We start from the raw sequence: 72,089 nt of genomic DNA, 5'->3' as shown, positions 1-72,089 counted from the left end.
GCGAGGGGAATCTGTCTTGTCTTGTCCTCTCCCCATGGGGTAAGTCAGGCTGTTCTGCCGTTGCCCTGCGGGGGGAATCTGTCATCCTGTCCTCTCCCCATGGGGTAAGTCAGGCTGTTCTGCCGTTGCCCTGCGGGGGGGAATCTGTCTTGTCCTGTCCTCTCCCCATGGGGTAAGTCAGGCTGTTCTGCGGTTGCCCTGTGGGGGGAATATGTCATCCTGTCCTCTCCCCATGGGGTAGGTCAGGCTGTTCTGCCGTTGCCCTGTGGGGGGAATCTGTCATCCTGTCCTCTCCCCATGGGGTAAGTCAGGCTGTTCTGCCGTTGCCCTGTGGGGGGAATCTGTCATCCTGTCCTCTCCCCATGGGGTAAGTCAGGCTGTTCTGCCGTTGCCCTGTGGGGGGAATCTGTCTTGTCCTGTCCTCTCCCCATGGGGTAAGTCAGGCTGTTCTGCTGTTGCCCTGTGGGGGGAATCTGTCATCCTGTCCTCTCCCCATGGGGTAAATCAGGCTGTTCTGCCGTTGCCCTGTGGGGGGAATCGGTCATCCTGTCCTCTCCCCATGGGGTAAGTCAGGCTGTTCTGCCGTTGCCCTGCGAGGGGAATCTGTCATCCTGTCCTCTCCCCATGGGGTAAGTCAGGCTGTTCTGCCTTTGCCCTGTAGGGGGAATCTGTCATCCTGTCCTCTCCCCATGGGGTAAGTCAGGCTGTTCTGCCGTTGCCCTGCGAGGGGAATCTGTCATCCTGTCCTCTCCCCATGGGGTGTCAGGCTGTTCTGCTGTTGCCCTGCGAGGGGAATCTGTCATCCTGTCCTCTCCCCATGGGGTAAGTCAGGCTGTTCTGCCGTTGCCCTGCGAGGGGAATCTGTCATCCTGTCCTCTCCCCATGGGGTAAGTCAGGCTGTTCTGCCGTTGCCCTGTGGGGGGAATCTGTCATCCTGTCCTCTCCCCATGGGGTAAGTCAGGCTGTTCTGCCGTTGCCCTGTGGGGGGAATCTGTCTTGTCCTGTCCTCTCCCCATGGGGTAAGTCAGGCTGTTCTGCTGTTGCCCTGTGGGGGGAATCTGTCATCTTGTCCTCTCCCCATGGGGTAAATCAGGCTGTTCTGCCGTTGCCCTGTGGGGGGAATCGGTCATCCTGTCCTCTCCCCATGGGGTAAGTCAGGCTGTTCTGCTGTTGCCCTGTAGGGGGAATCTGTCATCCTGTCCTCTCCCCATGGGGTAAGTCAGGCTGTTCTGTGTTGCCCTGTGGGGGGAATCTGTCATCCTGTCCTCTCCCCATGGGGTAAGTCAGGCTGTTCTGCCGTTGCCCTGCGGGGGAATCTGTCATCCTGTCCTCTCCCCATGGGGTAAGTCAGACTGTTCTGCCGTTGCCCTGTGGGGGGAATCTGTCATCCTGTCCTCTCCCCATGGGGTAAGTCAGGCTGTTCTGCCGTTGCCCTGCGAGGGGAATCTGTCATCCTGTCCTCTCCCCATGGGGTAAGTCAGGCTGTTCTGCCTTTGCCCTGTAGGGGGAATCTGTCATCCTGTCCTCTCCCCATGGGGTAAGTCAGGCTGTTCTGCCGTTGCCCTGCGAGGGGAATCTGTCATCCTGTCCTCTCCCCATGGGGTGTCAGGCTGTTCTGCTGTTGCCCTGCGAGGGGAATCTGTCATCCTGTCCTCTCCCCATGGGGTAAGTCAGGCTGTTCTGCCGTTGCCCTGCGAGGGGAATCTGTCATCCTGTCCTCTCCCCATGGGGTAAGTCAGGCTGTTCTGCCGTTGCCCTGCGAGGGGAATCTGTCATCCTGTCCTCTCCCCATGGGGTGTCAGGCTGTTCTGCTGTTGCCCTGCGAGGGGAATCTGTCATCCTGTCCTCTCCCCATGGGGTAAGTCAGGCTGTTCTGCCGTTGCCCTGCGGGGGGAATCTGTCATCCTGTCCTCTCCCCATGGGGTAAGTCAGGCTGTTCTGCCGTTGCCCTGCGGGGGGAATCTGTCTTGTCCTGTCCTTGCCCCCATGGGGTAAGTCAGGCTGTTCTGCCATTACCCAATGGATGGACCTGCCCCACTTTGGTGTGGAGTGAAAGTTGAGTCCTGGCTGGGCCAAGGTTAAGTTCCGGCTCTATGTCTATGTTCTGTCCAGTCTCATGTTAGTGTCTTGTGAAAGAGGAGTCCCGGCTTGTCGAAGGAGAGGTCCCTGCTCTATGCTGATGTACAGTTCCTAGTCTGCCTCCAAGCTCCAGCCTCCGAGTTATGCAAGCCTCAAGACCCCAGCCTCGAGCTCCAAGAACCCAGGCCTCGTCACGTCTTTGCCTGGTTTGGGATCCGAGCCCGAGTCAACACCAGGTTCTGGGTCCTTGTCCAGTCTCGGGCTCGGAATCCACGCCCAGGCTCCTTGTACCCAGTCCCTCGTCCTGGTCTGCTTCCCTAGCCTAGTCTGCGACCTGTCCTGTCCTTCAGTTTTGTCCCGTCCTGTTCCTAGTACTTCAGTGTCTGAGTCCTGCATTTGGGTCCATTCCCTTATGACAGCCAATTGCTTTTAGAAGTCACATAATTAGTTAAATGGCGTTCTCCTGTGTGCAGTCAGGGAGTTTCAACTGATTGTAGTGAAACTACACCGGGATCTGCTGGTGAGTCAGTATCCTGGCAAAAACTACACCATGAAGACAAAAGAACACTCCAAGCATTAGTGGTATTGAAAAGTGCAAATCAGGAGATGGATACAGGAACATTTAAGTTCAGTCAATCATCAAGAAATGGAAACAATATGGCACAGCTGTAAATCTGCCTCGAGCAGGCTGTCCTCAAAAACTGAGTGACCGTGCAAGAAGGGAAGGAGTGAGGGAGGCCACCATGAGACCTGTGACAACTCTGGAGGAGTTACAAGCTTCAGTGGCTGAGATGGGAGAGACTGTGCATACAACAACTGTTGCCCGGGTGTTTCACCAGTCACAGCTTTATGGGAGAGTGGCAAAGAGAAAGCCTCTGTTGAAAAAATACTCACGTGAAATCTCAGCTGGAGTTTGCCAGAAGCTATGTGGGAGACTCTGAAGTCAGCTGGAAGAATGTTCTATAGTCTGATGAAAACCACAATTGAGCTTTTTGGCTATCAGACTAAACGATACGTTTCATTTAAGCAAACACCACACATCATCAAGAACACACCATCCCTACCGTGAAGCACGGTGGTGGCTGCATCACACTGTGGGGATGCTTCACTGCAGCAGGCCCTGGAAGGCTTGTGAAGGTCGAGGGGAAAATGAATGCAGCAAAGTACAGGGAAATCCTGGAGGAAAACCTGATGCAGTCTGCACGAGAATTGCGACTTGGGAGAAGATTTGTTTTCTAGCAAGACAATGACCCCAAGCATAAAGCCAAAGCTGCACAGGAATGGCTTAAAGACAACAAAGTTAACGTCCTGGAGCGGCCAAGTCAGAGTCCAGACCTCAATCCAATTGAGGATTTGTGCCTGGACTTGAAAAGGGCTGTTCACTCACAATCCCCATGCAAACTGACAGAGCTTGAGAAGTTTTGTAAAGAAGAATGGGGAAAAACTGCAGTGTCCAGATGTGCAAAGCTGATAGAGACCTATCCACACAGACTCGAGGCTGTAATCGCTGCCAAAGGTGCATCTACTAAATACTGACTTGGAGGGGGAGAGTAATTATGCAGTCAATTATTTTGTGCTTAATAACTGTCATAAATTTAAACCAATTTGTTTTCACTGTGACATGAAAGTCGTTTTCTGTTGATCAGTGTGTAAATAAATAAACAAACAAATCAATCCAGTGTGATTCAATGTTGTAAAACAATAAAACATGAAACCTTTCAAGAGAAGGGATGAATACTTTTAATAGGCACTAGACTTTGATAATAAATGTGCTTTTAACTTTGAAGGATACAGCCTGAGTATGGCATGTAGGTAAAAAGGTCATTAAAAAACACAGGACCAGAATTAGGCCATTTGGCCCATTGAATATATTCTGCCATTTCATTACAGCTGATTCATTTTCCCTCCCAGCTCCAATCTCCTTCCTTCTCCCTGTATCCCTTCATGTAAGAATCTATCAACCTCTGCCTTAAATACACCCAATGACTTGGCTCGTGGCAACAAATTCCACAGATTCGGCACTCTCTGGCTAAAGAAGTTCCTCCTTGACTTTGTTCTAAATGGACATTTTCTATTCTGAGGCTGTGTCCTCTGGTCTCAGAGCTCCCCACCATTGGAAACATCCTCTCCACATCCACTCTATCTGTGTCCTCTGGTCTCAGAGCTCCCCAGCATTGGAAACATCCTCTCCACATCCACTCTATCGAGGACTTTCAACATTCAATATGCTTCAATGAGATCCCCCCTCATTCTTCTCAATAACAATGAGTACAGGCCCAGAACCATCAAATGTTCTTCATATGACAAGCCTATCAATTCTGGAATCATTTTTGTGAACCTCCTTTGAACCCCCTCCAGTGTCAGTACATCCCTTCTTAAATAAGGGGTCCAAAACTCACAATACTCAAAGTGAGGCCTCACCAGTGCTTTATAAAGCCTCAGCATCACATCCTTGCTTTTATATTCTAGTCCTCTGGAAATGAATGTGAACATCACATTTGCCTTCCTCACCACAGAGTTGAACTGCAAACTAACCCCTAGGGAATCCTGCACGTGGACACCCAAGTCCCTTTGCACCTCAGATTTTTAAATACTCTCTCCACCTATAAAATAGTCTGCATTTTTATTTTTGCTAGCAAAGCGTATGACCATACACTTGCCGACACTGCACTCCATTTCTCCATTAAGTCATTCTGTAGCCTCTCTGTTTCTTCAACCGTACCTGCCCCCCCCCCCCACCGATCTGGAGGAAGTCAGCAGGTCAGGCAGCTCCGATGGAAATGAATAAGCAGAGGTTCCAGTGATGTCATCGTCGAGAATGGCAGCTTAAGTCACTACCTCCTCCAGAAAAACACATATTCAGCCCCGTTAACCCATCAAATATAATATTTTTTGAAAGTACTTGAATTGATAAGAGGGGCAAGAATGGGGAGAAGAAATGTCGATAAAAAAAGCGACACTGCAGAGCCTGTGGCCGAGAGGAGTGCAGCGAGCGGCTCTCCTACCCGACCACGTGCTAGCGAGGCGGACGCTGGGCCTTGTTCAGGTGTAGCCGCGAGTATGATTAAAATTTTGAAAGAGATAAGGGAGGTCCAGAATGATATAAAACAGCAGCTACATGATATTAAGTCAGAGCTGGCCAACGTCAATCAAAAAATAGCGGTGGCAAAGACTCGAACTGAGAAGGTGGAAGATCGCGTTCAAAACGTGGAATGGCTACTGAGTAAGACGATAAAAATATTAAATCAACAAGAAGGTAAACTGCTTGACCTGGAGGGAAGATCACGGCGGAAAAATATCAGAATATACAACGTTCCCGAAGGAGCAGAGGGCTCATCTATGATGGAGTTTTTCAGAAAGTTGCTGCGGGACGCGCTGGAGATGGAGCTCAACTATGGAGCTGGAAATTGAGAGAGCGCATCGTGCGCTCGTCCCGAAGTCTACCTGAGATAGAGCAGGTAAGCCACGCTCAATAATAATTAAATTCCTTCGGTACAGTACCAAGGCAAAGATTCTATGAAGGGCCTGGAGTAAGAAGAGGGTGTTTTTATATGATAAATTAATATATTTTGACCAAGATTACCACCCCCCCCCCCGCGGTCCTGCAGAAACGTAAAGAATACTCTGAAGTAAAGTGAGTACTAAAACAAGAAAGTATTAGATTTCAAACTCCGTACCCTGCTAAACTTCGAGTCTTTTATGACAACGGGACGCGGTTGTACCAGACAGTGGAAGAGGCGACTACAGACATGAAGGACAGAGGGTTGCCCGTCAGCGTGATCAAACCGAGGGAAAGCCTGACTGAGGAATTATCCCACACCACTTGGGAAATAGTGCGAGAATCGAGAAGGCAGGAGACGGGAGGAGGCCGAGAAAAATATATCAGGAAGAGACCAGGAGTTTCCTACAGACAGTCCTCACCCCTTTCAGAAGAGCCATAAGGTTTGGCTAACTTTAAAAATGTTGAGAAGCTAAATGAAAGCAAAAGTACACGGTGATATACCTATCTCGAGAAATACTTATTATAATGTGGATTTTATATTACTTAGTTGTTATTCTTTATTTCCTCACTTACTCCTTTTTCCTCACCAAAATGAGAATATATGTAATATATATGTGTGTGTGTGTGTGTGTGTGTGTGTGTGTGTGTGTGTATATAAATATATATATAGGAGTACACAGGGAAATCTTTTCTGTGCAATGGATTTGTTAACTGACCTTTATGAATACTGCAATGGGGGCCCTCAACTCACAAATAGGAGGGGTTATCCCCCACAGCTAGACATTTCCTCTCGCTCAACAGAGGGTCATTTATTAGAGACCTCAGCCTTGGAATCACACGTTCGTTGCCATTTTTGTTATTATTTGAGTTTCTCGGCTCTTAATTGTTCAGGGAGTAGATCGATTAAGTTTTATTCTAATTTCAATGATACATTGACAGCTAAATACAGATGGCTAAGGACAAGGTAAAATTCATTTCTTTTAATGTCAATGGGCTATTAAATCCAATCAAACGTAAGAGAATTTTATCCTGTTACGAATGATGAACAACTCTGATGGGCAGAAGGGTACAGAATCGCCCATGCCCCCCCCTTGGAGAATCGCAAATCGCTACTATGCCGATGCTGTTATCAAGGGAGATGAGAGAGACACAGGAAAGCTGCCCAGACAGTTGTTATTGATAAACAGCTCATGTCAGTTAATGAAAGAGAGACAACTCAGAGATACACAAAGTGGAATGTCTCCTCCTTACAAAAGTGGAACGGAACCACTGATTACTGCTATTGTCTCTTGGAGAAGGATTGTTTATTGAGTACTGTTCTATTCATTGAAACCCCTCAGGGGGCAACCAGAGTGGGCTGGTTTGATGGGTTACATCATCCCAACCTGATTGACACCTGAGACCCCGTGAGTGAGGATAAAAGTAGGGTCTGGGGAAACACCCCTCAGACGCACCGGGAGAGACACTACGAGACCGGTGGGGGCTTGTGTGTGTGTCCACCCTTGCCTGGGTGACGAGTCCTCCATGGAACGGTCTAGCTAAAGGATGGAGGAGTCATACATGAATGGCCACAACAACGCATCGACGGATCAAGATCGTAAAGGAAAGTCAGCAAGTCAATAGCTGTTACTGTTCTCTCTCTCTCTCTCTCCCTCTCTCTCTCCAACAATTGCAACACAGCGACCAACAACTACCGCAGTCGGCATGAACTGAACTTTATATTTCCATCTGACAATTCGTTATCCCCTAGACAACGATAGAGCTTATTTCTTATTGATTATTATTATACCTGCACTTTTAGGTTTAGTATTGATGACATATATTATCTGTATATTTGCATTGATATTATTTTTGTGTATTTTTACTAATAAATATTGTTGAAAATAGCATCACCAGACTCCAACGGACACTTCTATCTTTGCTGGTAAGACACCCAGTTACGGGGTTCGTAACAATCCAAAATGAAAAAAGAACAAGCCCATGTAGTATATTTACAGGAAATTCATTTAAGTGATAATGAGCATAGAAAACTAAAGAGAATGGGCTTCACTAATCTGTTTTTCTCCTTACATAAATCAGGACATAGGAGAGGAGTTGCTATTCTTATCTCAAGCAAGGTAAATTTTGAAAAAGTATTCAAAATGGGAGATAAAGAGGGCAGATATATTCTGGTAAGGAGGAATATAGATGGAAATTCAGTTACTCTATTGAATATATACGCACCCCCAGGAAGTGATATTGGTTTCTTTCAGAAAATTACTGATATTATGGTAACGAAAACAGACAGTCTCCTGATATGTGGGGGACTTAAATTTACAATTACAACCAAATTCTCTTCCAATAGAAAAACTTATGAAACAAAATCTTTACAAAAGAAAGTTAATACACTTTTTGAGGATGTTGGTTTAATTGATATATGGAGGGACCTTTTCCCTGACAGAAGGGATTACACTCATTATTCTGCTCCCCATTCTGTATATACAAGAATAGACTATTTCATAACATTTGGAACAGACAAAAACAAAATAAACGCCTGTGGAATTGGGACAATAGTAAGTGACTATGCACCTATATATTTATCTGTTCATTTTGACCTACAACCAAAGGATACTATTTGGAAATTAAATTCAAGCCTACTTAATGATATGTATTTTAAGGAACAAATTAAAAAAGAAATTGGTCTCTACTTAGAATTTAATGATAATGGAGAGGTTTCACCTCCCATTTTATGGGATACTCTGAAGGCGGTCTTAAGAGGGAAAATTATAGCGATATCTTCATATAATAAAAAAGTAAGGAATAAAACATTCAAGGAATTACAAAATAGGCTGAAGGAACTAAAGGAAAAACACAAATTGAATTTGGCACAGGATACATTAGGGGAAATTTTAAAAATTAGGAATGAAATTAATAGTTTGGCTACGCAAGAAATCAGGAAAAATTTAATGTTTCTGAAACAGAGACATTATGAAAGTGGATCGAAATCTATGAAAATACTGGCGTGGAAACTGAAAAAAAAGATAGCAGAAAATACAAGTCATAGAATTAGGGACCCAAGAACGAAAATGATAAAAAATAAGCTAAGTGAAATTCAAGAAGCTTTTGAAGTGTTTTACAAAACGCTATATTCCAAAGTTCCAGGGGGAAGCATAACCCAAATTGACACCTTCTTGAATTCTCGAGAGTTACCCACATTAAGCGAAGAACAAAATAGAAGGATGACTGCTGACATAACTGAAGTTGAATTAAAAGCTGCAATTAGTAGGCTTAAATTAAGCAATTCACCAGGATCAGATGGGTATACGGCAGAGTGGTACAAAGAATTTAAAAATGAGTTAATTCCTGTTTTACTCCCCACATTGAACTGGGCTCTAAAAAGGCACAAATGCCACCCAGTTGGAAGGAAGCGATAATCTCAGCTATACCAAAAGAAGGCAAGGATAAAATGGAATGCGGGTCATTCATACTAATATCCGCTCTTAATGTAGATTACAGATTATTTACTTCCATCATGGCTAAACGATTAGAGGAGTTTCTACCCATACTGATACGTAATGATCAGACAGGTTTTATATGACATTGCTAAACACAAGACAATATATGAAGGACACTTCACATTATGGATCATATACAAAAAAATAAAATCTAAGCAATAGTGATAAGCGTGGATTCTGAAAAAACATTTGATTTGGTTAATTGGAATTTTCTTTACTGAGTTTTGCATTGATTTGGTTTCCAAGACACAATTATTAAAACTATACAGACACTATATGACAATCCTACTGCTAGGATTAAAATCAATGGATATTTATCAAATAGTCTTACCCTAGAAAGGGGCACGAGACAGGGTTGCACATGGTCACCACTACTCTTCACGTTATATCTGGAACCATTAGCTCAATACATCAGACAAAATGAAGATATCTGGGGAATTACTATTAAAGGGACAGAGCTGGCTTGTTATGCGGATGACATTTTGATCTATCTAGGGCAACCAACATATTCTTTACCTAAATTGATGTAATCCTTTGAACAATATGGTCAATTATCAGGATACAAGATCAACATAGATAAAACCCAATTACTTTCATATTACTATAGCCCACCAAGAGAAATTGAAAATAGATTTCCCTGGGCATGGCACACAGAGTCTTTCAAATATTTGGGCATCATTATGCTTAAAGATTTGGCATAATTATCAGAATGTAATTATCAGCCTTTATATTAAAAAAAATTAAGGAAGATGTGGCAAGATGGAACCTGATTCCTTTTTTCAGTCTCAGTTCAAGGATTGAGTCTATGAAAATGAATATACTGCCCAGACTGTTATATCTCTTTCAGACCCTACCAATAGAGATTAATCAAAATCAATTCAGTGAATGGAACAAGATGTTATCAAGGTATATTTGGCAGGGTAAAAGGCCTAGAGTTCATCTCAAAACTTTGCAATTAGCAAAGGAAAAGGGGGGATGGGGCCTACCTTCTCTTAGAGATTATTATTTTGCAGCACAGTTGAGAGCTGTGATATGTTGGTGCAACCCATCATATGACGCTCAATGGAGAAACATTGAGGAGTGGGTACTTCCCATCCCCCATACGAGCAATTTTGGCTGATAACAACCTGCAAAGGTACATAAATACTATTCATAACCCATGGGTGAAATTGACTCTTAAAATATGGAAAACTACTATAAAAGAATATAATCTGGAGGGAGATATTGGAATTCTTAAATGGTGTGCATATGACTCTGATTTTACACCAAATAAATTGGGTGCTAGATTTAAGGACTGAACAGCTAAAGGAATAACAGTTCTTTGCAACATAATGAAAGAAGGAACACTGTTCAGTTTTGAAATGCTTAAAGAGAAACACTTAATAGGAAAACAGGATTTTTATCGGTATTTACAGATGCGACAATATGTTAATAAGACACTTAAAAATGTAACCACGGCAAGTACATGCTTGATAGAGCTCTTTAGAAAAGCATATAATTCAGATAATGGTAGTAGAATCATTTCAAGCGTGTATAAGGGGTTGTCAAATCTTAAAACACATTGGACTTCATACATTAAAACAAATGGGAGAAGGAAGGAGAGATAATTATATCTGAGGAAGACTGGACAACAGTATGGAGATATCAATGGAAGTGTACCAGTTCACAGAAATGGAGGGAGTTTGGATGGAAAAACTTGATAAGATTTTGTATTACACCCTCTCAGAAATCCCTTTATGATAGTAACCTCCCTGTTTGCTGGAGAAATTGTGGAAATCAAAATGCAAATCATTATCATATTTTTTGGGACTGCCCTGTTATCAAAGATTATTGGAGGGGGATACACAATGCCCTACAAGACATCTTTAAATGTGAAATACCCTTGGAGAGTAAGACCATATATTTTGGATATATACCTCAAGAATGGTTGAAAAGAGATAAATATTTAATGAATATACTGTTGGTGGCTGGTAAAAAGGCTCTTACTAGGAAATGGTTATCACAGGAGAGCCCAACTTTAAATACATGGATGGAAATTACAATGGATATTTCCAAAATGGAGAAGATAACAGCATCTGATAATCATAAGCTGGAACAATTTGATTCATACTGGGAAAAATGGTTTAACTACATAATGCCTCATAGGCCTGATTTTATTCTCACAAATCAATGAATCTGTTCTAAAAAAAAGATCACTCCTTACTTGTACATAGTTCTTTCCTTTTGCTTGTTTTTTCTCTCCGCTCTTTTCTATAAGTGTATACCTCAGATAAATACTTTGTGGAGATTTGTGATATATATGATAATATGATATATATGTACAATGTCTGAAATACATCTTATGGAAATGTTTGTTTGATGATGAACTTCAATAAAAAAATAAATTACAAAGCTGCTGTGCAGTTTGACAGTGTTGTTAAGAAGGCATATGGTGTGTTGACCTTCATCAAACATGCGATTGAGTTTAAGAGCCATGAGGTAATGTTACAGCTATACCAGACCTTGGTCAGACCCCACTTGGAGTACTGTGTTCAGTTCTGGTCACCTCACTACAGGAAAGATGTAGATACTATAGAGAGAGTACAGAGGAGATTTACCTGTCTGGATTGGGGAGCATGCCTTATGAGAATAGATTGAGTGAACTTGGCCTTTTCTCCTTGGAGCGACGGAGGATGAGAGGTGACCTGATAGAGGTGTATAAGATGATGAGAGGCATTGATCATGTGGATGGTCAGAGACTTTTTCCCCAAGGCTGAAATGGCTAACACGAGGGGACATAGTTTTAAGGTGCTTGGAAGTAGGTACAAAGGGGATGTCAGGGGTAAGTTTTTCACACAGAGTGGTGGGTGTGTGGAATGGGCTGCTGGCGACGTAGGTAGAAGTGGATTCAAGAGGGTCCTTTAAGAAACTCTTGGATAGGTAACATTAGGGAAACATTTAATTGGAGTAAGGGGAAATATGAGGCTATCAGGCAGGAACTGGGAAGCATAAATTGGAAACAGATGTTCTCAGGGAAATGTATGTAAGAAGTGTGGCAAATGTTCAGGGGATATTTGCGTGAGGTTCTGAGGAGGTACGTTCCAATGAGACATGGAAAGGATGGTAGAGTACATGATCCATGGTGTACAAAGGCTGTTGTAAATCTAGTCAAGAAGAAAAGGAGAGCTTACAAAAGGTTCAAAAAAGCTAGGTAATGATAGGAATCTAGAAGATTATAAATCTAGCAGGAAGGAGTTAAGAATGAAATTAGGAGAGCCAGAAGGAGCCCTGAGAAGGCCTTGGCGGGCAGAATTAAGGAAAAACCCAAAGCATTCTACAAGTATGTGAAGAGCAACAGAAAATAAGACATAAGAAAATAGGACCAATCAAGTGTAACAGTGGGAAAGTGTGTATGGAACCGGAGGAAATAGCAGAGGTACTTAATGAATACTTTACTTCAATATTCACTATGGAAAAGGGTCTTGGTGATTGTGGTGATGACTTGCAGCAGACTGAAAAGCTTGAACATGTAGATATTAAGAAAGAGGATGTGCTGGAGCTTTTGGAAAGCATCAAGTTGGATAAGTCCCTGGGACCGGATGAGATGTAGCCCAGGCTACTGTGGGTGGTGAGGGAGGAGATTTCTGAGCCTCTGGCGATGATCTTTGCATCATCAATGGGGACGGGAGAGGTTCCGGAGGAATGGAGGGTTGCGGATGTTGTTCCTTTATTCAAGAAAGGGAGTAGAGATAGCCCAGGAAATTATAGACCAGTGAGTCTTACCTCAGTGGTTGGTAAGTTGATGGAGAAGATCCTGGGAGGCAGGATTTATGAACATTTGGAGAGGCATAACGTGATTAGGAATAGTCAGCATGGCTTTGTCAAAGGCAGATCGTGCCTTACGAGCCTGATTGAATTTTTTGAGGATGTGACGATGTTTCCTATAATGGGGGAGTCTAGGACCAGAGGGCACAGATAGAGTGGATGTGGAGAGGATGTTTCCTATAGTGGGGGAGTCTAAGACCAGGGGACACAGATAGAGTGGATGTGGAGAGGATGTTTCCTATAGTGGGGGAGTCTAGGACCAGAGGACACAGATAGAGTGGATGTGGAGAGGATGTTTCCTATAGTGGGGGAGTCTAGGACCAGAGGACACAGATAGAGTGGGTGTGGAGAGGATGTTTCCTATAGTGGGGGAGTCTAGGACCAGAAGACACAGATAGAGTGGATGTGGAGAGGATGTTTCCTATAGTGGGGGAGTCTAGGACCAGAGGACACAGATAGAGTGGGTGTGGAGAGGATGTTTCCTATAGTGGGGGAGTCTAGGACCAGAGGGCACAGACAGAGTGGATGTGGAGAGGATGTTTCCTATAGTGGGGGGGGTCTAGGACCAGAAGACACAGATAGAGTGGATCTGGAGAGGATGTTTCCTATAGTGGGGGAGTCTAGGACCAGAGGACACAGATAGAGTGGATCTGGAGAGGATGTTTCCTATAGTGGGGGAGTCTAGGGCCAGAGGACACAATAGAGTGGATGTGGAGAGGATGTTTCCTATAGTGGGGGAGTCTGGGACCAGAGGACACAGATAGAGTGGATGTGGAGAGGATGATTCCTATAGTGGGGGAGTCTAGGACCAGAGGACACAGATAGAGTGGATCTGGAGAGGATGTTTCCTATAGTGGGGGAGTCTAGGACCAGAGGACACAGATAGAGTGGATGTGGAGAGGATGTTTCCTATAGTGGGGGAGTCTAGGAGCAGAGGACACAGATAGAGTGGATGTGGAGAGGATGTTTCCTATAGTGGGGGAGTCTAGGAGCAGAGGGCACAGATAGAGTGGATGTGGAGAGGATGTTTCCTATAGTGGGGGAGTCTAGGAGCAGAGGACACAGATAGAGTGGATGTGGAGAGGATCTTTCCTATGGTGGAAGAGTCCAAGACCAGGACCAGAGGACTCAGCCTCAGAATAGAGGGGTGTTCATTTAGAGCAGAGACGAGGAGGAACTTCTTCAGCCAGAGGGTGGTGAATCTGTGGAATTCGTTGCCACAGGCAGCTGTGGAGGCTGATTCATCGGGTATATTTAAACCAGAGGTTGATAGGTTCTTGAATGGTCAGGGCGTGATGGGTTAGGGGAGAAGGCAGGAGATTGGGGCTGAGAGGGAAATGGATCAGCCATGATGAAATGGTGGAGCAGACTCATTGGGCCGAATGGGTTAATTCTGCTCCTATACCTTGTAGTCTGACGTGTCCTTGACAATACTGAGGGTAAATGCAGCATTTCAGGTGTATGTCCTGAACGGGGGCGCACCAACATCATGCAGCGACAATTAAAGGCATCAAAGCCGCTTTTCAGATTCTCCTGCACGTCAGTCAATGGCTCCCTGTAATGCCAATGGCTTGTGACAGGTTCTTTTGTTTCTAATCACTGGCCGTTCTTAAACAATTATCAGCTCTGCTGGAAATGCATTTCACTCGGTTCAATGCCCCCTTTAAGCCTAGACTAAGGCTACGTCCACACTAGACCGGATCATTTTGAAAATGTCGGTTTCGCGTACAAACGATAGGCGTCCACACTATGCGTTTTTGAAAATATCTCTATCCACATTGAAACGGAGATTTCGGTGAATCTCCTCCTCCTGCGCATGCGCAGGACACATCTACCGAAAACAAGCCACATGTTTGGTGTCGAATCTTGCCGTAAAAGTGCATGTTTGTCCAGTTGCAAACCAGAAAAACTTAAAAGACGGACAGCTGTTGGCTTTCGCGCAGGAGAACTCAAAACTATAAAAAAACAAATACTGGAGCGTACGGCGGCAACCGACAGGGTGTTCACGGACAGATTGACCCGGCTGACGACGAACGTTGGAAAACTGACTAACTCTGTTGCATTAATAAAGCACTTTGTTAAGTGTGTAAAATATGTCTGCGTCAGTGTTATCCTGTATTACCAAACAATGTTACATTAGGCTGTTACACATCTATTGTCAGAGAAGTACTTGCATAAATAGGTAAACCACCTTCATATGAGCAAGGACAGAAAACAGGGCAAAGTGAGTATACTTATTTATTCAGTAAGTTATGGGTCAAAGTATTTGGTGAGTACATTTCTAACTCGCCTGGCTTCAGTCTCTTTGCCGTCTGTTCTGAAATTCTTAGGGTGTGTTCAAGAAAATAATGAAATAACGTGTTGCTGTCTGACAGCGTTTTCAAAAGTCTCCGGTTACTCCGTCCACACCGATCTGCCCGAGCGGCGTTTTCAAAAATACCCAGCCTGGAAAGCGTTTCTGAAAAGCTCCGGTTTCGGGGGACGAAAACGCCATTTTAGTGTGGACGGCGGGTAAAAACGAAGAGAAAAAGCTTCGGTTACGGATTTATCCGGCGTAGTGTGGATGTAGCCTGATGCTGAGAGGCCTAAGTGAGGAGTCAGCATTGTGACCACACCTGAGAAGAGTTATGGAGCGTGTTGACCCAGTTGGTTGGAAGTCATAGCAAACATTCAGCAGTGGTCAGTTCTTTTTCAGCCCTTACTCTATTTCAAAGGAGACAATGGGGTGGAATTAGCCGAGGAGGATCAGCACATTTCTCTTCACAATTGGATCTGATTATTTCTTAAAATTTTTACTTGCAGGTTCCGTGCAGAGCAGGGCCTCCCTAACTTCAGCAACCCCCGATTAATCCTATCGGGACGATTCACAACGAGCAATTAACCTACTAACTGGTACATCTTTGGACTGTGGGAGGAAACCGGAGCACCCGGAGGAAACATAGAAACATAGAAAATAGGTGCAGGAGTAGGCCATTCGGCCCTTCAAGCCTGCACCGCGATTCAGTATGATCATGGCTGATCATCCAACTCAGAACCCTGTACCTGCTTTCTCTCCATACCCCCGATCCCTTTAGCCATAAGGGCCATTTCTAACTCCCTCTTAAATATAGCCAATGAACCAGCCTCAGCTGTTTCCTGTGGCAGAGAATTCCACAGATTCACCACTCTCTGTGTGAAGAAGTTTTTCCTCATCTCGGTCCTAAAAGGCTTCCCCTTTATCCTTAAACTGTGACCCCTCATTCTGGACTTCCCCAACATCGGAAACAATCTTCCTGCGTCTAGCCTTTCCAATCCCTTTAGAATTTTATACATTTCGATAAGATCCCCCCTCAATCTTCTAAATTCCAGTGAGTATAAGCCTAGTCGATCCAGTCTTTCTTCATATGAAAGTCCTGCCATCTCAGGAATCAATCTGGTGAACCTTCTCTGTACTCCCTCTATGGCAAGAATGTCTTTCCTCAGATTAGGGGACCAAAACTGCACACAATACTCCAGGTGCGGTCTCACCAAGGCCTTGTCCAACTGCAGTAGAACCTCCCTGCTCCTGTACTCAAATCCTTTTGCTATGAATGCCAACATACCATTTGCCTTTTTCACCGCCTGCTGTACCTGCATGCCCACCTTCAATGACTGGTGTACAATGACACCCAGGTCTCATTGCATCTCCCCTTTTCCTAATCGGCCACCATTCAGATAATAATCTGTTTTTCTGTTCTTGCAACCAAAGTGGATAACCTCACATTTATCCACATTAAATTGCATCTGCCATGAATTTGCCCACTCACCTAACCTATCCAAGTCACCCTGCATCCTTTTAGCATCCTCCTCACAGCTAACACCGCTACCAGCTTCATGTCATCTGCAGACTTGGAGATGCTGCATTTAATTCCCTCGTCTAAATCATTAATATATATTGTAAACAATTGGGGTCCCAGCACAGAGCCTTGTGGTACCCCACTAGTCACTGCCTGCCATTCTGAAAAGGTCCTGTTTACTCCCACTCTTTGCTTCCTGTTTGCCAACCAATTCTCTATCCACATCAATACCATACCCCCAATACCGTGTGCTTTAAGTTTGCACACTAATCTCCTGTGTGGGACCTTGTCAAAAGCCTTTTGAAAATCTAAATATACCACATCCACTGGCTCTCCCCTATCCACTCTACTAGTTACATCTTCAAAAAATTCTATAAGATTCGTCAGACATGATTTTCCTTTCATAAATCCATGCTGACTTTGTCCAATGATTTCACCTCTTTCCAAATGTGCTGTTATCACATCTTTGATAACCGACTATAGCATTTTCCCCACCACCGATGTCAGACTAACCGGTCTACAATTCCTCGGTTTCTCTCTCCCTTCTTTTTTAAAAAGTGGGGTTACATTAGCCACCCTCCAGTCCTCAGGAACTAATCCAGAATCTAAGGAGTTTTGAAAAATTATCACTAATGTATCCACTATTTCTTGGGCTACTTCCTTAAGCACTCTGGGATGCAGACCATCTGGCCCTGGGGATTTATCTGCCTTTAATCCCTTCAATTTACCTAACACCACTTCCCTACTAACATGTATTTCCCTCAGTTTCTCCATCTCACTAGACCCTCGGTCCCCTACTATTTCCGGAAGATTATCTATGTCCTCCTTAGTGAAGACAGAACCAAAGTAGTTATTCAATTGGTCTGCCATGTCCTTGTTCCCTATGACTGTAAGGGACCCTAACCCTCCTTAGTGAAGACTGAACCAGAGTAGTTATTCAATTGGTCTGCCATGTCCTTGTTCCCTGTGATCAATTCACTTGTTTCTGACTGTAAAGGACCTACATTTGTCTTGACCAGTCTTTTTCTTTTCACGTATCTATAAAAGCTTTTAGTCAGTTTTTATGTTCCCTGCCAGCTTTCTCTCATAATCTTTTTTCCCTTTCCTAATTAAGCCCTTTGTCCTCCTCTGCTGGTCTCTGAATTTCTCCCAGTCCTCAGGTGTGCCGCTTTTTTTTGCTAATTTGTATGTTTCTTCTTTGGACTTGATACTCTCCCTAATTTCCCTTGACAGCCACGGGTGCACTATCTTCCCTGGTTTATTCTTTTGCCAAACTGGGATGAACAATTGTTGTAGTTCATCCATGCGATCTTTAAATGCTTGCCATTGCATATCCACCGTCAACCCTTTAAGTATCATTTGCCAGTCTATCTTAGCTAATTCACGTCTCATACCTTCAAAGTTACCCTTCTTTAAGTTCAGAACCTTTGTTTCTGAATTAACTATGTCACTCTCCATCTTAATGAAGAATTCCACCATATTATGGTCACTCTTCCCCAAGGGGCCTCACACGACAAGATTGCTAACTAACCCTTCCTCATTGCTCAACACCCAATCTAGAATGGCCTGCTCTCTCGTTGGTTCCTCGACATGTTGGTTCAGAAAACCATCCCGCATACATTCCAAGAAATCCTCTTCCTCAGCACCCTTACCAATTTGGTTCACCAATCTATATGCAGATTGAAGTCACCCATTATAACTACTGTTCCTTTATTGCACACATTTCTAATTTCTTGTTTAATGCCATCCCCATCCTCACTACTACTGTTAGGTGGCCTGCACACAACTCCCACCAGCGTTTTCTGCCCCTTAGTGTTATGCAGCTCTACCCATATCGATTCCACATCCTCCAGGCTAATGTCTTTCCTTTCTATTGCGTTAATCTCCTCTCTAACCAGCAATGCTACCCCACTTCCTTTTCTTTCCTGTCTATCCCTCCTGAATATTGAATATCCCTGGATGTTGAGCTCCCATCCTTGGTCACCCTGGAGCCATGTCTCTGTGATCCCAACTATGTCATATTCATTAATAACTATCTGCACATTCAATTCATCCACCTTGTTACGAATGCTCCTCGCATTGACACACAAAGCCTTCAGGTTTGTTTTTACAACACTCTTAGCACTTATACAATTATGTTGAAAAGTGGCCCTTTTTGCTTTTTGCCCTGGATTTGCCTGCCTGCCACTTTTACTTTTCACCTTACCTCTTTTTGCTTCTACCCTCATTTTACACCTGTCTCTCTGCACTTGTTCCAATTTCTCAGCTCTTCCCCGTCTCCCAGTTTCACCTATCACCAACAAACTTGTATTTCTTCCTCTTGTTCCCCCCACCTTCTTTCTCTGATCTCATCTTTTTCCCCCCAGTCCCCAGGAAAACCGCAGGGAGGACGTGCAGACTCTGAACTCTGAACCCCGACGGCCCGAGCTGTAATAGCGTCAATGCGGTCGTGGGATCACTCAATCCGAGTCCCATGTTCATCTGGGGGTCACTCTGACAGTGAGGCGAGTCTGCAGGTCGCTGTAGAGACCGATCCGGGATCCAGATATTTCTGCCATGTTAGGGTGTTTGGATCGCCTTTGTGGAGAACGCCTGTGTGTGACGTGGGGAGGCTGTTGCTCAAAGTTGCCAGCGCACGGTCCTTGACAGAATGATATTTTGGCACAGACTAGATGGGCCGAATGGCCTGCTTCTGTCTTTTAGTGCTCTTAGGCTATGACACAATGGAAGATATGCATCTGTAGATGGGTGGAGGACCATGATCATTTATGATAGTTCCCATGGACAAAGACCATTTGTCCATAGTTAAATCCTTATTGAAATGGATCCAGAGGGTGATTGAAAACAAGAGATTTTCTGCAGATGCAACAGACACAGTCACTCAGACACTCACACCCATACTCACTCACTCACACACAGACACTCACTCACTCACTCAGACACTCACTCACTCAGACATGCACACTCACTCAGTCACTCACACACTCACCCAGTCACTCATTCACTCACTCAGACACTCACACAAACACTCAGACACTCACTCACTCAGACACTCACACACTCAGTCACTCACACACTCACTCAGTCACTCACACACTCACTCAGTCAGTCACTCACTCACTCACTCAGTCACTCACTCAGACACTCACACAAACACTCAGACACTCACTCACTCAGACACTCACACACTCAGACACTCACTCAGTCACTCACACACTCAGACACTCACTCAGTCAGTCACTCACTCACTCACTCAGTCACTCATTCACTCACTCAGACACTCACACAAACACTCAGACACAATGCTGGAGGAGCTCAGCAGGCCAGGCAGCATCTACGGAAAGGAGTAAATAGTCGAGGTTTTGGGCTGAGACCCTTCATCAGGACTGGGGGAGAAAAGATGAGATCAGAGTAAGAAGGTGGGGGGGGGGGGGAAGAAATACAAGTTTGTTGGTGATAGGTGAAACCGAGAGACGGGGAGGAGCTGAGAAATTGGTGAACGAGGAACAGGGCTGGAGAAGGGGGAATCTGACAGGAGAGGACAAGAGGCCGTGGAAGAAGGGGAAGGGGGATGAGCACCAGAGGGAGGTGATGGGCAGGCAAGGAGATAAGGTGAGAGAGGGAAATGGGGATGGGGAATGATAAAGTGGGGGCATTACCGGAAGCAGGAGAAATCGACGTTTATGTGTTAAGAGCCCCAGTTTCAACACCTGGCATGGGACGTGATGTACTGGACATCTGTGTATTGTGTACCCTGGTATCAATTCTTGGAGCAGTATGTGAGATACTGGGAAACTGTGTTATGAACCCCAGTTTCTTTTTTTCTTTCCTTATCAATCTTTTTATTAGTTAAAAAAGTACATATATATAAGCAAGAGGACAATTACCTCAAATATCTATATCGATAACAATTCATATAAAAGGTAAAATGAACACACATAGTATTAATCTAATAGAATATAATAAAAAATATGATCAAATCTCCTCTTATCATTCCATGAAAAGAAGAAAAAGATAAAGAAACTTTTATAATGTTTATATACATAAAAAACCCACTTAACAAAAAAAAGAAAAAGAGAAAAAGAGAGACTGGGCAGCCCAGGCTGAGAGTAAAATCAAGAAAAAAGAGAAACGTTCTGGTCAAATTCAAAGTTTTGAGGAATTAACCGGAAGAGTAATCAATCAAACCATTTGAAAATATTGAATAAAAGGTCGCCAGGTTTCTGTCAATTTAAAGGATGTATCAAATGTCCGACTTGTTAGTTTCTCTGAACTTAGACAGGACATAATGGAGGTAAGCCAATAAAAAGCAGTAGGTGGATTAGCGTCCTTCCATTTAAGCAAAATGCCTCTGCTAGCCAATAAAGTTGTAAAAGCTATCATCCGTCGAGTGGAAACAGGAATATATCCTGCTTCCGCTGGAGTGATCCCAAAAATTGCTGTAAATCAATTCGGTTGTAGGGTCCAAATTCAAGACTTTTGATCAAGTTCTAAAGACATCTTTCCAAAAATGATCTTTCTTGATACAAGACCAAAGCATATGAGTTAAAGTAGCCAGCTCAATATTACATCTGTCACAAATAGGGTTAATACTGGGAAAGAAACGGGCTAATTTGTCCTTTGACACATGCGCCCGATGTACTACCTTGAACTGTATCGAGGAATGGCGGGCACAAATAGATGAAGTATTTACCAAATGAAAAATTTTATCCCAATTGATTATCTGAAAGTGACTCTCGAAATTCCAATTCCCACGCACCTTTAATTTTATCCTTAGATACCTTTTGCAAGTTCAATAACCATTTATAAATTATAGCTATCAGTCCTTTTTGAGATGGTTTAACCTGAAAAAGAGTATCTATAATGGGTGAATAAGCAGAGGAAAGATTTGGAAGTAAACTATGTAAAAAATTCCTAATTTGTAAATATCTAAAAAAGTGTGCATTAGATAAGTCATATTTGTCCACTAACCGAGTGAAAGATATTAAACAATCCCCCATAAACAAGTCTAAAAAGTTATTATTCCTTTGGTTTTCCTAATTAAAAAGGTCTGATTGGAAATTGATGGTTTAAAAAAATAATTAAGATGAATTTTACTAGAAAGAAGAAAGTTATTAAACTCAAAAAATCTACAAAACTGAAACCAAATTCTTAATGTATGTTTGATAATGGGATTGAGGTCTTGACTACCAATCTTAGAAAGCAAAAAAGAGGAGCTCCCAGTAAAGAGGCCAAAGAATACCCCTTCACTGAGTTTTCTCTAAATCCACCCATGTATGTCTGAATAATGAATCAAAAACAAAATATATCGAATATTAATTGCCCAGTAATACATTCTAAAGTTTGGCAAAGCCATACCACTATGCTTTTTTAATTTCTGCAATAGAGGTTTACTCAATCTAGGATTTTTATTAAACCAAATATAAGATAAAATGTTAGAGTCTAATCTATCAAAAACAGTTTCGGAACAAAGAAAGGGATTGTTTGGAATACATATAAGAACTTCAGTAACGCTATCATTTTAATAGCATTAATTTGACCAATTAATGATAATGTCATAGGAGACCATTTAGAAAGTATTTTTTGTGTGTATTCAATTAATGGAAGGAAGTTATATTTATACAGGTCCTTAAAATTTTTGGTAATTTTAATACCAAGGTAAGTAACTTTTAGCAATGCTAAAAGGAATTTGATCATATTGATCCGAGTAGTTATTAATAGGAAATAACTCACTTTTGTGCAATTTAATTTATATCCAGAAAAACTGAATTCAGAAAATATAGATACCATAGAAAGTATAGATTTCTTAGGATGTGAAATATAAACTAACAAATCGTCTGCATGCAACGAAACCTTACGCACTTTATCTCCTTAATAGCTTGAACATTGTTGGAGTCCCGAAGAGCAATAGTAAGAGGTTCTGAAGCCGGGTTGAGTAACAGCGGACTAAGAGGACAACCCTGCCTGGTGCCTCTGTGTAGCCGAAAATAAGGAGATTTGTAACTGCCGCCATAGGAGCCTGATTGATCAGCTTAATCCAGGAAATAAAACCTGGACCAAAATCCAATCTTTCTGAAACCTCGAATAAACTAGACCATCCTACCCGATCAAAGGCTTTCTCTGCATCAAGGGAAACAACACATTCAGAGTCCTTAGATGCAGAGGAATGAATAATGTTCAACAATCTCCAAATATTAAAATATGAATATTAATAAATTCAGTTTGATCCTTAGAAATAATCTTAGGTAAAATATTCTCGAGCCTGTTAGCTAAGGAAGAATTTCAGAATCCACATTTAATAAGGAAATTGGTCTGTAAGAGTCACATTCAGATAAATCTTTTTCTTTTTTGAGAATTAATGAAATTGATGCCTCATAGAAAGTTTTCGGGAGGGTCCCAGAGGATATAGAATCAATGAAAATTTGGCATAAATGAAGTGTAATTATTTCAGTAAACGTCTTTAAAAAATTCTACTGTAAATCCATCCGGTGCCGGAGGAGCCCCGGTTTCGACACCTGTGTTCTGTATCCCAGTTTTAACACCTGGCATGGTGAGTGATGTACTGTTATGTATCAATTCTTGGAACAGTGCGTGATGTCCTGGGAATCTGTGTGTTCTGAACGCTAGTTTCAACACCTGGCCCGGTACGCGATGTCCTGGGAATCTGTGACTTTGTTTCTCGTAGTGTCACACATGTATGAAAGGAACCGCGCAGATTGCTCCGGAGAGAGACGCTGTGAGAGTGGAGAGTGCAAGCTTCGATCGAGCCCAAAACGGGGTGGGCAGTCGATAACGCTGTAACCCAAACGTGGATTTTTGACACGCCCTTTGGTGACCCCTGTAAAGTCTCGGGAGTGTGGTGACCAGTTCTGGAAGAGGGACTTCTCCTGCCAGTTACGTGGTGAAATTCTCACTTTTTGCGGAGTCTTCGACACGGAGCGCATCGTGCGCTGGCTTCCGCTGTAAAGTACGGTGGCCGCTTGGTGAGATCGCGTTCACGAGGTACGGTGAGTGTCTGCCGAATCGCCTTCGGAAAGGTACGGTGGCCGTTTTGGCGTATCTCTGCGAGACTCGCTTCTTCACTCTATTTTGAATCTCCATCTTCAAGATCGTCCCTTATCCCCTCCCCTATTACTGGCCTTCGGCCCTCTCTTCCCCCCCCCCCCATTCCTGGTGAAGGGTCTCGGCCCGAAACGTTGGCTACTCTTTTCTCACGGATGCTGCCTGACCTGCTGAGTTCTTCCAGCGTTGTGTACGTCTTCAAGATCGTTCCTTCGCTACACTTTGAAACTAAAAGTCTCTCCTCTCGATTCCCCCGTGAACCCCTTGAAACTTTCTGAACTGACATTCTGAGACTGTGCTCCAGTAAGACTCTGTCAGGAATCGTTCCTGAGTTTAACCGTTTGGCGCACAGCGCCGTTAACGTCATTTTTAGTCGCTTGCTAAATTTTCTATGTTTCTGCTTGAGTGTTAATAAGCTTAGTTGTTCTACAATAGTTCCCTGACTCCGTTCCACATCCCTTACTGCTGGTTTCACGTAACATGTCATCAGGTTGGAGGCTGTCCAGACAGAATAAGGAGCTGTTCCTCTAACCTGAGTGTGGCCTCATTGTGGCAGTAGATAGAGGAGGCTGTCGACAAACATGTTGGAATGGGAATGGGAAGTCGAATTAAAATGGGTGGCCTCCGCGAGAAGTGCCGAACCTGCCCCTGGATCTCCTCCCTCACCAGGTGAGGCGACATTTCGCCCGGGCGTCTGCTCCTGGACGGGCCCAGATTGGGAGACCAGCACCTCCAGAGACGGCACCTCCCGGTGGCCGCCAAATGACCTGGATGAGGGATGAGTTAGTAAATCTGCTGATGACACAAAGGTCGGAGGTGTTGTGGATAGTGAGGGGAGCTGTTGGAGGTTACAGTGGGGCATCGATAGGGTGCAAAACTAGGCTGGTAAGTGGCACCCTACCTGGGTCACCTTCTTAATGGCAGTGGTCCAGGGCTCCAGCCAGCATTGTTGTATGGTCTGTGCCCCCAGACCCGCGCCTTTGTTTGTTTTCAACTCGGCCTGGTTCAAACCGGTTAAACTAGCCGACCCAGGCACTGAGCCTGACGAGGGTGCAGATTACTTCTCCAATTCTGCCACTTTACATTATAAATAGCTGCTTGACTGAGGGTGATCCCGGGTTTAGCCGGTCGTTAGCCGAAAATCCTTGCGTCCACATTCAGTTACTCTGATTAGATAATCGAAGAGTTCACAAAATGGAGGGGGTGCAAGGACAGTCTCACAAAATGGCCGCCTCCACCTCCTTTCAGCACGGGCAAGGACAAAGGCAGTTTGTTTGCCTACTTCCACTGCCCTCGATTCATTTCAATTCACTGATTTGTAGACTGTAGATCTTTCTGGGCAGCACTATTAATTTTTAATTTTTAACGTTTCAGGTTAACCAATCCCCGAGCCTTACGACTGACTCCAAGCTCGATCAAGAGGTGAAGGACAGTCTTCTTTATGATACACTCTGCATGATTAACCTCGCAGCTTGTGACCGGCGGAAAGTTATGGAGGAAGAGAGGCAGCGAACGAACGAACGGCTGCTTAACATCAGCCGGTCGCAGGAGTACAGGTGACAAAGGCCGAGGGGTGCCACGTTGGGCAGCGATAATTAATGAGTATCCTGCTCTCAAATTCAGCTGCACACACAAAGTGCTGGAGGAACTCAGCAGGCCAGGCAGCACCTATGGAAACCAGGGGCGCCCATTTAGAACAGAGATGAGGAGGGATTTCTTTAGCCAGAGGGTAGTGAATCTGGAATTCATTGCCGCAGATGGGAGTGGAGGCTAAGTCATCGGGTATACTTAAGGCAGAGGCTGATAGGCCCTTGATTAGTCAGGGCATGAGGGGTTATGGGGAGAAGGGAGGAGACTGAGGCTGAGATGGGAAGGGATCAGTCATCATCAAATGGCAAAGCAGCTTTCATGGGCCAAATGGCCTAATTCTGCTCCTATATCTTATGGTCTTATGGAAATGAACAAACAGTTGCCATTTTGGGCCGAGACCCTTCTTCAGGACTGGAAAGGAAAAGAGAAGATGTCAGAATAGAAAGGTGGGGGGGGGGGGAGGGGAAGAAGGCTAGCTGGAAGGTGATGGGTGAAGCCAGGTGGGTGGCAGAGGTAAAGGGCTGGAGAGGGAGGAATCTGATCGGAGAGGAGAGTGGACCGTGGGAGAAAGGGAAGGAGGAGGGACACCAGGGGGAGGTGATGGGTGGGAAAGGTAAAGGGCTGGAGAGGGAGGAATCTGATCGGAGAGGAGAGTGGACCGTGGGAGAAAGGGAAGGAGGAGGGACACCAGGGGGAGGTGACGGGTGGGAGAGGTAAAGGGCTGGAGAGGAAGGAATCTGATCGGAGAGGAGAGTGGACCATGGGAGAAAGGGAAGGAGGAGGGACACCAGGGGGAGGTGATGAGTGGGAAAGGTAAAGGGGTGGAGAGGAAGGAATCTGATCGGAGAGGAGAGTGGACCGTGGGAGAAAGGGAAGGAGGAGGGACACCAGGGGGAGGTGATGGGTGGGAGAGGTGAAGGGCTGGAGAGGAAGGAATCTGATAAGAGTGGACCATGAGAGAAAGGGAAGGAGGAGGGACACCAGGGGGAGGTGATGGTGGGAAAGGTAAAGGGCTGGAGAGGGAGGAATCTGACAGGAGAGGGGAGTGGACCGTGGGAGAAAGGGAAAGAGGAGGGACACCAGGGGGAGGTGATGAGTGGGAAAGGTAAAGGGCTGGAGAGAAAGGAATCTGATAGGAGAGGAGAGTGGACCGTGGGAGAAAGAGAAGGAGGAAGGACACCAGGGGGAGGTGATAGGTGGGAAAGGTAAAGGGCTGGAGAGGAAAGGATCTGATCGGAGAGGAGAGTGGACCGTGGGAGAGAGGGAAGGAGGAGGGACACCAGGGGGAGGCGATGGGTGGGAAAGGTAAAGGGCTGGAGAGGGAGGAATCTGATCGGAGAGGAGAGTGGACTGTGGGAGAAAGGGAAGGAGGAGGGACACCGGGGCAGGTGATGGGTGGTAAAGGTAAAGGGCTGGAGAGGAAGGAATCTGATAGGAGAGGAGAGTGGACCGTGGGAGAAAGGGGAGGAGGAGGGACACCAGGGGGAGGTGATGGGTGGGAAAGGTAAAGGGCTGGAGAGGGAGGAATCTGACAGGAGAGGGGAGTGGACCGTGGGAGAAAGGGAAGGAGGAGGGACACCAGGGGGAGGTGATGAGTGGGAAAGGTAAAGGGCTGGAGAGGGAGGAATCTGACAGGAGAGGAGAGTGGACCGTGGGAGAAAGGGAAGGAGGAGGGACACCAGGGGGAGGTGATGAGTGGAAAAGGTAAAGGGCTGGAGAGGAAGGAATCTGATCGGAGAGGAGAGTGGACCGTGGGAGAAAGGGAAGGAGGAGGGACACCAGGGGGAGGTGATGGGTGGGGAAGGTAAAGGGGTGGAGAGGAAGGAATCTGACAGGAGAGGAGAGTGGACCGTGGGAGAAAGGGAAGGAGGAGGGACACCAGGGGGAGGTGATGGGTGGGAGAGGTAAAGGGCTGGAGAGGAAGGAATCTGATCGGAGAGGAGAGTGGACCGTGGGAGAAAGGGAAGGAGGAGGGACACCAGGGGGAGGTGATGGATGGGAGAGGTAAAGGGCTGGAGAGGAAGGAATCTGATAGGAGAGGAGAGTGGACTGTGGGAGAAAGGGAAGGAGGAGGGGTGCCCGGGGGAAGGTGATAGGCAGGTGAGAAGAGGTGAGAGGCCACACTGGGAGACAGAAGAAGAGGGAAGGGGGAGGGACTTTCTCCCCCCAGAAGGGGAAGCCGATGAATGTGTTCAGAATAAAGAAGTGGGCAGGAATAATCATTGCAGAGTGTACCCACCCTACCAACTCACTTTTCCAAAAGCTCCCTTTGGGAAAGCACCTTGGAGTTACGAAAACAAAAAACTTCATGCCATCTCAAAAGATCTTTTTCCCCTTAGGCAGTTAATCTGATCGACCGTTCTAGTTATTCCCCCCACCCCTCTAACTATTACCCTGTCACTGTACTGGACTGTAAACACTATAAACCACATTTTGTTACGCTATCTACCTTGTCAATCTATGCTGGTATATATTATGCACATTATATTCCTTTTTTGTAATTTATTTTTTTACTGAAGTTCATCATCAAACAAACATTTCCATAAGATGTATTTCAAACATTGTACATATATATCATATAATCATATATGTCACTAATCTCCACATAGTATTTATCTGAGGTACACACTTATAGAAAAGAGTGGAAAGAAAAAACAAGCAAAACTCCCCCTCTCCCCCCCTTTCTCATTTTCCTTTACTCCACCTTTCACCATTATCATGGTCTTTGGCACAGTGAGCAGTGTGAAACCTCTTCTGGGGCAGTGTCTTCACATGACGGGTGACCCCAGCCATTATCAATACTCTTCAGAGATTGTCTGCCTGGTGTCGGTGGTCGCATCACCAGGACTTGTGATCTGCACCGGCTGCTGTACGACCGTCCACCACCTGCTCCCATGGTTTCTCGTGACCCTGATCAGGGGCTAAGCAGGTGCTACACCTTGCCCAAGGGTGACCTGCAGGCGAGCAGAGGGAAGCAGTGCCTGACACCTCCTTTGGTAGAGATGTATCTCCATCCCACCACACCGTTAACCACACATGACAGTCCAGTTCCCCTGTAGCGTTTACCCTTTAGGAGAACATCTAAAATGACACACACACAATGCTGGTGGAACTCGGCAGGCCGAGCTACCTCTACGGAGAGGAATAAAGATATTTTGGGCCGACACCCTTCGTTAGGACTGGAAAGGAAGGGGAAGGAAGCCAGAATAAGGTGGGGGGAGGAGTACAATCTGGAAGGGGAAATATCCCTATCTCTTTAGAAAGTTCTTATCGTGACTTTTGTTATTACTCCTTAAGACAGTAAATTCTAAATCACAACTGGCTATGTTAAAAAAGAAATGAGTTCATTGCCCCTCTGACCCAGGCCTAGGCTGAACAAGAGTCCTGAGCAGAAACCCAGGAACTGGGATCTCAGTAACCAAAGGGAAGAGATTTGTGACAACTTGAGAATGATCCTAAATCTGTTTCCTCCAGTTACCGACCCTCCTGCTGCTGAAAGCAGTTTCGCCTGACCCACCTTCCATTATTTGATTGCCTCTAATAAATCCGTCTTTATCATCTGTCTGAGAGGGGAGTAGCGCTGGGGCTTCTCATGTCTCACCACATTAAATGGTCCCCTCTCCCTGGGCCGGCTGCTCACCGACCTGTTCCGGTGTCGGGAATGGCATTATTAGTGTGACGTCGTTCTATAGTACCGTGGGAATAAATCTTTGACTCTATCGTGTTCCTGTCACTGGTGCCATTGTCGTGGCTTCTTCTCAGTCTGAGGCGAAACTGTGGTGTTCTGAGCGTCACAAGTTCAGGACGTTCGTCTGACACTGACTGCCAAGATTTTTTTTACTGAGTGTTTTAAAATGCCAGCTGTTTTCAAAGTTGCTTTCCTCTCTCTCCCTCAGACCAGCCAAGTGCTAGAGGTTGTCCCTAGCCCAAGCCAGGCCGCAGGCAGCGGGGAGGAGAATGTGGGCCCCAGCTCTGAGTTGTCTCCAGGCAGAGCAGATGCCGAGCAGGAGCGGGCTTCCGAACAGAACGCCGACAGCTCAGAACACGGCTCGCCGCTCCGGAACCGAGCCCCAGCAGAGCAGGGAGAACCCGACCAGAGGCAGCTGCAGGCGGAGGTTCCCTCGGAGATCGCTGCTGAAGTACAAGGCGGGACTGCTGGGAGCGGAGCGGAGAACCAGCCGGAGGCAACTATCCAAGAGCTGGAAGCTCACTCTGGGGCCCAGGCAGTCGAGGAAGAGAGTCCAAACCACCAGACGTCTTCCGAAACCAGCTCCCAGATTTTATCGGGGTCTCCAAGATCTCCAATTCCAACCAGAGACCTGTCACCAGCCTCAGGCTCGAGCAGAGGCCCAAGACCAGAGCCTGCGAGAGGCCCAAGACCAGAGCCTGCGAGAGACCCAAGACCAGAGCCTGCGAGAGGCCCAAGACCAGAGCCTGCCAGAGGCCCAAGACCAGAGCCTGCGAGAGGCCCAAGACCAAGGATGGTTACCGGCCCAGGGGCTGCTCCAGAAGGAGTTCCAAGACCAGCCCCTCCAGGAACTCCATCATCAGCCTGAGATGGAAGAAGGGGCTTGTGACCAGGTTCATAAAGAGGTCTGTGAATGTGGCCAAGCAGAGGCCCAACATCAGGATCGCGATGAGGTAAATTTGGGTCAGATTGCTATATTAAAGTTAAGTTTGGATAAGTCTATGGATGGGAGGGGTATGGATGGCTACAGTCCCAGGTGCTGGTCGACAGGACTAGGCTGAAAGGCCTGTTTATAAACTGTGAATGACTTTTTGGCTATTTATCTGTACTCAAATACTCTTACCATTGAGCCATACCCCGTGCTTGCTTATAAAATTCATTTTAAAATGACAAAATTTTAGAAAATACAAGAAACTGCAGTAGACTTCATGAACTTCTTGGCCTCAGTAAGACACTAAGACATAGGAGCAGAATGAGGCCGAGTCTGTTCCACCATTCCATCATGGCTGATTTATTACCCTCTCAAGTCCTTTCTCCCATTTCATTTGACACCCTGACTAATCAAGAGCCTACCATCCTCCGCTTTAAGACCTGGCCTTCGCAGCCGTCTTGTGGCAACGAGTTCCACAGATTCACCGCCCAATGACTCTGTGATCCTCACAGGATTCCATGCATTTTACAGGCTCCCTCGGGGGTATGACAGGGTTCAGTTCCCGAGATGGAAATGAACAGAAATAGTGTGCGGGGCAGGGTCACGGGAACAACTGCGACGGCGGAGCGAACAGACGCAGGAAGACCCAGTGAGAGGCCGAAATGAACTTGATTGAACTGAATTGACAATTTCTTACATCCTTCACGTACACGAGGAGTAAAAACCTTTACGTTATGTCTCCGTGTGCAAATTGTAGTACAGTAAGTTAAACAACAGTACAGTCAGTGTAGCTTAGAAATACAGTTGTGTCAGGAAGTAGAGACGGCTCTGACCCTTCTTGTAGACAGCCTCAGTGTTCTTTGACCAGTCCAGTTTATTGTCCATTCGTATCCCCAGGTATTTGTAATCCTCCACCATGTCCACACTGACCCCTTGGATGGAAACAGGGGTCACCGGTGCCTTAGCCCTCCTCAGGTCCACCACCAGCTCCTTAGTCTTTTCCACGTTAAGCTGCAGATGATTCTGCTCTCACCATGTGACAAAGTTTCCCACCGTAGCCCTGTACTCAGCCTCATCTCTGTTACTGATGCATCCAACTATGGCAGAGTCATCAGAAAGCTTCTGAAGATGGCAAGACTCTGTGCAGTAGTTGAAGTCCGAGGTGTAGATGGTGAAGAGAAAGGGAGACAGGACAGTCCCCGTGGAGCCCCAGTGCTGCTGACCACTCTGTCTGACACACAGTGTTGCAGTGTTTCCATTTGTATAGATACAATAATAATTAATGTAAAGATTCAAGCTTCTTTAATATTTTACATTGTTACGAACCCCGTAACTGGGTTACTTACCAGCAAAGATAGAAGTGTCCGTTGGAGTCTGATGATACTATTTTTAACAGTATTTATTAATAAAAATACACAAAAATAACATCAATGCAAACATACAGATAATATACGTTGTCAATACTAAACCTAAAAGTGCGGGTATAATAATAATCAATAAGAAATAAGCTCTATCGTTGTCTAGGGGATAGTGAATTGTTCGATGGAAATCTAAAGTTCATTTCAGTTCATCCGGGCTGCAGCCGTTGTTTGTTTGTCGCTGTGTTGCAATTGTCAGAGAGAGAGAGATAGAAGAATGGGAACAGTTACCGCTATTGTTTTTGCCAACCTTCCTTTATGATTTCGATCCGTCGGTGTCTCGTTGTTGTGGCCGTTCAATTGTGACCTCTGCTTTAGCTAAACCGTTCTTCCCTGATGAGCCCGCCACCCAGGCAAGGGAGGACACACACGAGATCTCACCGGCTTCGCTATAAAACGCTGTCACTGGATTTCTAGCGTTTCTCCTGGTGCGTCTGAGGGTTGTGCCCCAGACCCGACTTTTATCCTCACTCACGGGGTCTCAGATGTCAGTCAGGTTGGGATGATGCAATCCCTCAACCAGACCACTCTGGTCGTCCCCTGAAGGGTTTCAATGAATAGTACAGTACAATTCCGTCTCCAAGAGACAATGGCCGTTATTATTGGTTCTGTTCCGCTTTTGTTAGGAGACATTCCACCTGTTTGTGTATTCTGTGTATCTCTCTCTGATTTCCTGACATGCTGTGTATCTCTCTCATTTCCTGGGTCTCAGACGCGAAATAATAGCGATCTTGCGATTCTCAAAAAGGGGGGGGGGGGCGACTTTGCACCCTTTGGCTCCTCAGAGTTGCTCCACATTCGTAACAATATATTTAAAGATTAAACAGGATCTGTATTGGTCTAACCATTTAATACCCGACGTGTGAGGATATTATGAGTATCGACACACAGGTACACTTCCTGTCCAACCATTTCTGCGAGAGAAACGGTACGAGGCAGAGTTGCCAACCTACCGCTTTTGATACTAATATTCAGCAATATTCGTGGCTTTAGCAATAGTTCATCAGACGTTCTTTTTTCATACTTGATTACTTGGTTCCAGCTTAGGTGGCTAAAAGTGTAAAACACTTATCTGCTTTCTTTCTGTTATTTTTATACTGTACCTGCTTAGGAACACCGCTAAGTGCTGTGGGCCCTGCTGTCTGCTCTGACTCAGTCGTATTAGTAAAGCTACATCTGTGGTTGCTTGCCGGTTACTAGTGGTGTTCCGCAGGGGTCGGTGTTGGGGCCGCTTCTTTTTACATTGTATATCAATGATTTAGATTATGGATTAAATGGTTATGTGGCTAAATTTGTGGCTGACACCAAGATAGGTGGAGGAGCAGGAAGTGTTGAAGAAACGGAAAGGTTACAGAGAGACTTAATCAGTTTAGGAGAGTGGACAAAGAAATGGCAGATGAGATACAATGTTCAGAAATGTATGGTTGTACATTTTGGAAGAAGAAACAATCTGGCAGATTATTATTTAGATGGGGAGAAAATTCAAAAATCGGAAGTGCGAAGGGACTTGGGGGTCTTCGTGCAGGATACCCTAAAGGTTAACCACCAGGAGTGAGGATATAGGAAATGGCAAGCATTTTGTCAGCTCTGGCACCCAGAAAAAATTAGCACTGCACCCCTGCCCTCAACCATCAGGAAGGAGGTACAGGAGCCTCAGGTCCCACACCACCAGGTTCAGGAACAGTTATTACCCCTCAACCATCAGGAAGGAGGTATAGGAGCCTCAGGTCCCACACCACCAGGTTCAGGAACAGTTATTACCCCTCAACCATCAGGAAGGAGGTACAGGAGCCTCAGGACCCACACCACCAGGTTCAGGAACAATTATTACCCCTCAACCATCATGAAGGAGGTACAGGAGCCTCAGGCCCAACACCACCAGGTTCAGAAACAGTTATTACCCCTCAACCATCAGGAAGGAGGTACAGGAGCCTCAGGCCCCACACCACCAGGTTCAGGAACAGTTATTACCCCTCAACCATCAGGAAGGAGGTACAGGAGCCTCAGGCCCAACACCACCAGGTTCAGAAACAGTTATTACCCCTCAACCATCAGGAAGGAGGTACAGGAGCCTCAGGTCCCACACCACCAGGTTCAGGAACAGGTATTACCCCTCAACCATCAGGCTCCTGAACTGTCGTGGGTCACTTCACTCTCCCCAACTCTAGATTCCACGATCTACAGACTCACTTTCTATAACAGATACTCTCAGTATTATTTATTTTTATTTGCATCATTTGTCTTTTTTGTGCATTAATTGTTTGTCAATCTTTGTTTATGTGTAGTTTTTCATAAATTCGATTGTATTTATTTTATTTTGTAAATGCCTGTGACAAAATAAATCCCAAGGTTGTACATGGTGTTGTATACAGTTGCATGCAAAGTTCTTAGATTTATATATAACTGATGAGGTAATGATTATAGCGGTGATGTTTGGATTATAACTATAGATAAGGGGGGGGGGGACTAATTAATGAAGGACTTGTTATGTTACCTTGTATGGTGGGAACCGAGATTTCGGCGAGGCGAGTGAAGAGGACGGACGAATGCGGGAGCAGTCGTCAGTCTCGGGGCGGCGGATACCAGAATTCGACGGTTCGGATGTTGTTTATGGATGGATCGGGGAGTTGTGAGCTCCAATGACTTAATTTTGTGCACAAAACTGATGAACTTACTGAGTGGCGCCTGTGTTTTATCTGTTTCTACTAACCACACCACCAAAAAGAGTTAGAAAGTGTCATCACGTAATCGTACATTGTGTATTGTCTGCTCTGATATTTTACAGTGTGGGCTTGTATCGGGGTGCATTACACAGCATCTACGCAGACGTGAGTTCACAGTTTGGTCGGCCCTACTGCGGTTCCCCAAGACGGACGTGAGTTGATCGAGCCGAGCGTTACATATCTATCGAGCTCGGGTGCCCAGGACTTTTGCACACAGCACTGTATTTGCCAACATGGAGCGGAGAGGGAGTTTGTAAATCTGACAGGAGCAAAGAATGCTGGGAGTGGTGAGGGTGGGGCACCGTGGGAGGGGTGAGGGACAGTGGCAGAGGGGGAGTGCCAGTGGTGCAGACACACCCGGCCCTGAGACACCGGGCAAGGCCATTTGATTCCAAACAATCGATTTATTGATCATTCCAGATGTCTCTTTGGTGCTTCCCTCTCCCTTACCCTCTCCCTTCCCATTTTTCCAACCATGATTCCTCCACTCCCAGTCCACATTAGAGACCCACGTCAGAATCAGGTTCATCATCACTCACATACATCATGAAATTTGTATTTTTTTGCAGCAGCAGTACAGTGTAATCCATAAAATTACTACAGCACTGTGCAAAAGTCTTTGGCACCCTATCTATATATATATATATATATATATATAGATAAATGTATGTGTATACATGTGTGTGTGTGTGTGTGTGTGTGTGCGCGCGCCCCTAAGACTTTGGCACAGTACTATACATACTTTGATAGATCTGCAGGAAAACCGCTTCAGCCATAAACGACGCAACGCCTCTACAGTGCACTGATGCCCCCGTCCAATTACGCTCCAGCCTCTTCCGTCTTGGACGTGATACGACGTTGCTTAAGTTTGAGAAGAAATCGTTTTATAACTTACTAATCTACTGCATCTTGTAAATTTAACCTCCTGCTTTTTGTAAATGTATCACTTTCCTAAACATATTAAATATATTTAAAGTTTGCAAACCACTGTAATGTCGCATCAGTTCTTTTGCCTCCCCAGTAGGTAGCGTGTTGATGATATATTACCTATGTGGTTGAGGGAGGGACAGACAGCGGTGGGAACATTGACACATAGAAAATCTACAGCGCAATACAGGCCCTTCAGCCGACAAAGCTGTCCTTACCTTAGAAATTACCTTAGGTTACCCATGGCCCTCTATTTTTCTAAGCTCCATCTACCTATCGAAAAGTCTCTTAAAAGATCCTATCATATCCGCCTCCACTGCTGTTGCCGGCAGCCCATTCCACGCACTCACCTCTCTCTGAGTAAAAAACTTACCCCCAACATCTCCTCTGTGCCTACTCCCCAGCACCTTAAACGTGCGTCCTCTTGTGGCAGCCATTTCAGCCCTCTGACTATCCACACAATCAATACCTCTCATCACCTTGTACACCTCTATCAGGTCACCTCTCATCCTCCGTCGCTCCGAGGAGAAAAGGCTGAGTTTACTTAACCTATTATACTCAACCTATGTTGCTCCCCAATCCAGGCAACATCCTTGTAAATCTCCTCTGCACCCTTTCTATGGCTTCCACATCCTTCCTGTAGTGAGGCGACCAGATCTGAGCACAGGACTCCAAGTGGGGTCTGACGTGTGATCACAGTGACTTTGATCGTGTAATGATTGTTGGTGCCTGATGGGATGGTTCGAGTATCTCCGAAACTGGTGATCTGGAATTTTCAGTCTCTAGAGTTTACAGAGAATGGTGCGAAAAATAAAGAACATCCAATTAGCAATAGTTCTGTAGGCAAAACTGCCTTGTCACTGAGAGGTCAAAGGTGAACGGCCATTTTGGTTCAAGCTGACAGGAAGGTGATGGACTCAGGTCCATGCATTTCAACCTCTCAACACACAACACATTGAACCTGTAGCAGCAGAAAACCACACCGTGTTGATCTCCTGTACCTAATAAAGTGGCCACCGAGTGTAATCCATTTCGGTCTGTTCTTTTTGAACGCTTGTACATTTTGTAATTTGATCATGGATTCACTACACGTTAATGTTGGCAAAAACAAAATCTGCGTTTTGTTCTAACAACGTCATTTTTACTCTTGATTAACTCAAATGACTTGTCTGGGCCCTAAATTGCTGCTTTATACATAAAGTCAGACTAATGGGTTGTTCATTTATTTTCAAAGCTTCCAATATCAACCCAGTAAGGTCTATGAAATGAAAAAAAAAATGTGATGACTAAGACATTTTTGTTTCCTATTTCTTTATTCTTATTTCAGTTGGACAAGTACAGTTTATTAGCCTTCAATAATTTGTAAGAATGAGGGTGCAGGCAATAGGTTGTGTGCTGCATCATAAAATACTATCCTCGGCTTAATACGTACTTCACTTAGTAAAGCCGAATCACTCTGTATCTATTCATCAGGCAAACCCACATTTAAATATCCAATGAACATCAAAAACCTCTTTCTGCTCATGGACCTAACATTGAATGTGGAAATTCTACAGAAATATATCTTTGTCTCCTGTTTTAATAGCCGAGAAGCCAGTGAAGGGTTATAGCAGAGAATACTCCCTTTCCACTCACGGAATTTTAGAGTTACAAGCCCAATTTTTTAACAGTCCTCTGTTTTTCTAGGCAGCAGAGTACATCTATAAAATCACATGTAGTTACCCCACAAAGGCAAGGGAGACACCTGCAGAGTTCATAATATAAACACAATGAGAGAATAAATAATCCATTAATTATTAATATCAACATGGAAAAAAGTTCATCACATCCAACCTAGTAGGATGACAAGACTAATGATTTACAGAAATTTAAAGAGAAATTGTAAAATAGTCAAGAAAATGGGAGAGTCCAGTACCAGAGGGCATGGTTTGAGAATAAGGGGTAAGTCATTTCGGACAGAGTTAAAGAAAAACTTCTCCCAGAGAGTTGTGGGGGTCTGGAATGCACTGCCTCGGAAGGCAGTGGAGGCCAATTCTCTGGATGCTTTCAAGAAGGAGCTAGATAGGTATCTTATGGATAGGGGAATCAAGGGATATGGGGACAAGGCAGGAACCAGGTATTGATAGTAGATGGTCAGCCATGATCTCACAACGGTGGTGCAGGCTCGAAGGGCCGAATGGTCTACTTCTGCACCTATTGTCTATTGTCTAAATGTTTTTGTAGAGACCAGTATTGTAGTCTAGGAACAGACAGGTAAAAGACTCAATGTTAAGAAATCTGAAATAAAAATACATAATATTGCAAGTACTTGACAAGGCAGCAGTATAAGTTCTAGAGAAGAGGAAACAGATGTGGAAAGAATGAGGGAGTGTCTAAGATGGAGTGTAGACCAAGATAGGTTGAATGTTACACATTATTTGTAATTCCTGAATCTTCATCCTCTTTTAGTATCACCCCATGCTTCAAGTGTCCTCTTTTATTTCACTACCATAGATGAAGATTAGTTTAATTTGAAAATATTACTGTATCATAAAACTTGTATTTTCCAACCCGCAATGTCGTGATATTTCAGTATTTACATGATCGTATGGATTTGGATTTACAGTTGGTAACATTAAGTAATTATTTGAATGTTTCTTTATTTGAGATGCTGTCAAATTAAACATTCACAAATGTTCACACTTTCCAGAAACTTGTTTTTTTTTTCATTCACATAGCTGTCTACAAGAACAATCCATTTGTGAGCCAAGTTTTCTTTTTTAGGTGATGCGTGTGTCTTCAAAGTACGGAGAAGGGTTTGCTGAACTCTGGGAGAAAACAGAATTCCACAAGACAGTGGTTGCGAGTGGTGACTTACAAATAAAAAGACAAAATCAGCAAAAGGCGTGGATGTGAAACATGATCCCAGTGGATATCACTGAGCGCTTCTGTAATCACCAGCTGTCAAGAATTAAATTCCCAGTTTACAAGATAAAGTCATCAATGGTGATCTAACTCCTGGACTAGCTGCAGACATCCTTCTGAGGAGATTTTCATCAAAGGAATAAATACTGACTGACCATAGATTATACATTTATAATGAGTGCAGTGGCAATTTCTACTCATTCAAAGAGTCGTGAGAAACATTCCTGAGTGTCTTATTGGAATTTTTGTATTGCACATCTTTATGAAGAGTTTTTGTATTTCCATCACTCACAAGTAAAAAAAAATCCGTTGTATTCATACAGAATATTTCTTGGACAAGCGTGGAAAATTATTTGGTTTCTGTGTTGAGTCAAAGATTTTTTTTCATTTCAACATTGTGCGAAGGAACTAAACTGTATAAAACTATTTTCCAAAAAATAGTATCTTTATAAATGTAGAGTTTTAGTATATCACAATAAACTTCCATACAGAATGTTCAGGAAAGATATTTTAGGTGAATTTGGTGAGTTTTTTAAGTAGGTATGTATGAAGAAAATAGTATTTAGGAATGATGTCTCCCTATGACTTTTTGAAATTCTTTGCAAGATTCTCTCCAGCTGATGTCAATTTTCCTACCTTCCACCCCAGATGTATTAAATCCTGTAGATTAGTTGTATTTGGGATGAACCTTAGGCGAAGTGCTTTCTATCATATGATTTAATTTTGAAGTTAGAGCAGTGGAAAAGGCAGACAGTGATACGCTCCGCTCGCAGAGTGTAGGAGTCGGGGAGTCCAGAGTCCCCGATGTCTGCACCTGCGAGAAGTGAACCGGGCTCCATATCGATCACGTTAGGGAGCTGGTCATTCATCACCGAGGGACGGAGCTGGATGGTTTGCTGGTCATTTGTAATCAGTCGTTCATCGCTGAGGGACGGACTGACAGGAGTTACAGGGAGGCAGTTACATCTACAGCAAGTTGCAGGATGCAGGTAACTGGAGGGCAAACTGGGATGGGCAGCCGGTGCAGGGTACTGCCGCGGCAGTTCTCATTGGGAAGTGGAAAGTTTTGGATGTTGTTGGTGGGGGTGATTCTAGTAGAGGGAAGTAAGTCACAGCTGGCCGGTCTGACACTATCCTACTCTGTGGCTAAGGACAGATCCATCAGTTAGGGCAACAGACGGAGCTCTGTGGACAAGAACGAGAATAATTCGGAGCAAGGAGGCTGCCAGTGAACTGACTTTTCGGAGCAAAGGGAGTTTTTTTTAACTGCTCGGGTCAAAGAGAGGTGAGACCGCGCAGGCACGTGACGTCAGCCGGTAGAGCGCGAAAGCTTTAAAAAGAAGGCAGCCATATCCAGCGGGCAGCGGGGTGAGAGGCAGCAGAGTGGTAGGGCTTCGGCTCAATGGGCTTCGGCGGTAACGGGACGAGGCGTGGCAGGAAGTGTGAGGCCATGTGGAGTCTCCCAGCCTCCCGGACGGCCATATCTGCATCAGGTGTGTCGAGCTGCAGCTCCTGAGGGACCGAGTTAGGGAACCGGAGATGCAGATCGATGACCTTCGTCTGGTCGGAGAGTGAGGAGGTGATGGAGAGGAGTTACAGGCAGGTGGTCACACCGGGGCCACGGGAGACAGACAAGTGGGTCAGAGTCAGGAGAGGGAAGGGCAGGAGTCAGGTTCTCGAGAGTACCCCTGTGGCTGTACCCCTTGACAATAAGTACTCCTGTTTGAGTACTGTTGGTGGGGGGAACAGCCTGAAAAAAGACTACAGGGAGTTAGGAAGGAAGTTGAGAAACAGGACCGCAAAGGTAGTAATCTCGGGATTATTGCCTGTGCCACAAGACAGTGAGAATAGGAATAGGATGAGGTGGAGGATAAATGTGTGGCTGAGGTTTTGGAGCAGGGGGCAGGGATTCAGATTTCTGGATCATTGGGACCTCTTTTGGGGCAGGTGCAACCTGTACAAAAAGGACGGGTTGCACTTGAATCCCAGGGGAACCAATATCCTGGCGGGGAGATTTGCTAAGGCTACTGGGGAGAGTTTAAACTGGAATTATTGGGGGGTGGGAACCGAACTGAAGAGACTGGGGAAGGGGAGGTTGTCTCACAAATAGAGAAAGTTTGTAGACAGTGCGAGAGGGAGGATAGGCAGGTGATAGAGAAGGGACACGCTCAGATCAAAGGCTTGAGATGTGTCTAACGCAAGGAGTGCTGTGAATAAAGTGGGTGAGCTTAGAACGTGAATCAGTACTTAGAGATATGATGTGGTGGCCATTACAGAGACTTGGATGGCTCAGGGACAGGAATGGTTACTTCAAGTGCCAGGTTTTAGATGTTTCAGAAAGGACAGGGAGGGAGGAAAAAGAGGTGGGGGCATGGCACTGTTGATCAGAGATAGTGTCACGGCTGCAGAAAAGGTGGATGCCATGGAGGGATTGTCTACAGAGTCAGTTTCTACAGGAAGGGGTCAATAACTTTACTGGGTGTTTTTTATAGACCACCCAATAGTAACAGGGATATCAAGGAGCAGATAGGGAAAGAGATCCTGGAAAGGTTTAATAATGTTTAAAGGTTTGTAGTTCTTGTGATGGGAGATTTTAATTTTCCAACTATCGATTGGCATCTCACTAGAGCAAGAGATTTAGATGGGGTGGAGTTTGTCAGGTGGGTTCAGGAAGGTTTCTTGACACAATATGTAGATAAGCCTACGAGAGGAGAGGCTGTACTTGATCTGGTATTGGGAAATGAACCTGGTCAGGTGTCAGATCTCTCAGTGGGAGAGCATTTTGATCATAATTCTATCTCCTTTACAATAGCATTGGAGAGAGATAGGAACAGACAAGTTAGAAAAGCATTTAATTAGAGTAAGGGGAATTATGAGGCTATCAGGCAGGAACTTGAAAGCTTAAATTGGGAACAGATGATCTCAGGGAAAGGTACGGAAGAAATATGGCAAATGTTCAGGGGATATTTGTGTGTAGTTCTGCACAGGTATGTTACAATGAGACAGGGAAGTTATGGTAGGGTACATGAACCGTGGTGTACAAAGGCTGTAATAAATCTAGTCAAGAAGAAAAGAAAAGCTTACAAAAGGTTCAGAGAGCTAGGTAATGTTAGAGATCTAGAAGATTATAAGGCTAACAGGAAAGAGCTTAAGAAGGAAATTAGGAGAGCCAGAAGGGGCCATGAGAAGGCCTTGGCGGGCAGGATTAAGGAAAACCCCAAGGCATTCTACAAGTATGTGAAGAGCAAGAGGATAAGATGTGAAAGAATAGGACCTATCAAGTGTAACAGTGGGAAAGTGTGCATGGAACCGGAAGAAATAGCAGAGGTACTTAATGAATACTTTACTTCAGTATTCACTATGGAAAAGGATCTTTGTGATTGCAGTGATGACTTGCAGCAGACTGAAAACCTTGAGCATGTAGATATTAAGAAAGAGGATGTGCTGGAGCTTTTGGAAAGCATCAAGTTCGATGAGTCATCGGGACAGGACGAAATGTACCCCAGGCTACTGTGGGAGGTGAGGGAGGAGATTGCTGAGCCTCTGGCGATGATCTTTGCATCATCAATGGGGATGGGAAAGGTTCCGGAGGATTGGAGTGTTGTGGATGTTGTTCCTTTATTCAAGAAAGGGAGTAGAGATAGCCCAGGAAATTATAGACCAGTGAGTCTTACCTCAGTGGTTGGTAAGTTGATGGAGAAGATCCTGAGAGGCAGGATTTGTGAACATTTGGAGAGGTATAATATGAATAGGAGTAGTCAGCATGGCTTTGTAAAGGGCAGGTCATCCTTAACAAGCCTGATTGAATTTTTTGAGGATGTAACTAAACACATTGATGAAGGAAGAGCAGTAGATGTAGTGTATATGGATTTCAGCAAGGCATTTGATAAGGTACCCCATGCAAGGCTTATTGAGAAAGTAAGGAGGCATGGGATCCAAGGGGACCTTGCTTTGTGGATCCAGAACTGGCTTGCCCACAGAAGGCAAAGAGTGGGTGTAGACAGGTCATATTCTGTATGGAGGTCGGTCACCAGTGGTGTGCCTCAGCGATCTGTTCTGGGACCCCTTCTCTTTGTGATGTTTATAATTGACCTGGATGAGGAAGTGGAGGGATGGGGTAGTAAGTTTGCTGATGACACAAAGGTTGGGGTGTTGTGGATAGTGTGGAGGGCAGTCAGAGGTTACAGCGGGACATTGATAGGATGTAACACTGGGCTGAGAAGTGGCAGATGAGTTCAACCCAGAGAAGTGTGAGGTGGTTCATTTTGGTAGGTCAAATATGATGGCAGAATATAGTATTAATGGTAAGACTCTTGGCAGTGTGGAGGATCAGAGGGATCCTGGGGTCCGAGTCCATAGGACGCTCAAAGCAGCCACGCAGGTTGACGCTGTGGTTAAGAAGGCATACAGTGTGTTGGCCTTCATTAATTGCGGGATTGAGTTTCGGAGCTGAGAAGTAATATTGCAGCTTTATGGGACCCTGGTCAGAACCCACTTGGAGTACTGTGTTCAGTTCTGGTCACCTCACTACAGGAAGGATGTGGAAGCCATAGAGAGGGTGCAAAGGAGATTTACAAGGATGTTGCCTGGATTGGGGAGCATGCCTTATGAGAACAGGTTGAGTGAACTCGGCCTTTTCTCCTTGGAGTGACGGAGGATGAGGGGTGACCTGGTAGAGGTGTACAAGATGATGAGAGGCATTGATTGTGTGGATAGTCAGAGGCTTTTTCCCAGGGCTGAAATGGCCAGCATGAGAGGGCACACATTTAAGGTGCTGGGGAGTAGGTACAGGGGAGATGTCAGGGGTAAGTTTTTTACTCAGAGAGTGGTGAGTGCATGGAGTGGGCTGCTGGCAATGGTGGTGGAGGGAGAGGGAGAGGGAGAGAGAGAGAGAGAGAGGGAGAGAGAGAGAGAGAGAGAGAGAGAGAGAGAGAGAGAGAGAGAACACGCCTGGGGGTTTAGGTGGTGTCTGTGTGCGCCTGAGTATGTACTTGGTGTGCATTTATGTGCCTGTGTGTGTACGTGGTGTGCGTGTGTATGACTGAGTATGTATGTGGTGTGCGTGCATGTACCTGAGTGTGTATATGTTTTGTGTGTGTGCCTGAGTGTGTACATGGTATGCCTGCATGTGCCCTAGTGTATTCGAGGTGTGTGTGTGTGCTTGAAGGTGTACACGGTGTGTGCCTGGTAGTTTAGTTGGTGACTGTGTGTGCCTGAATGTGCCCAAGTGTGTACTTGGTGTGATTGTGCGTGCCTGAGTATGAACCTGGTGTGCGTGTGTGTGCATTTGTGTGTGTGTGCATGAGCGTGAGTGTGTGTCTTCGCGTGGGGTTTGTGTATGTGTGTATGTGTGTGCGTGTCCATCTGTGTGTGTGTGTGTGTGTGTGTGTGTGCACATACACACAAACACACACACAACATAAACAAGCAGGCATACACAAACACACACACATACACCAGGTACACACTGAGGCATACGAACGCACAGGAAATGCACATCAAGGCACACACAGACTCAGACACACACAGACCACATAGACAGGCAGTCACAGATGCACTCACCAGCAATGTTCACACACGCACACAGACACACACACACACTCACACACCACAAATACACTAGGGCACACGCAGGCACACCATGTACACACTCAGACACAAACACGCTCACACGCGCGCACACACACACACAGAGGCACATGAACACACAGGAAATGCACATCAAGGCACATACAGACACCACCGACAGACTCAAGCACACACAGATGATGTATACACACACACACACACACACACAGAGGCACAAACACACACACCACGTACTCTCTCAGGGACACGCATGCACACCATGTACACATTCAGGCTATCACACACAACATATACACACTCAGGTATATGCTCGCAGACCACTAATCACGCAAACACACACACACCACGTATACACTGAGGTGCGCACACACACATACACACACACACACACTGAGGCAGACGAATGCACAGGAAATGCACATCAAGGCACACACAGACACCACGTAAACCACGAGGCACACACAACACGTACACCCTCAAGCACACAAACACACACACATACACACACTGAGGCACAAGAACACAAGGAAATGTCTGATAAGCAAACAGACAAAGGCAGACACAGACATACACACAGTCATGCACACAAGGACTTCCACACACACACACCACTCACACACTCAGGTACACACAAACTCACACATCACGTACACACTCGGTCACTCACACAAAACATATACACACCCAGGCACACGCACGCACACCACGTTCATACTCAGGCACGCGCACACACCAAGTACACATCTAACACTTCTGCAACTGGCTGGTGTATGTCTAGGGGAAAATTCATCCATCTGCCAAACCCCGCCTCCCGTATACGTGGATGCTATGATATACATGTTAATACAAGCTCGCACACACAATATCAAGTGTACACCAGGTACTTTACAGAATGCACTTTATAAATCCTACTAGAACTAAGTGATTAATAACGATACAATATATATGAAGGGAAAGAAAATGTGCCAAAACTTATCAAAGTTCAGTCAATTAGTGCACATAGTTGGAGCTCAATCATCGACCCTCCGACCACTCTTCGCTCCTCTCTGAGCTCCACGACCCGCGCACCTGGGACCACCCTCAGTGATCGACCAACAGTGCTGCACTTGTCCACCTTCCTCGCTGCCTTCTCCCCGGCTCCTGAATAGACCACGCAATCCCAGCTCCCAGCCCCACAAGAGAAAACAGCATCCAACCCAATTGGTCAACAAATGAATACAATCCCCGTTATCAGCAACTTAAACCCAAACAAGCTTCCAGAGTGCTCTGCAAGAAAAGCACTCCCTCACAAGTTAGCATAACAAAGAAGCAGTTTTATTTTTAACAATCAAAGAAGCCATTTTGATTAACATACACAGTACAAGGGAACGTCATGTGATGACGTAGGATCGAGACGCGGACATCCAGCTCTCCCGTAAAAAAACTAATAAATTAATGTTTAAGTAAAGAAAAGTTAGTAAATATTTTCTAAAAACTGCGTCTAAACTACTCAGGATTTTCCTTAGATATGCCTCTTAAACAGACAAAGAAGAAAACTTCTACTTTGAAGATAGCACAAGCTGAGCCGGCCACCGTGAAGAAGCCTCGGACTCAGGTGCATCTCACCTCTGGCGACACAGAACAGAAATCGGCGGCAACATCAACAGTCTCCAAGAAGGAGCAACAGGAACTGCATGTGAGTGCAGGAAAAGGCATGTGCAAACATGAGCAATTTGAACTACAAGTCCCAGCTACGATTGGAAGTGGAAGTGAAAATGAACCCGAGGTGGATTCGGATTCTCTGGAACATACAGATGAAGATGAGGAGGCAAAGGAAGAACAACAGGAAGCGGTTGGAGGTGGAAGATATTCTGGAGACATAAGAGAAGCTTTGGCGCAAATAATACATGAATTAAAAGAATTTAAAATATTAAAAATTCTACAAGATATTAAAAATATGAAGGCTATGTTTGATAAAATGATGAAAAAACAGGAAAAAATGGACAAGAAAGTTAAAAACCTGGAAGAAATAATGGGAGACACTATTGATAGAGTGAATAAAATGGAAGATAATATTCTTGCCTGGACATCAGAAAGAAAACGACTGTTGGAAAAAATAGACCTGCTTGAAAACTTTAGTAGACAAAATAATATTAAAATTGTTGGTCTTAAAGAAGGGATAAAGGAAGAGGATCCAATAAAATTTTTTCAAAAATGGATCCTGGAAAATTTGGAAATGGAAGAAGGAACCCATTTGATTGAAATCGAAAGTGTCCACAGAGTCTTAAGACCAAAACCTCAATCTGATCAAAACCCACGACCAATCTTGATAAAATGCTTAAGATATCAAGATAAAGAAAAGATCCTGAAGGCGGCTGCCAGAAAGAGAAATGAGCCATTGATGATAGAAGGGAAAACAGTTCTTTTCTATCCCGATATAAGTTATGACCTTTTGAAGAGAAAGAAGGAATTTAACTCAGCGAAAAAAGTTTTATGGGAAAAGGGTTATAAATTTATATTGCGCCACCCGGCAACACTGATAATTTTTTTGGATGACAGAAAAAGAAGATTTTTTACTGATCATCGGGATGCAGAGGAGTTTGCACAAGAACTCCCAAATATTCACTAGACACAGTAAAGATTTAAAAGTGAAACAGATTAAAGATGAAGACGGGACAGTGAAGTGAGTTGATGGACATTAAGGACAGAAGAATATTTAAATATACTTTTAATTATATGATACAGGGGGAGAAAGGTAAAAATTTGAGAAATATTAATCGAGAGTAGTGATATTATTTTTTCTTCTCTTATATATACTTTTTTCATGTTACGGGGGAGCTGGCGGAACTTTGGATCGATCACTACAGGATTCACATGTGTAATCATGGCATTTGCCATGACCCGCACAACGGAGGGGGGTAATGTTGTGTTCTTTTTCATTCACAACATTAGCCGGGGGGGTTGGTTTTTTTTCTTTATAATCTATCTTTCTTTGCCTGGATGATCGGAGGGGAGATGCATAGCAACATGGAGAATTTTAAAATAATTCCCCAAGGTACTATGAGAGTTGAAATATTATGTATTATTACAGACTGGAGTAACCCCGTTAAAAATAATGACTAATTCACTGAATTTTTAAAGTTTTAATGTTAATGGGCTTAACGGACTGGTGAAAAGAAAAAGAATTTTAGCATACATTAAGAAAATGAAAAGAGATATAGCTTTTATACAAGAAACACATTTAACAGAGATAGAACATCAGAAATTAAAGAGAGATTGGGTCAGAAATGTTATAGCAGCTTCACTTAATTCAAAAGCGAGGGGAGTTGCAATTTTGGTCAACAAAACTTTACCAATTAAAATACAAAATGTCTTAATTGATTCTGCGGGAAGATATGTAATTATATATTGTCAAATCTTTTCAGATCTATGGACTCTTATGAATATTTATGCACCAAATGAAAACGATGTCAAATTTATACAGGAGGCTTTTTTTAATTTGGCTGATGCACACAATAAAATATTAATAGGTGGAGACTTTAACTTTTGTTTAGATCCAGTTTTAGATAGGTCAACAAAGGTTGTTACAAAACCAAAAGTAGCAAAATTAACTCTATCATTGATGAAAGATTTAAATTTGATTGATATATGGAGAAGAATTAACCCAAGAAAAAGAGATTATTCATTTTATTCAAATAGACATAAAACTTATTCAAGGATAGGTTTTTTCCTATTAACAACAAATATTCAAGACAAAATATGGAATATAAACCAAGAATATTGTCAGATCATTCCCTCTTGATAATGACAATGATAATGATGGATAAGGAGGAATCGATTTACAGATGGAGATTTAATTCAATGTTATTAAAACATCAAGATTTTTGTGATTTTATGAAAAAACAGATTCAGTTTTTTTTTAGACTCAAACTCACATTCAGTTGATGATAAATTTATATTATGGGAAGCGATGAAGGCATATTTGAGAGGCCAGATAATAAGTTATACTTCTAAAATTAAGGAATATATGATAGAAATAGATCAATTGGAAAAAGAGATTACAAAATTAGAAAAAGAATCTCAAAGATATATGACAGAAGAAAAATGAAGACAACTTGTTAGCAAGAAGTTACAATATAATACACCGAACAGAAAAAGCAATTATGAGAACTAAACAGAGATATTATGAACTAGGTGAAAGATCACATAAGGTTCTTGCTTGGCAGTTAAAAACAGACCAGGCTTCCAAAACAATAAATGCAATTAGAACAAGTGTAAATAAAATTACTTATAAACCTTTAGAAATCAATGAACTTTAAATAAAAATTTATTCTGAATTGTATCAATCAGAATCACAAAATTATATTGTTGAGATAGAAAGGGTTTATCACAAATAACTCTCCCAAAATTGAATTCGGAAGAACAGAAGGGATTAGATGTGCCTTTTACATTAAAAGAGGTCGAAGAAGCTCTAGGATCATTTCAAAGTAATAAATCCCCAGGAGAAGATGGTTTTCCACCCGAATTTTATAAAAAGTTTAAAGATTTATTAATTCCTCCTTTTATGGAGCTAATACACCAAGCAGAAAGAACGCATAAACTTCCAGAATCTTTTTTGACAGCGATTTTAATAGTATTGCCAAAAAAAGACAGAGATCTTTTAAAGCCAACATCATATAGACCTATTTCTTTGTTAAACACCGACTATACAATAATAGCAAAGATTTTATCTAACAGATTATCTAAATACTTACCAAAATTAATACATATGGACCAAACAGGATTTATTGAAAACAGACAATCGGCAGATAATGTAACCCGGTTGCTTAGCATAATTCATTTGGCACAAAAGAGGAAAGAAATGAATGTGGTAGTTGCCTTAGATGCAGAAAAAGCATTTGATAGATTGGAATGGGATTTTTTATTTAAGGTATTGGAAAAATATGGATTAGGAGTATCCTTTATAAAATGGAGTAAAACCTTAAATACTAATCCCAAAGCTAAAGTGGTGACAAATGGCCAAATTTCAACATCATTTCAGTTAACAAGGTCAACCAGGCAAGGTTGTCCATTATCACCTGCTTTATTCGTGTTGGCGATAGAACCACTAGCTGAATTAATTAGAATGGACCCAGATATTAAGGGTTTCAGAGTTAACCAGGAGGAATACAAGATTAATTTATTTGCTGATGATGTTCTGATTTATCTAACTAACCCATTGCATTCATTGCGTAAATTATCTTCTAGATTGGAAGAATATGGGAAAATATCAGGGTACAAAATAAATTGGGATAAAAGTGAAATTTTACCCCTTACTAAAGAAGATTATAGTCAATGCCGATTAATAACTCAATTTAGATGGCCAATAAACGGTATAAAGTATTTAGGTATAACAGTTGATAATGATATAAAGAATTTATATAAACTAAATTATTTGCCATTATTGAAAAAATTCAAGAGGATCTTGATAAATGCATGATGTTACCAATAACATTAGTAGGTAGAGTCAATTCTGTAAAAATGAATATATTCCTTAGATTACAATATTTATTCCAAACACTACCAATACAATTACCGCAGAAGTTTTTTCAAGAGTTAAATAAATGTGCGAGGAAATTCCTTTGGAAAGGTAAGATGTCAAGAATATCGTTGGAAAAATTGACATGGAATTTTGACCTAGGAGGGTTACAACTACCAAACTTTAAGAATTATTATAAAGCAAATCAACTTAGATTTATTGCATCTTTTTTTGATGAAGAGAAACCGGCATGGATTAGAATAGAATTAGTTAAAATAGAAGAAAATACACCAGAAGATTTTATATATAAATGGGAATCTAAATGGATACGGGAAAAGAAAGAATCTCCTATACTAAAACATTTGTTTGATTTATGGATTAAGATAAATGCTGATGATGAGATAAAGAAATCTTTATTGGCAAAGAGACCTTTAATTCAAAATAAACTTATCCCTTTTACAATGGATAATCAACTTTAATATAACTGGTTTCACAAGGGGATTAGATATATAGGAGACTGTTTTGAAGGAGGTATATTAATGTCATTTGACCAATTAAAGAATAAATATAAAATATCAAATAAAACTCTTTTCTGTTATTTCCAATTAAGGGCTTATTTAAGAGATAAACTGGGTCAAACAATGTTAATGCCGAAACCTAATGAAATAGAAACTTTAATTCATAAAGGAAAAATTTAAAAATTTATTTCTGGTATGTATAATTTGATTCAAAAACAGGCAATTAAACAAGGAATTCATAAGTCAAGACAAAAATGGGAAACTGAATTGAATATTAAAATTGATGAAACAAGTTGGTCAAGACTATGTCTTGACAGTATGACAAAAACAATAAATGTTCGACTAAGATTAGTTCAATATAACTTTTTACATCAAATATATGTTACACCACAAAAAATAAATAGATTAAACTCAAATTTATCTGATCAATGTTTTCGATATAATCAAGAAATTGGTACTTTTTTACACTCTACTTGGTCTTGTTTTAAAATTCAACCATTTTGGATAAATTTAAGAGTTTTACTGGAACAAATTATTGGAATACAACTTCCACATAATCCAACATTATTTTTACTAGGTGATATTGAAGGGATAAAATCAAAATCCAAATTGAATAAACATCAGAAAGAATTCATAAAAATTGCATTGGCAGTAGCCAAAAAGGCTATTGCAGTTACTTGGAAATCGGATTCATACTTAAGTATAGATCGTTGGAAGAATGAAATTTTTAGCTGCCTTCCACTTGAAAAAATTACTTATACTTTAAGAGATAAATATGAAATATTTCTGACAATTTGGCGCCCTTATTTACAAAAGATAGGATTAAATATATAGGTGCTCCGAAGATAAAATTATTGGTTATCTGGGGAAAGAAATAAATATACATATTAAAGCTATTATGAACTCCATGGAGCATGTGGGGATCTTCCGAAATCCAGGCACTCTTTCTTTCTTTCTTTTTTCTTTCTTTTTCTTTCTTTTTTCTTCTTTTTTTTCTATAGGGATATGCTGGGGGGAGGGGTTGGGGGGGAAGGGTTGATAATTTTCTTTTTTCTTCTGTAACCTTTTTGAAATTCAATAAAAAAATTTAAACATATGCAGTACAAGAAGAAGTATTCTAAAGGGAGGATGAGGCTCCTATGTCTGACCACGGAATGCAAGGACCGCATAATAGCAAAGGACATAGAAAATAGTGGGAAGCTTTAAAAAAACTGAGACAAAGCAACTAAAAATACAATGAGAGGAAATGAAATGTTAAAGTGAACAAGCAATAACATTAAAAATGATCCTAAAACTATTTTCAGATTTATAGAGTGAAAAAGAGACAAGGCCATCAGAAAATGATGCTGAAGAGTTAGTAACAGTGGACAAAATCAAAAGGCATTTGATTCACTCTTTGCTATGACAGATATCTGTCAGAAATTGGACAGAGTGGTGGGGTGGGCACAAGGTAGTGTAGTTATTATTACTGAGGAGAAGACGTTTGGCAAATTTACAACTATGAAACTGAGCAGTTCACCTGGGCCAGATGGAGTAAAACCGATGGTTCAGAAAAAGGGAGCTGAAGAGATTGTGGAGGCATTACCAATGATCTTTCAAGCATCGCTAGAGTCCGGAATGGTTCTAGGTGACTGAAAAACTGCAAATGTCACTCCACTATTTTAAACTGAATTTATAGACCAGTCAGTCTGATCTCAAATGTTGGGAAGATCTTGGGGTGCATTTTTAAGGATGAGGTTTTGGGGTCCTCAGAGGTACATGATAAAATAGGCCAATGTCAGTATATTTTCCTTAAGGGGAACTTTGCTCTGACAATTCCATTGGAATTCCTTGAGGAAACAGCAGCCAGCACAGACAAAGGAGATGTTGTTTATTTTGTTATGTACCCCTAGTGTTCATAATTTCTGTGGGCAATCACTTTAAAATGTCGGGAGAATGAGACTGGCTTTTGGACACTGTTTGAGCTGTTACAAAGAGAGAGAGAGGGAGGTGTCCAACGCAGTGAGAGAGACAGAAACTGCTCGAAAGATTGATGTTATGGTTTCTCTACAAGTTGTTTACCTTTCCACAAGGACACTCGCCTGCTTGCAAAGTTCTTACAGAGTGAGGAGGGCGGAGCAGGTTGATGGACAGCTGGTGTCCAACATGTGGAGATAAATACCAGACACACACATGGTTTTGGACACTGGGTGAGCTTGTTGTGTCCGCAGGAAGGTGGGTTTTTTGGAGGATCGATTCAGGGAAATCGATCGGTGGCTCTCGCAATATGAAAAGGTGCAACCGGTAGGGAACTATTTGTGATAACTCGCCTGAGTGTTATGGTCACAGTCGGTGACTTCAACAGGATTTTGGAGGATAACAGGGACTTCAGAAGACAATGGGAGGATGGACAGCATCAGCTCATCTCTCTCTCTCTCTCTCTCTCTCTCTCTCTCTCTCTCCCTCCCTCCCTCCCTCCCTCTCGTTACTCAACCAACTACCTCAAACTGAACTGAACTTTCATCATTGTAAGACTATATCCATCCACCCCTGGGTTTGAAGAGCCTAGTCTTGTTCCTATTTCCACACTTAAGTACATATATATCATTGCTAACCTGTTTGACAAATCTGCATTTACAGTACTGTACTGCTTAGTTTACTAATAAACACTATTAGTTAATAGCAATACCAGACTCCAAAGTGTTTTCCATTTCTGCCGGCTCTTTAACCCGTCACAATTTGGAATTTCAGAAAGTTTTCGGAACAAGTTAAGTGCCCATGGTGTTACAGGAAATCACTGGCAGTCTGCTTGACCGACATTGGGCTGAAAGTGAAATAAAGGGGTTCCAGTTACTCGTAGTGTTCTCCTGCTATCTGCAACTTATTTTAGTCGCCGCCCGGAATTGTGTTTATTTTAATTGTGGCCAAGTTTACAGATGATACAGAAACAGTTTTGTCTCTCCTGTTGCTGCATATATTGGTCTAATCACTGGGGGTGAAGGGGGAGCTAGCCGGAAGATGCAGATAAAGACAGGCCGGAAGGTGATAGAGAAAGCTAAATAAGTGGGCGAGGGGCGGAATGAATGTCCTCAAAGGAAAATATCTTCAGGTAGGAGATGGTAACATATGCGAACTTTTATGGTAGACTTACTTTTGAACCAGTAATTTCTGAAGTATCCTGTGATTCGAACAAGATCGAGATTCGCATTTTAATTGACGTTCGTTTAATAACTTGTCTTAATTTGATTTTGCGCAAACGGATAACTGAGTGGTTAAACACGTGATTGTATACTTTGTCTCTTGATGGAAAATGCAGACTCGGGCATTTAGAGTAATATCTACACGCCGACTGTGCTCGGATATTAATCGCAGTCCGTGGTTAATATTATTGACAGTATGATGAGTTTAAGTATGAGCGTCACTGCTGCGTCCGAGTTGGGACAGGAAATGTAACGATAGTGTTAGTTTAGAGAGGGAAGTGCAATCTTCACGCTCGATGGCGAAATTTTGTCTCTTCCATGAAATATCTGAATATATTGTTTGCGCCAAGTTACGGTAACCTGTCAAGTGCAGGAAATGTTCCAATATGAAGGGAGTTCGCTAGCGGACGTCATTAAGAGTAATGCAAAGGTTTTATTTCCCCAACATGGACAAGCGCTGGTGGAAGGTGCCGGTACTGCGGGGTGGGGTCTACGTGAAGTTAGAGTAGAATTGAAAGGAGAGGGCCCAAAATTAATACTCCCGTCGATATTCGCCGGGAAAGCGTCTCTGAGTTGCAGTGTCCAATAAACGGAAGAGAAAACTCTGCTGCTGGTCCCCATAAATAATTATCAACATTCTCATGCCCGTAAATAAGTCTTATGTGTGTGCGTGCGTGGGTTTGCGTGTGGGTCTCTGCGTCTGTGTGTGTCAGTTCTTGGCGCGTGTGTCTGCGCGAGTGCGTGTGCGTGTATGTATGTCTGGGTGTGCGGGTGCGTGTTTGTGGCTGTGTCTGTTTCTGTGTGCGTTTTTGTATGTGTGTGTATGTGGGTGTTCTGTTTGTGCGTGTGTTCATGCGTCTGTATGTTTGTGTGTACACGTGTGAGCTTGTGTGTGTGACTGTGTGCTTCTGAGTGTGTGTGTCAGTGTCTTTGCACGCGTGTTTGTGTGGGTCTGCGTGATTGTGTGTGTCTGTGTGTATATGTCTGTGTGTGCGTATGCATGTGTGTGTCTGTGTGCGTGTGCCTGTTGCTGTGTGTCTGTGGCTTTGTGCGTGTGTGAGTGGGTTTGTGCGTGCTTGTGTGTCTGCGTGTGCGTGTGTGTGTCTGTGTCTGTGCGTATGTGTGCGTGTGTATCTCTGTGGTTGCATGTGTCTGTATGTTCTGCATGTGTGTCTGGGTGTCTGTTTCTGTGTGTGCGTAGGTTTGCTTGTGGGTCTCTGCGTCTGTGTGTGTCACACGTACGCATAGGTGTCTGTGTGTCTGAGTATCTGTATGCGTGGGATTGCTTGTGGTTCTCTGCATTTGTGTGTCTCAGATGTGCGTGTGATTGTGTCTCTGTGTCTGTGTGAGAGGATGTGTGTGTGCGTGCGTGTGTTTGTGTACACGTGCCTGCTTGTGTGTGTGTGTGTGTGTGCATGCATCTATCTGTCTGACTCTGTGTGTGCATGTGTATGTGTGGCTGTGTGTGTGTCCGTGTATGAGTGTGCTTCTAGAGGTGTGTGTCTCTGTGTGCATATGTGCATGCATGTGTGTGTCTCTGTCTGTCTGTCTCTGTGTCAGAGTGTGTGTCTGGGTATGTCTGTGTGTTGGTGTGTGTGCCTGTGTGTGCGTATCTGTGTCTGTCTGTGTGTCGGTGTGTGTCTCTGTGCGTGTTTGTGGGTGTGTCTGTGTGTGAGGGTGTCTGTGTGTGTGTGCGTCTGTGTATTGTGTGTCTGTCTGTACATTGTGTGTGTGTGTCTTTGACCTGTGTATCTATTTGTGTATATTTGCACATTCATGTGTGTGTGTGTGTGTGTTTGTCTGTCTGTGTGTGTCTACGTCTGTCTGTCTGTGTGTCGATGTGTGTGTCTCTGTGTGCATGCCTGTGTCTGTCTGCATGTTTGTGGGTGTGTCTGTCTGTCCGTGTGTGTCGTTATGTGTGATGTCTGTGTCTGTGTCAGTCTGTGAGTTTGTGTGTGTGTGTGGGTGTGGGTGTGCCTGTGTCTATGTGCGTGTTTGTGGGTGTGTCTGTGTGTGGGGGGTCTGTTTGTGTGTGCGTGCATGTGTCTGTGCATGCGTGAGTGTATTCTTGCATGGCTGTGTGTATTTGTGCGTCTGTTTGTCTGAGTGTTGTGTCAGTTTGGGTGTGTGCATGTATTTGTGTGCATGTGAGAGTATGTGAACCTGTGTGACTTTGTGTCTGTCTCTGTGTATGTGTCTGTGCATGTGTATGTGCGTTTGTGTGTGTGCAGGTGCGTGTGCATGTGAGTATCTGTGTGTGTGTGTGAGTCTGACTGTATATTGTGTATGTGTGTGTGTGTGTGTGTGTGTCTTTGACCTGTGTATCTGTGTGTATGTTTGTGCATTCATGTGTGTGAGTGTGCATGTGTGCGCGTGTGTGCTATTGGTTCTGTGTTGTATGTGTGTGTATATCTGGGTGTGTATCTACGTGTGTGTGTGTGTGACTGTGTGTCTGTATATGTGTGTGCGTGTGAGTGTGTGCGCATTCATGTTTCAGTGTGTGCGCGTGCATGTGTGTGTGTGGGTCTGTATGTGTGCGCCTGTGTGTGCATTTCTGTGTGTGTGTATGATTGTGTGTGTCTATGTGTGCATGTCCGTGTGTTTGTGTGTGGGTCTTTGTGTGTGTCCGTCTATTTGTCTGAGTGTTATGTCATTGTGGGTGTGTGCATGTCTTTCTGAGCATGTGAGTGTATGTGAGCGTGTTTGTGGGTGTGCCTCTGTGTGTGTGTGTGTGTGTCTGTCTGTGTATGTCTGACTGTGTGTCAGTGTGTGTGTCTGTGTGTGTGAGTCTGTGTCTGAATGTGAGTTGGTGTGTGTGTCTGTGTGTGGGTGTGACTGTGGTTCTGTGCATGTTTGTGTGTGTGTGGTGGGATCTGTGTGTGTGCGTGTGTGTCTATGTGTGTCTGAGTGTTATGTAATTGTGGGTGTGTGAGCATGTGTGTGCATGTGTGCATGTCTGTGTTCATGTGCATGTCTCTGTGTATGTGTGTGTCAGTGTCTGTATGTAGGTGTGTGTGTGGATCTGTGTTTGTGTCTGTGTGTGTGAGTATGCACGTGTGTGTGTGTGTGTGTGTGTGTGTGTGTGTGTGTTGGCGTGTGCCTGAGTACGCGCGTGTGTGTGTGTGTGTGTCTATGTGTGTGTGTCTCTGTCAGTGTGTGCGTGTTTCACTGTGTCTGTGTGGGTGTACGTGTGTCTGTGGTGTGTGTGCAGGGGGGTGGTCTTTGTGTCCGTGTGTCTGTGTTTTTGAGTCTGCGTTTGTGTGTGTGTGTGTATCTGTGTGTGGAAGTGCGCGTGTGCATTTGTGTGTGTGTGCGCGCGCCTGTATGTGTTTCTGTGTGTGCATAGGTGTGTGCTGTGTGTGCATGTGTGTGTCTGCATATGCGTATATGTGTGTATGTGTGTCTGCCTGAGTGTGTGTGCATGTTTCTGTGTGTGTGTCTATGTGTGTGTGCATGTGTTCATGCGTGCTGTATGTGTGAGTGTGTATGTGTGTTGGTCCGTGTGTGCATCTGTTTGTGTGTGTGTGCGCACACATGCGGGTGTTTGTGAGCCTGTGAGTGCTTGTGTGCGTATGTGTGTTCATGTGCGTGTGCCTGTGACAAACTCTGTCTGTATATGTGTGTGTCAGTGTCTGTATGTACGTGCGTGTGTGGCTCTGTGTGTGAGTGTGCGCATGTGTGTGTCGGAGTGTGCTTGAGTATGTGTGTGTGCATGTCTATGTGTGTATGTGTCTGTGTGTGTATGTGCATGCATGAGTGTTTTCGTGTCTCCCTGTATGTGTTTCTGTGTGTGTCCATGTGTGTGCGCATTTCTGTGTGTCTGTATGTGTGTGTGTGTGTGTTCATGCATGCCTATGTGTGTGTTTATGTGTGATTGTGCCTGGTTCTGTGTGTGTGCGTCTGTTTGCCTGTGCTATTGCATTGTGGGTGTGTGCATGTCTGTTTGTGTGTGCACATGAGCGAGTGTCTGTGAGCCTCTGTGTGTGCACGTGCTTGTGTGTGTTCATGTGCATGTGTCTGACTGTCTTAATGTGTATGTGTGTCAGTGTCTGTATATACATGTGTGTCTGTGTGAGTTGTGTGCGTGTGTGTTTGTGTATGTGTGTGTCTGTGTGTGCATGTTTCTGTGTGTCTATGTGTGTGTGTGTCTGTGTTATGTGGGTGGGGTGTCTTTATGTCTGCATGTCTGTGTTTGTGTGTGCATGTTCGTGTGTGTGTCTGTGTGTATTTGCCTCTGTGTATGTGTGAGTGGGTCTGTGTGCGAGTCTGTGCTTATGTGTGTGTGTCTGCATGTGTGTGTGTCTGCATGTGTGCACGTGCATGCATGTGTATGTTTAGTTTCTATGTGTGTGCGTCTGTGTGTGTGTCTGTCCATGTGCGTGTTTTCTGCATGTGCGTCTATGTATGTGTGTGCATTTGTATGTGCGTGTGTATATGTCCGTGTGTGTGAATGTGTTTGTGTGCTGTGTGTGTGTATGTGTCTGTGTGTGTTTTTCTTTGTGTTCGTGTGTGTGGATGTTTGGAACCCATCACCACAGGGAGAGCGAGAGAGGAACAACAGCAGAGGATTTAAAAGGACTGTCATGGAACAGAATAACTGGCAGGGTCCAGCTGACCTGAGTTGACTCTCTACTGTACACTAGGTGTGTTATAAAGTCACTAAGCACCAGAGACAGAGTTTGAAATAGAACTGATTTATTTGTCTCAGATTCAGAATTTTAAGCTCCAGTCCCATTAAAGGTGAATGCTGCAGAAGACTCTCCTCCCATGCCCAGTGACCAGGATGCAAAACTGTGTGTGTGATGCACCATCAATAACTCTCAGAGACGGGAGGCGAGATATAGGCTTTTATTGGCTGGAAGAAAGAACAAGCAGCAAATGACCACCACACTACATCCTGGAGACTGTGGCCGGGGCGGTGTCTCCAATTGCCTTTATACCGGGGTCAGTGGGAGGGGCCACAGGAGCAGTCAGCAGGGGTGGGGGGCGTGTCCAGACAGGTATATGTAGTTCACCACAGTGTGGTGAGCAGCAGCAATAATTGCAGAGTTCAGCACCTACAGTCACTCTCAAAGTTGCATTCATCAATGGTGATGGACAAATATGCAGCATGCAGCTTATTGAAACTTTTTCCCCAGTGTGAAGCCCCTAGTGTGTCGCAAGGTTAGATTACTGAGTGAATCCTTCCCACATTAACAGCAGGCGAACAACCCAGTGTGAACTCAATGATGTGCATTTGAAGAAGATGGCTGAGAGAATCTCTTCCCTTATTTAAGAGATAAACTGGATCAAACAATGTTAATACCAAAACCTAATGAAATAGAAACTTTATTTCAAAAAGGAACAATTTTAAAACTGACTTCTTGTATGTATAATTTGATTCAAAAACAGACAATTAAACAAGGAATTCATAAGTCAAAAATGGGAAACTGATTTGAACATTAAAATTGATGAAACAAGTTGGTCAAGACAATACAATAAATGTCTGACTTAGATTAGTACAATTTTTTACATCAATTATATATTACACCACAAAAAAAAATAGATTAAACCCAAAGGGAATCTCTTCCCAAAGTCTGAGCAGGTGATTTGTCTCTAACCAGTGTAAATTCCCTGGTTTCTCAGTAGATGAAATGACCACATGAATCCCTTCCCACGTTCACAACAGGTGAACAGCCTCTCCCCATTGTGAACTCAATGATGCACATTTGGTGGAATATGGCTCAGAGAATCTCTTCCCTAAAACTGCTTCTCCCCACTGTGAACTGACTGGTGTCTCCGTAGATGCCATGACTGAGTGAATCCTTTCCCACAGACTGGGCAGGTGAATGGCCTCTCCCCACTGTGAACTGACTTGTGTCTCTTTAGGTCAGATGATTGAATGAATCCCTTCCCACAGTCTGGGCAAGTGAACGGCTTCTCCCCAGTATGAACCGACTGGTGTCTCTTTACGTTAGTTGACTGAGTGAAACCCTTTCCACAGTCTGGGCAGGTGAACGGCCACTCCCCACTGTGAATTGACTGGTGTCTCTTTAGGTTGGTTGACTGAGTGAAAGCCTTCCCACAGTCTGGGCAAGTGAACGGCTTCTCCCCAGTATGAACCGACTGGTGTCTCTTTAGGTCAGATGACTGAGTGAAACCCTTTCCACAGTCTGGGCAAGTGAACGGCCTCTCCCCACTGTGAACTGACTGGTGTCTCAGTAGGTGAGATGATTTTGTGAATCCCTTCCCACATTCTGAGCAGGTGAACCGCCACTCCCCAGTGTTATCTCGCTGGTGAGCCATTAGGTCAGATGACCGAGTGAATCCTACCCCACAAATTCAGCAAATGACCAGCCTCTCTCTACTGTGAAATGACCGGTGTGTCCACAGGTGGGATGACCAACTGAATCCCTTCTCATACACAGAACAGGTGAATGGCTTTGTCCCAGTGTGAACCTTCAGTTGAGATGACAGAGTGAGTCTGAGCAGATGAATAGGTTCCCCCCTGTGTAAAATGACAGGCGTGCCAGTCGGCCAGATGATCCGAGTGAATCCCTCCCCACAGTCTCAGCAGGAATGATGGTCCAGTGTAGCCCTTGCTCCACTTCTTAAATATCTGGACAGAGACAGCAAAACTGGCGTGTTGTATTCGAGATTCCTGTAGACAAATTCCTTGTTACTTTCACCTATAAAAAGATTACAAAATCCATCAATGTGTGGACAACATTTCAGATGAGATCACTTCAGTTGCCAAGGTGTGATCTGACATTACAATTACACTGTTACAGCAAGATTCAACCCAAGTTGGAGAGAAAAATCATCTTCTAACTAGGCACAGAGTTGGTATATGGAATGACCATCAAACTCTCTGATGCTCTTCCTGTCTCTATAAGAATGGGGCATTTCTACCGTCTCCAATCTGTGACTTGGCTCAGTTTGACTCTCTCCATTGGCATTATTCACTCTTCCCACTGAGCTGCATATGTGCCTGACTGCACCTTAACTGAAACACTCTCATGCAAATAGCCTTTGTTGATGTGCAACTGGGATTTTCTTTTATGTACTGTTAATTTAAAGTGCCACAGTTTTAACGCCATGTAAATATCTCCTACGCAGATGTATGGTTGGTCTGCACAACTGTTAAAAGGAATTAGAGTGATTATTATTATTACTTAAGGTCCTTGTCAGAGTCATAGGAAAGTTCAACACAGAAACAGACCCTTTGGCCCATCTAGTTAGTGCCGAGTTATTTAAACTTTCTACTCCCATACCCCTACCATCCAGGTACCTATACAAAACTCTTAACATGTTGCAATTAAGCTCACTTTCCTAATGATTTCCTCGAGAGACTCTATAAGATTGGTTAGACATGACCTACTGTGCATAAAGCCAAGCTGTGTAACCTTAATCAGTCCACGTCTGTCCAAATACTTATATATCCAGTTCCTGCACACACCTTCCAATAACTTTCCCCCTACTGATGTCAAGCTCACCAACGTATAATTTCCTAGTTTATTTTAGAGCCTTTCCTTAACAGCAGAACAACATCGGCTGTCCTCCGATCCTCCAGTACCTCAGCTGTCACTGAGAATGATTTAAGTATCTGTGCTTGGGCCCCGACAATTTCTGCACTTCTCTTCTGCAGGGTGATAGGAAACAGCTTGTCAGGCCCTGGGGATTTATCCATGCTAATTTGCATAAAGTCAGCAAACACCCCCACCTCTGTGATCTGTACAGGGTCCATGAAGTTAATGCTGCTTTGCCTCATTTCTGTAGACTCTGTGACCATCTCCTGAGTAAATACAGATGCAGAAATAATATTGAAAATCTCCCCCATATATTTTGTCTCCTCATAAGGATTACCATTCTGATCTTCCAGAGGATTAATTTTTTCCCTTGCAATCTTTTTGCTCTTAACACATCTGCAGAATCCCCGAGGATTCTCCTTCACCTTGTGTTCTGGGGCAACCTCAAGCCTTCTTTTATTTCTTTCATAAGTGTTCACTTGAATTTCCTGTACTTCATAAGTGCCCCATTTGTTCCTATTTGCCTGAACCTGGTATGCACCTCCTTTTTATTGATCTAGGAGATGAAAGCCAAAGGGGTGATAGAGCTGCATGGTGGGAGGTGGGGGTAGAGAAGGGTTAAACTAAAGTTGCAGGGGGAATTGGAGCCTGAATAACAGAACAGATAGTGGCGGGGTTGTGGAGGTAGATGTTGTTCAGTACTCAGACAAAGTCAGAATGAGAACGTTGAGCATGGTGCAGTGTATATGCTGAACCCTGTATATTTCAAAACAAGGAGCAGCGAAGGAAAGGTGGATGTGTTCAGGGCGTGGATCAACACCTGGAATTATGACACTAGGGTCTAGCAACTGTGGACTGGGTCAGGCTGCTTTGTGGCAAAGGTGTGCTTGGTAAATGGGAGGCCTTCAAAGTGGAATTTTGAAAGTACAAAGCGGGTACGTGCTTGTCAGAATAAACGGTAAAGATAGAAATTGATTTCTGTAGGGAACCTTGGATTTTAAGAGAGATTGAGACTCTGGTGAAGTACAAAATGGAGTTGTACAGAGGGACCAATATCCTTGCTGGGAGGTTTGTTAGTGCTATTGGGGAGGGTTTAAACTACATTTGCAGGGGGATGGGAACAGAGCAGATAGTGGAGGAGGGGTGAAAATAAATGATGTTAAAAATTCATGCAAAGTCACAAATAGAAGGTTTGTGTGTGGTGGTAATAATCTTCTGAGGTGTGTCTATTTCAATGCGAGGAGTATTGTGGGGAAGGCAGATGAGCTGAGGGTGTGGATTGACTCATGGAATTATGACATTATAGCCATTAGTGAAACCTGGCTACAGGAGGGGCCGGACTGGCAGCTCAATGTTCCAGGGTTCTGGTGCTTCAGATGTGATAGAGGCAGAGGGATTAAGGGTGGGGTGTGGTGACATTGCTAGTCAGGGAAAATGTTACAGCAATGCTCAGGCAGGACAGATTAGAGGGCTTGTCTACCGACGCCATATGGGTGGAGCTGAGAAACAGGAAAGGTATGACAGCATTAATGGGGTTGTATTATAGACCACCCAACAGTCAGCAAGAATTGGAGAAGCAAATCTGCAGAGAGATAGCAGACAACTGCAGGAAACATAAAGTTGTGATAGTAGGGGATTTTAATTTTCCACATATTGATTGGGACTCCCATACTGTTAAAGGTCGAGACGGGTTAGAGTTTGTAAAATGTGTTCAGGAAAGTTTTCTAAATCAATATATAGAGGTACCAGCTAGAGAGGATGCAATATTAGATCTCCTATTAGGAAATGAGTTAGGACAGGTGACGGAAGTGTGTGTAGGGGAACACTTTGGTTCCAGTGATCATAAAGTCATTAATTTCAACTTGATCATAGATAAAGATAGATCTGGTCCTCGGGTTGAGGTTCTAAACTGGAAAAAGGCCAAATTTGAAGAAATGAGAAAGGATCTAAAAAGCGTGAACTGGGACAGGTTGTTCTCTGGCAAGGATGTGATTGGTAAGTGGGAGGCCTTCAAAGGAGAGATTTTGAGAGTGCAGAGTTTGTATATTCCTGTCAGGATTAAAGGCAAAGTGAATAAGAATAAGGAACCTTGATTCTCCGGGGATATTGGAACTCTGACGAAGAAGAAGAGAGAGATGTATAACACGTATAGGCCACAGGGAGCAAATAAGGTGCTTGAAGAGTATAGAAAGTGCGAAAAAGTAATTAAGAAAGAAATAAGGAGGGCTAAAAGAAGACATGAGGTAGCTTTGGCAGTCAAGGTGAAGGATAATCCAAAGAGCTTCTACAGGTATATTAAGAGCAAAAGGATAGTAAGGGATAAAATTGGTCCTCTTGAAGATCAGAGTGGTCGGCTATGTATGGAACCAAAAGAAACGGGGGAGACCTTAAATGGGTTTTTGCATCTGTATTTACTAAGGAAACTGGCATGGAGTCTATGGAAATAAGGCAAACAGGTAGTGAGGTCATGGAAGCTGTACAGATTGAAGAGGAGGAGGTGCTTGCTGTCTTGAGATAAATCTGAGTGGATAAATCCCCAGGACCTGACAGGGTATTCCCTCAAAACTTGAAGGAGACTGGTGTTGAAATTGCAGGGGCCCTGGCCCCTATTTAAATATTTAAATGTTGGTATCTGCAGGTGAGGTGCCAGAGGATTGGAGGATAGCTCATGTTGTTCCGTTGTTTAAAAAAAGGCTCTGAAAGTAATCAGGGAAATTGTAGGCTGGTAAAGTTGACCTCAGTCGTAGGTAAATTATTATAAGGAGTACTAAGAGATAGGATCTCCAAGTATTTGGATAGACAGGGACTTATTAGGAAGATGTGCGTGGTAGGTCATGTTTAACCAATCTATTAGAATTTTTATTTTTTTATTTTATTTATTTAGAGATACAGCACAGTAACAGGCCTTTCCTTTACATCTATCATCTACTTGTAAACCTGCTGGCTCATCCTCAGCTCTTATCATCCTGTTTCGAGGAGGTTACCAGGAAAGTGGATGAGGGGAAGGCAGTGGATGTTGTCTACATGGACTTCAGTAAGGCCTTTGACAAGGTCCCAAATGGGAGGTTAGTTAGAAAGATTCAGTCACTAGGTATACATGGTGAGGTAGTAAATTGGATTAGACATTGGCTCAATGGGAGAAGTCAGAGAGTGGTAGTGGAGGATTGCTTCTCTGAGTGGAGGCCTGTGACTAGTGGTGTACCACAGGGATCAGTGCTGGGTCCATTGTTATTTGTCATCTATATCAATGATCTGGATGATAATGTGGCAAATTGGATCAGCAAATTTGCTGATGATACAAAGATTGGAGATGTAGTGGACAGTGAGGAAGGTTTTCAAGGTCACAAGTAGATAAGGTTGTAAAGAGAGCTTTTGGTACATTGGCCTTTATAAATCAAAGTATTGAGTGTAAGAGTTGGAATGTAATGGTGAGGTTGTATAAGACATTGGTGAGGCCGAATTTGGAGTATTGTGTGCAGTTTCGGTCACCGAATTACAGGAAAGATATTAATAAGGTTGAAAAGTTGTGGAGAAGGTTTACAAGGGAAAAAACGAGGACATGGGTTAAGGGTGAAGGGGAAAAGGTTAAAGGGAACATTGGGGGGGGCTTCTTCACACAGAGAGTGGTGGGAGTGTGGAATGAGCTGTCAGATGAAGTGGTAAATGTATGCTCACTTTTAACATTTAAGAAACACTTGGACAGGATGAGAGGTGTATGGAGGCATATGGTCCACTTGCAGGTCAGTGGACTAGGCAGAAAAATAGTTCGGCACAGCCAAGAAGGTCTGAAGGGCCTGTTTCTATGCTGTAATGTTCTATGGTTCTAAGGATCTGGGGTTGAGAGGGTGAACAGCTTTAAGTTCGTCAGCATAAACATCATGAAGGATCTCACGTGGTCTGAACATACCGGCTGTGTTGTGAAAAGAGCACAGCAGCACCTCTTTCACTTCAGATGGTGAAAGAAGTTTGGGATGGGGCCCCAAATCCTACGACCTTTCACAGGGACACAATTGAGAGCATCCTGACTGGCTGCATCAGTGCCTGGTATGAGAACTGTACTTCCCTCAATCGCAGGACTCTGCAGAGAATGGTGCGGACAGCCCAGTACATCTGTAGATGTGAACTTCCCACTATTGAGGACATTTACAGAGACAGGTGTGTAAAAAGGGCCCAAACGATCTTGGGGACCCAATTCACCACAACCACAAACTGTTCCTGCGGCTGCCGTCCAGGAAACGGTTCCACAGCAAAAGAACCAACAGGCTCCGGGACATCATCTGCTACCAGGCCATCAGACTGATTAATTCATGCTGATACAATTGCATTTCTATGTTATATTGACTGTCCTATGTACAAACTATTTATTATAAGTTACTATAAATTACACATTTCACATTTAGATGGCGACATAACGTATATATTTCTACTCATGTATATGAAGGATGTATGTAATAAACTCAATTCAATTCAATTCAGTTCACCCTCTCCACCATCTGTTCTGACATTCTGGCTCCCATTCCCTCCTCCAACTTATTTTAACCACATCAACCCCTCCCCCTGCACTAACACTAGCAAGCCTTACCACTAGGATATTAGTCCCCTCTTGTTCCGTTCCCCTAACTAACGAATCCCCTATCACCCCTTTGACTTTCCTCTGCCAGATAATCCCCACCAACCGTTTCTAAAGTGGTCCACCTGTTGTTGTGCGGGATAGCAACAAGAGTACTCTGCGATGGCTATTTCACCTCATTCCCCTTCCTGACTCTCACCCAGTTTCCTGTGTCCTGCACCTTGGGTGTATCTCACCTCTCTGCATGTCATATCTATCACCCCCTCCAACTCCTGTATGATCCGGATTTCATCCATTTCAAGTTCTAGCTCCTTAAACTGCAGGGTTACAAGGTGCAGCTGGATGCACATTTTGTATGTGAGGGCATGAGGCACACAGGAGGTCTCCCCACCTTTCCACCAATGTTCCCAGTGTGTAATGTCTAGTGTGCACATAAAGCTTGTACTGTGCATTCTTTAACCCAGTAACAAAGTGTGCACAGTGAATTTTATAAACAGAGGTATTCATTTTAACAGATAGCAAATCACCGTCAATAAGAACTTATATCTTCTCTGGGTTTGATCAAGTTCATCTACACTCTCACACAGCCTCTGTAGCAGGCTTGTAGCAGGTAATGAAGAATTTTCTCGCCAGAGCTTTTGCACTCCATCCATATGTGGTTTGCTTGCCAAATGACACTTAAAAAGTCATATTTCCAATTATCTCTCCACCTCTTCGCAGTTGCAAATTCTCCAACAATTTTTGCATCACCACAATACACACAGGTAACAACAGCTTCTGTGTTGTACATAAATATTTCACCTGAACCCTCCCCAAATGACTAACGACGATGAACTCGTTGATGGCAATGCCAATGAATATAAAGAGAAGGGCAGTAGTTGGTCTCACTGGAGTCCGGCACATTTGTGATGTAAAAGCTACTTGATGCCCAGGATAAAAGTGTTTGATATCATTATGTACCCAGAAAGAGTGGGTCAAAACATGTTCTCACCAGTAGAAAAGCCCAGAACAAGAGGAGGTAGAACAAGCAACACACACAAAATGCTGGAGGAACTCAGCAGGCCAGGCAGCATCTATGGAAAAGAGTACTAATGTTGAGTTCATAGTCATAGTCCATAGCAGGGGTATTCCCTTCTGCCTCCGGCGTGAGATGACGAGTCTATCGGGACCCTGAGGCCTTGTGGAAACTGTGTGCTGGTTTCTTTCGAACTTATAGTCTCTTAACATCTTTGGACTATTTTTACCGTGCCCATGGTCTGTTTTTTTTTTGATCAATTATGGTATTGTTTGCATTGGGTTTTTTTGTTTTTTTTCAAATAATTTTTATTGAATTTTCAAATAATAACTGAGAGAAAAAAATTGTCAACTCTTCCCCCCTCCTCCCTAACATCCCGATATAAGAAAAGAAAAAGAAAAAGAAAAAAGAAAGAAAGAATGCCTGGATATCAGAAGATCCCCACATGCTCCACGGAGTTCATAATAACTTTAGTATATATATTTATTTCTTTCCCCAAATAACCAATTTGGGGAAATAACCAATAATCAATAATAACCAAATTACCAATAATCTTCGGAGCACCTATCTATTTAATCCTGTCTCTTGTAAATAAGGGCGCCAAATTTCCAAAAATTTTTCATATTTATCTCTTGAATTGTAAGTAATTTTTTCAAGTGGAATACAGCTGGAAATTTCATCCTTCCAATGATTCATACTTAAGTATGAATCCGATTTCCAAGTAACTTCAATCGCCTTTTTGGCTACTGCCAGTGCATTTTTTATAAATTCTTTCTGATATTTATTCAATTTGGGTTTCGGTTTTATCCCTTCAATATCACCTAATAAAAATAATATTGGGTTATGCAGAAGTTGTGTTCCAATAATTTGTTCCAGTAAAACTCTTAAATTTGTCCAAAAAGGTTGAATTTTAGAACAAGACCAAGTAGAATGTAAAAAAGTACCAATTTCTTGGTTACATCGGAAACACTGATTGGATAAATTTGGGTTTAATTTATTTATTTTTTGTGGTGTAAATATAATAGATGTAAAAAGTTATATTGCACTAATCTTAACCGGACATTTATTGTATTTGTCATACTCTCAAGACATAGCCTTGATCAATTTGTTTCTTCAATTTTAATATTCAAGTCATTTTCCCATTTTTGTCTTGACTTATGAATTCCTTGTTTAATTGCCTGTTTTTGAATCAAACTATACATACAAGAAATAAATTTTTTAGTTTTTCTTTTTTGAATTAAAATTTCTATTTCATTAGATTTTGGCAATAACATTGTTTGATCCAATTTTTCTCTTAAATAAGCCCATAATTGGAAGTAACAAAAAAGAGTGTTGTTTGATATTTTATATTTATTCGTTAATTGATCAAATGACATTAATATACCTGCTTCAAAACAATCTCCTATATATCTAATCCCTTTTTGAAACCAATTATATAAAAGTTGATTATCCATTGTAAAAGGAATAAGTCTATTTTGAATTAAAGCTCTCTTTGCTAATAAAGAATTCCTTATTTTATCATTAACATTTATTTTATTCCATAAATCAATCACATGTTTTAATATAGGAGATTCTTTCTTTTCCCATATCTATTTAGATTCCTATTTATATATAAAATCTTCTGGTATATTTTCTCCTATTTTAACTAATTCTATTCTAATCCATGCCGATTTATCTTCATCAAAAAAAGATGCAATAAATATAAGTTGATTTGCTTTATAATAATTCTTAAAATTTGGAAGTTGTAACCCTCCTAGATCAAATTTCCATGTCAATTTTTCCAACGATATTCTTGACATCTTACCTTTCCAAAGGAATTTCCTCACATATTTGTTTAACTTTTGAAAAAACTTCTGCGGTAATTGTATTGGTAGTGTTTGGAATAAATATTGTAATCTAGGGAATATATTCATTTTTATGGTCTTATTAATGTTATTGGTAATATCATCCATTTATCAAGATCTTCTTGAGTTTTTTTCAATAATGGTAAATAATTTAATTTATATAAGTTCTTTATATCATTATCAGTTCTATACCTAAATATTTTATACCGTTTATTGGCCATCTAAATTGACTTATTAATCAACATTGACTATAATCTCCTTTAGTAAGGGGTAAAATTTCAGTTTTATCCCAATTTATTTTGTACCCTGATATTTTCCCATATTCTTCCAATCTAGAAGATAATTTACGCAACAAAAGTAATGGGTTTGTTAAATAAAGCAGAACATCATCAGCAAATAAATTAATCTTGTATTCCTCCTGGTTAACTCTGAAACCCTTAATATCAGGGTCCATTCTAATTAATTCAGCTAGTGGTTCTATTGCCAACACGAATAAAGCAGGTGATAATGGACAACCTTGTCTAGTTGACCTTGTTAACTGAAATGATGTTGAAATTTGGCCATTTGTCACCACTTTAGCGTTGGGATTAATATTTAAGGTTTTACTCCATTTTATAAAGGATACTCCTAATCCATATTTTTCCAATACCTTAAATAAAAAAATCCCATTCCAATCTATCAAATGCTTTTTCTGCATCTAAGGCAACTACCACACTCATTTCCTCTCTCTTTTGTGCCAAATGAATTATGCTAAGTAACCGGGTTACATTATCTGCCGATTGTCTGTTTTTAATAAATCCTGTTTGGTCCATATGTATTAATTTTGGTAAGTATTTAGATAATCTGTTAGATAAAATCTTTGCTATTATTGTATAGTCGGTGTTTAACAAAGAAATAGGTCTATATGATGTTGGCTTTAAAAGATCTCTGTCTTTTTTTGGCAATACTATTAAAATCGCTGTCAAAAAAGATTCTGGAAGTTTATGCGTTCTTTCTGCTTGGTGTATTAGCTCCATAAAAGGAGGAATTAATAAATCTTTAAACATTTTATAAAATTCGGGTGGAAAACCATCTTCTCCTGGGGATTTATTACTTTGTAATGATCCTAGAGCTTCTTCGACCTCTTTTAATGTAAAAGGCACATCTAATCCCTTCTGTTCTTCCGAATTCAATTTTGGAAGAGTTATTTGTGATAAAAATCTTTCTATCTTGACATTATCCTTTTTTGATTCTGATTTATACAGTTCGGAATAAAAATTCTTAGAAGTTTCATTAATTTCTAAAGGTTTATAAGTAATTTTATTTACTCTTGTTCGAATTGCATTTATCATTTTAGAAGTCTAGTCTGTTTTTAACTGCCAAGCAAGAACCTTATGTGATCTTTCACCTACTTCATAATATCTCTGTTTAGTTCTCATAATTGCTTTTTCTGTTCGGTGTATTATATTGTAACTTCTTGTTAACAAGTTGTCTTCATTTTTCTTCTGTCATATATCTTTGAGATTCTTTTTCTAATTTTGTAATCTCTTTTTCCAATTGATCTATTTCTATCATATATTCCTTAATTTTAGAAGTATAACTTATTATCTGGCCTCTCAAATATGCCTTCATCGCTTCCCATAATATAAATTTATCATCAACTGAATGTGAGTTTGAGTCTAAAAAAAACTGAATCTGTTTTTTCATAAAATCACAAAAATCTTGATGTTTTAATAACATTGAATTAAATCTCCATCTGTAAATCGGTTCCTCCTTATCCATCATTATCATTGTCATTATCAAGGAGAATGATCTGACAATATTCTTGCTTTATATTCCATATTTTGTCTTGAATATTTGTTGTTAATAGGAAAAAACCTATCCTTGAATAAGTTTTATGTCTATTTGAATAAAATGAATAATCTCTTTTTCTTGGGTTAATTCTTCTCCATATATCAATCAAATTTAAATCTTTCATCAATGATAGAGTTAATTTTGCTACTTTTGATTTTGTAACAACCTTTGTTGACCTATCTAAAACTGGGTCTAAACAAAAGTTAAAGTCTCCACCTATTAATATTTTGTCATGTGCATCAGCCAAATTCAAAAAGACCTCCCGTATAAATTTTACATCATTTTCATTTGGTGCATAAATATTCATAAGAGTTCTGAAAAAAAATTGACTATGTATAATTACATATCTCCCCACTGAATCAATTAATACATTTTGTATTTTAATTGGTAAATTTTTATTAACCAAAATTGCAACTCCTCTCGCCTTTGAGTTAAATGAAGCCACAATAACATTTCAAACCCAATCTCTTTTTAATTTCTGATGTTCTATCTCTGTTAAATGTGTTTCTTGTATAAAAACTATATCTCTTTTCATTTTCTTAATGTATGCTAAAATTCTTTTTCTTTTCACCGGTCCGTTAAGCCCATTAACATTAAAACTTAAAAAATTCAGTAAATTGGTCATTATTTTTAATTGGGTTACTCCAATCTATAATAATACCTAATCTTTCAACTTTCGTGGTACCTTGGGGAATCTTTTTAAAATTCTCCATGTTGCTATGTATCTCCCCTCCGATCATCCAGGCAGAAAGATAGAAGAAAAATAGATTATAAGATAGATTATAAAGAAAAAAACAAAATACCCCCCTACTAATGTTGTGGGTAAAAAAGAACACAACATTACCCCCCACTATTGTGCGGGTCATGGCAATCGCCATGATTACACATGTGAATCCCGTAGCAATTGATCCGAAGTTCCCCCAGCTCCTCCGTAATATGAAAAAGATAAAAAAATTAGATAAAAATAAGATAAAAAAATTACTACTCTCAATTAATATTTCTAAGATTTTGCCTTTCTCCCCCTGTATCATCATTAAATGTCCATCAATTCCATTCACTGTCCCTGTCTTCATCTTTAATCCATCACGCTTGGAAGCCTTTATGTGTAGTTAGCGAATATCTGGGAGTTTTTGTGCGAACTCTTCTGCTTCTTGATAATCAGTAAAATATTGTTTGCACTGTTGTAACTATGTGGTTTTGTGCGGGTCTTGTAGCTTTAGTTTTTGATCTTGTTTTGTCTGGTGGATTTGGAGCTTCTTTCCGGGGAACGCGCCAGACGGTAGCGCGATATTAATACACAGCAGCCTCTCCGGACTCTGGATTGGGGATTGCCAAACGTTACGTGGATTCTCTGGTGTGGTCTGTTTTGTCGTGAGCTTTTGTGATATCATTCTGGGGGAACGTTGTCTCATTTTTTAACTACATTGCATTTGTGGTTTCTAAATGACAATAAATTCAATCTGAACTGAACTGAGGTGAGACCCTCCTGTCCCCGCCGGGGCAAACATCTTGTCCACCCCCTCTCACGCTATCTTCATCTTTTCAATAAAATCCCCCCACTTCTTCTGCCCGGATCCCTCCCTCACACCCCGGGGAGCCGATGGGCCGAGCGGTCTCCTCCTACCTCTCAGCGATACATCAGACTCCGGCCGCGGGAGACGCTATACAAACGCCCCGACTTCCCTCGGAGGGAAATGGAAATGAACCAAAAAGCGGGCTTTTACTTTGAGAATTTCTTCCGCTCTGATGGGGAGTTCGACATCAGAGTGGGAGATGCTCTCAGCGGGGGTAACACCCTCTCGGCCTGTCTGCCCCCGACTCTGGTTGTAACCAGTGATTGATGGCGCTTCAGACGCTGCTCCTGACTCCTCTCCTGTCAGCGGTGGAAGAGGGGGAGCTCACGTGATCGGTGGCCGTTAAACCGACCGAGCTCGAGCTCACCAGCGCGCGGGTGACGTGGGACACCGCGCTCGTGAGGGCGGAGGCCGGGTGGGGAGCCCATGTGTGACGTCACCTGAGGGAAGAGCGCTTCTGTTTGAAGACACTCTGATGGTCGTTTCTTATGATGTCGGTGGGACAACGTCACGGAATGCGGTTACGTGTCCGGCTGGGCCGCGTTGCTGGTGGAGTGGGCAGCCTGGCGCTTGTCTCGATTCGGGTCACACCACCAGCATTGCCAGCGGGCTCCACAACAGAAATCCCTGCAGTCTTTGTCCCTGGTAAACTCAACACCCCAGATACCCCTTCCCCTCAGAGTCAGGGGATCATTCAGACAGCTGATCGCTGAGAGGCATTATATTTATTGGTCATTAATGTTCACCCAGATTCGTTTGGACAGATTTGATGTGGGGTTCGGGGTGTCACAGTGAAAGGGCCGCAAGGCCGAACCTTCTCCGTTGTCCAAACACCCTTCCAAGTGAGGCGTCACTTCACCTGTGAAGCTTCCAGGGTCCCCCATTCTTCCGCTGCTCCCGATGTGGCCGCCTCCACACTGGTGCCACCAACTGTGGGGGAGAGTTTTTTTTGGGTGGGGTCAATGTTGTGCGGGGGGTGGGGTGGGTTCGATGTCTCTCTCTGATCGACTTTCATGCTCTTTCTT

The 72,089-nt window shown here is 43.1% G+C and overlaps 1 protein-coding gene across 1 annotated transcript; it reads left to right on the top strand.

Moving 5' to 3' along the window:
* The first annotated feature begins 24,576 nt into the window (after nt 1-24,576).
* LOC132385642 (uncharacterized) lies at nt 24,577-37,988 on the top strand. The gene is made up of 5 exons (XM_059957827.1): nt 24,577-24,641; nt 25,131-25,312; nt 29,243-29,987; nt 34,169-34,258; nt 37,797-37,988. The coding sequence occupies exons 3-5, from the start codon at nt 29,304-29,306 to the stop codon at nt 37,926-37,928; spliced, it is 906 nt and encodes a 301-aa protein (XP_059813810.1). The 5' UTR covers nt 24,577-24,641; nt 25,131-25,312; nt 29,243-29,303; the 3' UTR covers nt 37,929-37,988.
* Nucleotides 37,989-72,089: the final 34,101 nt, after the last annotated feature.

This window comes from Hypanus sabinus (assembly GCF_030144855.1).
Source record: "Hypanus sabinus isolate sHypSab1 chromosome X1 unlocalized genomic scaffold, sHypSab1.hap1 SUPER_X1_unloc_3, whole genome shotgun sequence".
NCBI classification, from domain to species: Eukaryota; Metazoa; Chordata; class Chondrichthyes; order Myliobatiformes; family Dasyatidae; genus Hypanus; species Hypanus sabinus.
The sequence above is the reverse complement of the archived record's forward strand: the minus strand, read 5'-3'. Positions and strand labels throughout refer to the sequence as shown.

Excerpts from the sequence above, each read along its gene's own strand:
- LOC132385642 (XM_059957827.1), top strand. The coding sequence starts at position 29,304 with ATGTGGGCCCCAGCTCTGAGTTGTCTCCAGGCAGAGCAGATGCCGAGC. Across the intron at positions 29,988-34,168 it reads AACATCAGGATCGCGATGAG|TGTGGGCTTGTATCGGGGTG; the intron begins GTAAATTTGGGT and ends GATATTTTACAG. Across the intron at positions 34,259-37,796 it reads TGCGGTTCCCCAAGACGGAC|GTGATGCGTGTGTCTTCAAA; the intron begins GTGAGTTGATCG and ends TTTCTTTTTTAG.